We start from the raw sequence: 71,105 nt of genomic DNA, 5'->3' as shown, positions 1-71,105 counted from the left end.
TTGCCAACGTTCTTTCGCAGCGCCGAGTGGGTGCGTTATTCCGGTGACCGCAGCCGGGCTGGGCGTCTTGACGGATGGGTGGAGCTGTAAACAAAAGCCCCTCCATACCACTACGGCTCTGATGAAAAGGCTTTAGCACAAACGTGACCGTCCTGAGCGGTCTGCATGGGGCAGCAACATGGTGGCGCAAAGCTTAACTAGCCAAACACAGGCCTACTATACTGCTGTGACCAAGTGTAAAAATGTTAAGCACCTAAAAAAAGAACGTGTTAGCGATTACGTTCGTGCCGAAAATTTGCGCCAGCAGGAAATTAGAATACACTTGGTTACTGCCATATTAGCTGTGTGTTTGTCTGGTTGCGCTCTGTTCCACCAGGTGGCTGCACCATGCCAGCCGTTCACGTTTGCGCCTCCGCCACTCCGTAGCCGCCGCTCGTCCTGCAAAACGCCTTGTTCGCTTGCACTTGCGTTTACCAGAATGCTGGACACACTAAACTCTCTATTGTGGTACTAATCCTTCGGCGTGAAGTGACGGCCGCAAACGTGTAGGTGCTGATCGGATACTGGCGGCCCGATGCGCTGCAGCCACTCCACTCGCATGTTGCCATGCAGAGGGACAGATGTCGCAGCATGACAAGTCGTTGATCGCGAGGTTTGCAGCTCACAACATTACAATGGCGATTCATGGTGCTCGCGAAAAGAGACCCCGATACTAACATTGACCCTGCACCTCACGTCAACATGAAGAACATTTTAACGCAAGCAGACAACACTTGCTGTGCGCTGGTAGTGCTTGATGGATGGATGGATGGATACAACTTTATTGTACGTCCGGCAAGTTTTAGCGCGACCCGGGCTCAGCTCTCCCACAGGGGAACGTCAAGGCCCTGCCTCAACGCCGCCTCACAGGCTTGCTAGACACGTCTAGATGCCGAGGTCTGAGTTGCGCAGAGCGGCGGCCTACCTCGACGACAGGGTCTCCGGAGCAACTGCCATCCTTCCTATAACTACATAGCACTCCCACAGTATGTGTGTAGTGATGAATTGTCATTACGTATTCTATATCTGTTACTTTTTACAGGAACAAGTTAACATTTCAATTATAACTAACAACTGCTGTTCAAGATTAGGTTTCAAAAACTGTCGATGACGTGACCTTGGCAGCCCATCGGATAGCTCGCGCAACTGGCGCCAATTGGGTTAACTACGCAAATTAGGACGGAGTGGCTGAAAACTCAGGGCGGCGGCTCCGCTGCGATCGGTAGCGATTCACATTTTTAAAGCCTTCGAATAAATTACATGCTTTAGCGGAGCGCGGACTTAAAACCAATTTTTTTAACAATATTTTTTTAACACAATGGAAAGCACATCGGTCAGCGTGTCTAAACGTGAAGTCGTAACGCCAAAAACACAGTGGAACCCTTTTTATCCGAATTTTTCGATCTGCAGTGAGGATGTAGTCGTTCACTGGACGAATGCTGAAAACGGTGATAGGTGAGTGCGATAGCGATTATACGTCGGCATTAGTGGGAGGCAGACAAGTGTGGCCATAACTGTGAGAAAGTATTATTTTGTTTATTTTTTATTTGTTTTCATTTAGAAAACACCTTACAGGCCCAGTCGGGCATTGATTAAGGGGGGCAATGTAACAAAGAACTGTTAAGTACAATGGAAACAACTAAAAAATAAACCTAAGACAACTGTACAGTGGCTGAACTAAAAAACAAAACAAATCACAGCATGCTGAAGCATAGAAGATGTATAAGAGGAAGGAGATTATAGGGACGACCATTCCAGTGGGATATGGCACGAGGTACAGCAGATAAATTGAAAGCGGTGGTTTTACCGAAAATGCGCTTGAAGCTAAAATGATTATGTAAACTTGAGGACGTACGGGCGGGTGTTTCGAGGGGTAATATGCATGGTTTATCGGAATGAACGTATTTGTGAAATAGACAGAGCAAAGCAACCTTGCGGCGGATGTCTAGGGGCTGTAAAGAAATATCGAGCTTGATCTGCGTTATACATGACTTTCGATCAAAATTCCGAGTTATATATCAGGCAGCTCTGTTCTGGATGCGTTCCAGCATGGGCATTAAATGTTCTTGGTGTGGCGACCATACAGCGGATGCAAATTCTAATTGTGGGCGTACGAACGTCAGGTATGCTAATTTACGCACGTCAGCAGTTGAATTTTGCAAGGTGCGCCTAAGAAAGCCAAGCGTTTTAGATGCAGTTGCGCAAAGTGCAGTGATATGCGAAGACCAAGAAAGGTTACTAGTGAGGTTTACATCAAGGTATCTGTAAGTAGTGGTACGTGACAGATTCGTATTATTTATGGTGTATGTGATTATGGAGCTAGTGCGCTTGCGTGAGAAAGATATATTATTACATTTGGAAGGGTTAAGACACATTTTCCATATATTACACCAGTTCGTCCTGTCCTCTTGCACATTCTAGAAGTTTTTTTTCTTCCTAAGCGAGTGCTTGGCCCGAAATCCTCGCGAACATATAAGCGGGAGCCTTTTAGCTTCCTTGCAGAAGCCAAAATGTTCTTTTTGTCTTTAAATGTGACAAGCTTAGCGAATATTGGCCTGCATTTGTCATGAGCGAATCGACCAATTCTGTGCACTCGTTCAAACTGGTCGCTTGATAAAGTAAGTTCCAACCTTCCAGCGCGGAGTTTGATGACTTTTTGCTCTGAAGGCATCCAATCTTCACCGGACTCACAGCTGATGCCCCCCGAAAATAAATTTGATCGGCGCAGTCTGTTTTTGGCGTCCTCGCACCTTGAAGTTATGCTTTTCAACTGGCGTGAAAATGACTGGAAGCTGCCAGGTGTGTCTGCCCCAGATGTTTCACGTAGGCTAAGGGTGGACTCGAGAGTGGTAACTCTGTCCTTAAGGCATTTCACCTCAACGTCTGTGGCGTCCTGCTTCTCTTTTATCCCCTTAAGTTCCCACAAAATTGCCGTTTTGCCTGCTTCTATCTTGCGTACAATGTCTAACATAATCTGCAGGTCCGGGATTAAGTTCGACATCCCCCGACAGCATCAATCGCTACGAGACACAGAAATAAGCATGATGTCACACAAAGCAGCACAGTGCGCGCTTGACATAGAGCTCAATTTGGCATGACACCGCTATTAGACAGCAATTATTGCACTTAAAGCCACTGATATTGTCCAGGTAACTAGGCTGTAACCGCAGAAGCGGTGAGCATCCCATTGTCGTAGCGGCGTCGTGCCCAGCAGCGAGCGGTTGTGGCGGGCTTTAATATTGTTACGTAGGAAGACGCAGACGACAAGCTATGTACAAATATATTTACAAGGAAAATACGCTGCGCTTGGCCAAGAGGCAACAGCCCGCGCTAGCTTCTAAATCGTCGTCGTCGTCTTCACACTGCTGGCCTTTCGTGATCGCACATATTGTGCCGTAGCACTACCCCCGGCTGCAAAAGCGCCGTCCCGGAGCGACTAAAGATCGGACTCGGAAGCAGTGTAGTAGGCCTTGAGCCTACTGACGTGTACGACATCACTAGATGCCACAGGAGAGGACGAGCTTGAGCCCACAGGAGCAATTTCGTAAGTCACAGGCGTCACCTGGCGCAGCACGCGGTAGGGCCCTGTGTATCGCGAAAGAAGCTTCTCGGAAAGTCCGACGTGACGAGAGGGCGACCACAGGAGCACGAGCGCACCAGGTGAAAACTGTACGTCACGATGGCGGGCGTTGTAATGACACTGCTGAGTGGTCTGTGAGGCCGTAAGTCGAGCACGGGCAAGCTGGCGTGCATGGTCGGCGAGGGCGATGGCGTCGCGCGCATACTCGCTTGTTGAGACCGCAGCAGGAGGAAGTGCCGTGTCTAGGGGCAACGTAGGTTCGCGACCGTACAGTAGATAAAAGGGAGAAAATCCGGCGGTGTCGTGCCGGGAAGAATTGTACGCAAATGTTACGTAAGGGAGGGCAATGTCCCAGTCGTGGTGGTCCTTGGAAACGTACTTGGCCAGCATATCGGTAAGAGTACGGTTTAACCGCTCTGTCAGGCCATTGGTTTGAGGATGGTATGAAGTAGTCAGTTTGTGTTGAATGGAGCAGGAATGCACAATGTCAGCGATAACTTTCGAGAGGAAGTTTCGACCACGGTCAGTAAGCAGCTGTCGCGGGGCGCCATGAAGCAAGATAATGTCACGCAAGAGAAAGTCCGCGACGTCAGTGGCGCAGCTGGTAGGGAGAGCCCGAGTAATAGCGTATCGGGTGGCGTAATCAGTCGCGACGGCTACCCATTTGTTCCCAGAGGATGACATGGGAAAGGGACCGAGCAGGTCTAATCCAACACGAAAGAACGGTTCCACAGGGACGGTGATCGGCTGGAGATGACCGGCAGGTAGCACCTGAGGTATCTTCCGACGCTGGCAGGGATCACAGGCAGCAACATAGCGTCGAACGGAGCGAGCGAGACCAGGCCAATAGAAGCGGCGGCGGACGCGGTCGTACGTGCGGGTTACCCCAAGATGTCCTGCAGTGGGTGCGTCATGCATCTCAAAGAGCACAGTCTGTCGTAGATGTTTTGGCACGACAAGAAGATCAGGGCCATCAGGGAGGAAGCTCCTTCGGTACAGAATGCCGCCCTGGAGGACATATCGGCGAACGGATGCGTCGGTAGGTGGAGAGCGCAGACGCTCGATGAGTACTCGCAGCGATAGGTCTCGGTACTGCTCATCGGCGATGTTAGCGAAGGCAGACACAGAGAAAATGCCGTCGGCGGTACTACTGTCGGCGTCGTCAGGCTCGTCTACCGGGTAGCGAGACAGGCAGTCAGCGTCCTTGTGTAGTCGGCCAGATTTGTAGGTGACAGAGAACGAATATTCTTGGAGGCGTAAGGCCCAGCGACCAAGTCTTCCTGAAGGGTCTTTCAATGAGCATAACCAACAAAGCGCGTGATGGTCTGTGACAACGGAAAAGGATCGGCCATATAAGTATGGGCGGAATTTCGCAACCGCCCAAACTAGGGCCAGACACTCACGCTCAGTGATGGAATAGTTGCGCTCCGCGGGTGAGAGGAGCCTGCTGGCGTAAGCGATAACACGGTCGTGGCCACGCTGGCGTTGTGCCAGTACTGCTCCAATTCCGTGACCGCTGGCATCAGTACGGACTTCGGTAGGCGCAGAAGGATCGAAATGGGCCAGAACGGGAGGCGTTGTGAGAATGTCGATTAGATGAAAGAATGCAGAGGCCTCGTTATCGCCCCACTGGAAAGGAGCGTCTTTTTTCAAAAGGTCGGTTAGTGGTCGTGCTATGGCGGCGAAATTCCTCACGAAACGGCGGAAGTACGAACAAAGGCCGATGAAGCTGCGCACATCCTTGACACACTTCGGAACAGGGAAGTGCGCAACAGCATGGATCTTGCCTGGGTCCGGTTGCACTCCGTTCGCGTCAACAAGATGTCCAAGGACGGTAATCTGGCGACGGCCGAATTGGCACTTCGATGCGTTGAGTTGCAGACCGGCTCGCCGAAAAACGTCCAGGACTGCTGAGAGGCGCTCGAGGTGCGTAGCGAACGTTGGGGAGAATACGATAACGTCGTCCAAGTAGCACAAGCACGTGGACCATTTGAAACCGTGAAGAAGGGAGTCCATCATGCGTTCAAAAGTGGCAGGAGCGTTACATAGGCCGAACGGCATCACCTTGAATTGATAAAGACCGTCGGGTGTTACAAAGGCAGTCTTCTCGCGGTCGAGATCGTCCACGGCAATCTGCCAATAGCCGGAGCGAAGGTCAATAGAGGAGAAATAGCGAGCACCGTGGAGGCAGTCAAGGGCGTCATCAATCCGAGGTAGGGGATACACGTCCTTTTTGGTAACCCTGTTAAGGTGCCGATAATCCACGCAAAAGCGCCATGAGCCATCCTTCTTTTTTACCAGCACAACCGGTGACGCCCAAGGACTACATGACGGTTCAATAATGTCCTTGGCAAGCATTTTGCGAACTTCTGCGTGAATAACTTGACGCTCAGCTGGTGACACTCGATACGGGCGGCGATGAATAGGAGGGGCATCGCCGGTATTAATGCGATGTTTGACAGCTGTAGTTTGGGCTAAAGGACGATCGTTAAAGTCAAAAATATCGTGGTAGGAAAACAGAACGCGGTAGAGGTCACGAGCGTGCTCAGAGGGCAAGTCGGGGGCAATCATTTTCCGTAAGTCAGCGATGGTACAATTTCTCAACGGCGATGGGAGAGGAGTATCGGATGAAGTGTCGTCTACTGCAATGGATGCTACTGAGTGATCCTCGAATGAACAGAGCTGGGCCAATGACATTCCACGTAGCAGCACTTGTGTCGTCAAGCCAAAGTTGACCACTGGCAGGCAGACGCAATTCGCCGTAATAGATAAAACTGTATGGGGTACTGTGATCCCGTGTGTAAGGAGGACGTCTGGCATAGGAGCCGCGATGTAGTGACCGTCGGGGACTGGTGGGGATGACACTAGGTCAACGTAGGTCAGTGCCGAAGGTGGCAAGCGAACGAAGTCGGCGGAACTGAGGCGACTGGGGTGTGGTTCAGCAGGATCCAGAACAGGCATGTCAAGGCGGAGAGTACTTGCGGAACAATCGATGAGAACAGAATGTGCGGAGAGGAAGTCTAAGCCGAGGATAATGTCGTGGGGACAGTGGGCGATGACTGTGAATAGCACGATTGTTGAGCGATCGGCGAAGGAGACGCGGGCGGTACACATACCAATGACGGGGGCTGTTCCGCCATCGGCGACACGGACAACAGGCGTCGTGGCGGGCGTGATAATTTTCCTGAGCCGGTTACGAAGGTCAGCGCTCATTACGGACAAATGCGCCCCAGTGTCTATGAGAGCAGACACAGAAACACCGTCGACTTGCACGGCAAGAAGGTTCAGATGAGTGGGCAAAGTCAGTGGAGGATTTGGCGGCGTAGGGGGCAATGCAGCGTCACCTCGAGGCGCTGGTTTTCCGTCGTCTAGTTTTCCGGCTGGGAGCGGCGTCCGAAGGGAGTCGGCGAATAGGAGCGACGGGGCTGGGGAGAGCGAGATTGTCGTCGTTGGGGCGAAGGCGAACGAGAATAGGGGCGGTTCGTTGCAGGAGAATCAGTGGCGGCATTATCGGAGCGTGCGGCATAGGGACGAGAAGGGCCACCTGAGGGACGAGAGTAGGCAGTATAAGTAGACCGGATCGGGGAACTCCAGCGACTACGACAGTGCCGAGAAATGTGCCCGATGCGATGGCAGTGGAAACAAATAGGCTTGTCGTCAGCAGTGCGCCATTCAGATGGGTTGCGGAAACGTGGTGGGTAAGAAGATGCGGGACGGGGCGAAATCGAAGAAGCCGGGCGGGTATCAGGGCGATGGGCCGCGCAGATGGTGTGAAGACCCATGTTTTCAAACTCCTGGCGGACAACTGCCTGGATCAGTGAGACCGTGACTGCAGATGTGGTGGTGGGACTGGAGTCGAAGGCAGCCGGATAGGCGGCCTCGATCTCACGCCGGACGATCCTGGTAACATCGGCAGTGTTGTTGGGACGAGGAGCGTCGGCACAGGAAGATGTCGCTGGGGTGTTGGGCAGACGGGCAAACTGCTGGTCAATACGTCGGCTTTTGGCGAGTTCCAGGCGGCGGCACTCTTTTATAACAGCATCCACCGTGGCTACGTTGTTGCAAACGAGCAAGTTGAAGGCGTCATCGGCAATGCCTTTGAGGATGTGGGAAACCTTGTCTGACTCAGTCATGTGGGTGTCAACTTTGCGGCACAGAGCCAAGACGTCCTGAATGTACGTGACGTAGGGCTCCGTTGACGTCTGCACACGACCGGAAAGCGCCTTCTGCGCGGCAAGTTGGTGACCGTAGGGGTTGCCGAACAAGTCTCGAAGCTTTTGGTTAAGCGAATCCCAACTGGTCAGCTCATCTTCGTGCGTCCGATACCAAACTCGAGGTGTGCCACCGAGGTAAAAGACGACGTTGGCGAGCATGATAGTTGGGTCCCACCGGTTATTGCGGCTGACGTGTTCGTAAAGGCTGATCCAGTCCTCGACGTCTTCCCCATCTTTTGCCGAGAATACGCCAGGATCACGGGGAGCGGAGAGGGTGATGTAGGTCGTCGAAGTGGCAGCAGGTGTCGGAGCCGGTGGAGTCGGGTTGGCGTCGCCGGGAGCCATGAAGGTAGGCTCGACGTACCGTCCACTGCGAAGCTCCGTGACGAGGTACAGGGAACGTCCACCTCCACCAAATATGTTACGTAGGAAGACGCAGACGACAAGCTATGTACAAATATATTTACAAGGAAAATACGCTGCGCTTGGCCAAGAGGCAACAGCCCGCGCTAGCTTCTAAATCGTCGTCGTCGTCTTCACACTGCTGGCCTTTCGTGATCGCACATATTGTGCCGTAGCAATATCAAGTCGATGTTCTTGTAATGGATCTTTTACGAAGTGTTGAAGTAGTTCTGCGATAACAGCTACGTGCTTTCGTGGTTTCCTGTCCAAATGCTGCGTAGTTAACCAGTCAAAACAACACCAATCGGATCGAAAACGAAACGACGCATTTACGTGATACGCAGTTCAGCATGTTGCCGTAGCCATGCATGCGCTTTTGATTTCTGAACCGTAGAATAAAGCGCAAGTGTTTAATTATAGAGCAACTGAAATTTTAAGCAATATTAAGTCGTACTTAATAACAGCCGACTCACGTACAGTAATCTTACAGACTACATCCGAAGTACCAAGATTTCAGCGCCAGGTCTCACCACTTACTGTGTTTTGAGACTTTCTTTGCCAATTTAAAATTGTAATCCTTACTTAAACCTCGAGCAGCATACTGGATTCTGTCACCATAAATCCGCGTCATTTCATTTCTATCAAAGTCGTACAACACATTCTGGCTAGTTGTCAGTCCCTTTAAGTGCGTCACTTAACGATCAGAACGACCCACACAAACGACTGTTGCGATGTCGGGAGTCCGTGCGGCTAACGAAGTTTCCATCGATGGTGCCGTGCCAGGTGCCAGTAGAAAGGGTTCTGAGCAACGTTTAAGAGAATGAAGAAAAAAGAATACATTCAAAAAGGTACATGGTTGAGATTACAAAACGGCTCCAACTGTCACAGCATGCTATGGTAGCGTCTTAGCATGTCCGAATAGCACTGTGTCCGAGCGTAATCCTCCCCTGCCATCCCGATCCACCTTTTTATGCCTGCGTTGTCATTGTTCATGGTTTCCACCCATCCGGCATCAGGAAATCAATCGCGGTGTCAGTGAACTGGTTGCGCCTTTCTGTGCGCCGATGTTATCGGTGAGCTGGTGACCCTTTCGGTGTGCCGGCTCGAAAACGCACGCGCACCACCGGGCACAAACAGGGAACGTAGGGGGAACGCACGCTGACTCCGAACCCCGGCGGTGTCATGCCAGTTTGTGCGGCTGACAGGTGACAAGAAGCGTAACCATGTACGGACCTTCACTCCGGCGAGGACAGGCTAATTTGGCCTGCTGACAGGTGTGAAGATTCGTAGAGTGAAGCGGGACAACTGCATGTCGCAGGGGTGGCATTCCCCTTCTCTGAATGGCTGTCGGGCACAACACAACTCAGTACGTTTGTACAAACTCGTCAAAATCGGGTCAAGGGTCTTGTAACAGGGCAACAATGCCAACTAAATAATCTTATTCACAGCCAGTTCATTGAAAAACAATTAGAGTGCGCTTCTTGCTTAATAGGGACAATTCGTTCAGTTCAGTTCAGTTTTCACTCACAAGGCAAGTATACTGATTATTTAAACACAAGGAACTGAGTGTGAGGGCTAGGGAAAAAGTTACATGCTGAGATTAAGGGTGAGTAAGGGCGCGCACATTTTACAAGGCGAGGGTGAATGTTAGGTGAGAACGTTGCTTGGGTGCGTCAGGGTGAGAGAGGAAGACAAAAACTGTGGGCATTTGACCACCTCTGCTTGGGACTGCTTGTGACTGTTGGGAAGTGTGTCTGTTCGGTCGCTGTCTTTGTGTGGTGCTCTAATTTTTCTGTTTTTTGGGTGTTTACGGTTACCATTGATGACGACGATTGACTAACAAGACGTCGGGCAAAGATTCAGCGCGCCAGGCGCCTTATAGGTACGACGTTTCATTTTTGAGGACCTGGCTTCCGACCACTACGGTGGTCGGAAGCCGAGAACATTGTCACGAGCCTTATGCTCGGCCAAGTGTAGCAAACCATATGAATGATGCTACAGGCCGTAATGAAAAGCCTGGGGCCTTGCAAGCGTCACAAAGCTTCATAAAGCCAGCACGTTTGGTTCTGAACAACTCGGAATCAACTTCGGCTAATGCAGGAATAATGGCTGACGGTGAAGCCGAGACCAAGAAACCTCGCCTAGAAGACAGCAAATATGGTGATACAACATCGAATTATGAGCCAAGTGATGAAGAAGAGATGGGTGAAAATGCACCATTTATTTTGGTGACGTGCAAGAAAAAACGAGCAGAAGGCATTCCGGTTGTCTTTCGCTCAACAAGTGAAGGTACTACTTTTTGGCAAGTAAATCCAAACCGAGTTTCTGCTGAAATAGTTTCCGCTGCCAAAGAAAAAGTACAGCCTTTCAGGACGAACAGAGATGGAAGTTTCAGTGTCAGCGTTGCTTCCTTAGCATGCGCAAAACGCATTTTGATGCTCTCAAATGTAGGCGGCCTGGAAGTCAAGCCCTTCATCCCAGAGTCATATACCCGAAACGTTGGGAAAGTAAGACATGTGCCACTGCAGTATACAGACGAACAACTCCTAGACTTCTTGAAAGACGCAGGAGTTATATCGGCACGCAGACAGATAAGGTATTCCCGCCAAGAAGATGGAGCACTAAAATCACATCCACTTCACACGATAATGCTGACTTTCAGAGATGATCCTTCTATTCCAGGAAGAATTTACCTGGGCTTCACCAGTCAACCTGTCGAGGAATACCTAGGACCAGCACTTCGCTGCTATAATTGCCAGAGATGTGGGCACATGTCGAAAACCTGCCGTAGCACACGTCGATGCAAAATCTGCTCAACAGATCATGACCACAAGGAATGCATGTCACTTCTTCAAGTTAAATATGCGAACTGTGCGGGGAACCATGCCGCCTCCTTCTCAGGCTGCCCTCAGCACAAGGCAGTGGCACAAATGCGTCGACATGAACTTATCCATGGAAGACAACTGCCATGCAATGAACCCGCCTCAAACCTTGAGATTGTTCATCCAGTGCAAGATCACCCACAAGAGCGGGCACCGGAACCACCACAGCCAAGAGAATCAACAAGCTATTCCTCCTCGAGAGAACAAACGACAGCGCAATCAAGAGACCAATCATGAGCATCACAGTCAAGCGCCCAGTCTTATGCATGAATGTTACGGAAACCCAGACGACAACAGGCAGAAAGTAATACACAAGAAAGCTCCAATATTCGCACACATTCTTCTCAGCGACCTTATGCACCTACCGCAGGAGTAACGCCAGCTAATATCGAACATACCACCGCATCGGTGACACTATTGATTTTGCCAATGCTTTTCGCAGCTCTTAAGGCAATCCTATCTGCTCTGCCGAAAGCAAACAACCTACCAGAAGTGAAAGCCTTGTTGCCTCTGGAAGCATTATTGTGTCAACAATCCGGGCCGAAACTGCGGCAGGCAGTACATGAATAACCGCTACAAAAATGTCGCTATATTTCAGTGGAATGCCAACAGTCTTCGAAGGAAGTGTGCTGATTTTCGTAAACTGCTTGTGCAATACAACTTTCCAATACTTTGCATTCAAGAGGCAGGAATCAATGACGACTTTCGCCTCTCGAATAATGTCATATACAAGACTTCTCGTCAAGGTGCTGTTAGCAGAGTGCTCCTGTGCGTCAGAAAAGACCTACCACCTTATCAAATTCAGTCCAGAGACTCAGACTTCCCAGAATTCATCGCATGTAGAGTATCCTTTGGCAAGCTCTGCATAACAGTGATTAATCTATATCTACAACCTTTAGATCGGATTTCAGTAGAAGCACTAGTGGATATCTTCAATATAGCTCATTCTAATGTATTTATATGTGGCGAATTCAATGCACACAACATCATCTGGGGCAGTAATCATTGTGATGGACGTGGTAGCGTTATTGAGTGCACCATAGATAAATGCAACTTGACTGTTTTAAACGATGGGTCGCCAACATTTCTTCGTGGGTATAATTATTCAAGCTGCATAGATGTTACCCTGTGTTCACATGATCTAGTGAATGGTGTGTGATGGACAACAGATATGGAAACGCGCGAATGTGATCATTTTTCCATCCTTGTAAATCACCCTAGCATGCACTATGATATCAGGCGTTACAGCAGACTAACCAACTGGCAAGCTTTCCGGTACCGCCTAACGGATCAAATTAATCCACATGCAACAGTGGAAAGATTTACAGAAATTTTGCAGGATAACATGAACATATGCACAAGGAAGGTCTCAATTCCAAAGATTATGCTGCAGTTGACGTAGAGTATGAACACCTAAGAGCCATCAGACGCCGATCCGAAAGAGCATACCGACGCAGCGGAAATTTAGAAGCATACAAAAACGCTGAGAAAATACACAATGTAATGCGCAGACGCATGGGAAATTTAGGCAAACGGCCCACTGTCTCCTCACACGTCTGTCCCACGAATTTTTCTGGTAATTCGTTCTTTAAGCGGACCTGTAACACAGAGCTTCCCATTTCGTGCTCTCGCTGTAGCTCGGCACAGTGTGAGATAATAGTCGCAGATGAATTTTGTGAGCTTATTTCCAGACCTGCTTTTTCATCGCAATGTACAGAGTTCGATATATCAGCAGTGTTAGCTAAGCAGAAAATTACTGCTTGCTACTGGGCCCAACATCCTCAATTAGATCATACTTTCACATTAAGCGAGCTTCAATGTGCAATTGCATCATGTCGCCAAACGTATGCTGCTGGGGCGGACGGCATTACGTACAATGTGCTAAGAAATCTCGGACCGACAGGTACAAATGCTCTCTTAGACATCTATAATAATTTATGGATAGAAGAAACTGTGCCCGACTCTTGGAAAGTCGCTTGAATAATACCAATTTTAAAACCGGGTAAGACGCTCTTGTGCCTTGAATCCTTGCGCCCAGTTAGCTAGACAAGTTGTTTATGCAAAGTAATGGAGAAAATGATTGCCGCGCGAGTTCAGTGGTGGTGTAATCAGACGGATGTGTTGTCCAACTATTTAGAAGGTTTTACGAAACATAGATGCACTATGGATGCAACATTAGATATAGTGACGTGTGTGGAACACGAGCGTGCACGTGGAAACATGACGATAGCAGTATTCCTAGACATCAAGATGGCATTTGACACTGTTAATCACGTTCACGTTCTGCTAAGTATGTTGGAACTTGGACTGTCTGGCAGGTCTTTGCGATGGATTTCTGAATTTTTATCAGGTCGCCAAATATTTGTTCAGACGGGCGAAGGAAAGAGTGCTGAACATGTTGTCAAACAGGGAGTACCACAGGGAAGCGTACTCAGCCCCTTTCTTTTTAGCTGCGTCATGGCTGATTTAGCAAGAAGACTGCCATCACAGTTAAAGTTTTCATTGTATGCAGATGATGTGTGTGTTTGGACATCTGGGTCTAATGCTCAACTACTTCAGATGGCATTGCAAGACGGCATAAATATCATTAACCAATTTTTGACACAGAGAGGAATGGTTCTATCACGCGCAAAAACAGCTCTATTTCCCTTCACTCGGTGGCAGTTAAAAAATTTCATCCTTAATCTGGAAGGACACCCTCTAATGATTGTCACACAGCATCGATTTCTTGGCATAATAATTGATAGGCAGTTATCCTGGATACCCCACATAAAAAAAACTCGAAAACTAGGTCAATGCCATAGTGACAGTACTTCGCAGACTCGCAGGTACATCATGGGGCGGATCAGTATCGTCCATGCTGACTGTTTACAATGCATTATTACGACAAAAAATTGCGTATTCCGCGCCCATCGTACACGGACTTTCCCACACGTCAGAAGAGCGACTTCAAAGACTTTTAGCTAGAGGACTACGCATATGTCTAGGAGTTCCTCGAGTTACTTCTAGCTCTCTTGTAATATGCTAGGAGAATGCCAGCAAACTTGAGAGTAGGGAAAATCAAGAGGCAGACATAGACAAAGAGACAGGAAGGTGGCTGGACTAGCCACCTTCCTGTCTCTTTGTCTATGTCTGCCTCTTGATTTTTCCTACTCTCAAGTTTGCTGGCATTCTCCTAGCATAACCATGTACCAACTAGCCCAACAAGCCACTCTCATGATCTCTTGTAATAGTTGAGGCTCGTAAATCCCCATTTCCAGTTATACGAACTACAGAAACATGCCGACATTATTTTCGTCTTCAAACACAACCTAAATGTCACCCATTGGCTCTAGACATAATGAAACGAGATAAAAGTAATGTTCATATAGAAATTCGAGGAAATCTTCACATATTGCCATGAAATGAAATTTGGAACTCAGACGTCGAATATCTCTTATCGCTGCTTGCACATCCAAAAATCGAATTGTCAGTAAATGGGATATTCAGAAAAAGAGCTCCTCAACAGCTAGCCCTTTAGCAGATATATATATATGCGGTACTCAGTATACACACACGTCTATACAGATGGCTCAGTACATCAACCTCTTCAACTTCATCATTCATTATACCACACCTCAACAAACAAGAATAATTAAAGTTATCTCGTGCGACTTCGTCCGCAACGGCTGAACTGTTCGCAATCCTATGTGCGATAAAATTTATATTGTAAGTAAGAGATGCCCCAAAATGGGTAATTTTCAGCGATTCACAGGCGGCTCTAACATCACTCTGCAGCACAAAAGGGAAAACATTCAGTGATAGTATAATATACGAAACACTTAAAAACTTCACAAAGGCAAGCGCAGCGAAACATGCAATAGCATTTCAGTGGATACCAGGGCATTGTAACATTCCTGGCAACACAGCAGCCGATGAAGCAGCACCACAAGCACACCTCAAAGATGATGTGGTTCCTCTCCCAATATCGAAAAATGATTTACGATGCATTATAAGGACAACGTCTTTCAAAATGTGTAGAAACACTTGGTTTGACCAGAATTCCAAGAGCTCGGACTTATACCATATTGATCTATTCATTGAATTCAAATGTTCGTTATCATTAGGCAGAACTATAGAAACCCTTATTCATCGATTAAGGCTAGGCACCGCCTACACAAAGCATTTCTTACACAGAATTGGCCGTGCGAAAACCCCCGAATGTGACTGGATTTGTAGATGAAGATATATACCACCTCCTTCTAGATTGTCCACGTCACGACACACCAAGACGCCGACTTAAATCAACCCTAATTAAGTTAGGCCGCAGACCTTTCAGTTGAAAGAAACTTTTGGGTCCTTGGCCAACAACGTCTTTGCAGAAGAGCGCTTTAAGAGCACTAAAGACTTTTCTTGAAGACAGCGGCATTGTTGGACGTTATTAACGCTTTTATTGTCCCTTTCATTTCATTGTCGCTGTATATACGCATGTATTTGTGAATTATGTTATGTTGACTGTTTTGCTGTGGCTATACGTGATACATTGCGTTTACACGCTGAATGTATCGCCCGCTGACTAGAGACTGTTTCATTAGGCGACAGTATCGTTTATATTTTTGAGACTTCTATCTACATAACTGTGGAGACATTTACCTTGTATATTGTATGCACCAGGTGTTTATTATGTCATAGTCTTTCTGTGAAAACGTTGCGCGATAAGTCCTAGTGCTTACGTGAAAAGATTATTTCATATGCAATCTTGAACCCCGTATGTTGTATGATGGAACCATTCAAGAGACAAGGAGCAGCCGGCGCCTTAAATTGTGCGTCAACATCTCCCTATATCATATCAATAAAGAAATTATTTTCCTAATCTGTGCTTAGCGGGTTAAGATGGCTCGTACATTAATTAGGGTCACAGTACCAGAAATGCTCAAGCGCACCGGCAAAGTCATTCGTGAAGCAGCAGCAACAAAATATGTAACTCATGGGCGGCAAATTCCGACTCCCCAGTGAAGCGGCGGCAGTTTCAAGTTTCAGCTTACGTATTTCAACACGCATGTGACTGGGCGCCATCTCCCCAGCACGCGACGTACGTGGCCAAGGCCTCCAAGATGGGCGAAGAGATCGTGAGATCTCAGCCGGTTGGTCTGTTCTTATTCATTCAACCAGGTGGCGCAACGCACAAAGCAGACCACCAATAATACCCACGCGCGCGTTTTAGTGCTTCTGACTGCAAAGGGGGAGGGGGAGAGGTACTTCATGCAGTTAACGTATATGTACTCACGTTTGATAAATCAGCAGTCCTTCTTGCGGACATCTCTGTGTTAGAAACAAATCGAAGCAACGTCAAGAAGCCAGATATAGTAATTTCTTGCAGGCAGTTTCTTTCAACAGAGATTATAATTAGCTGATTTTGGCTTTGTATCTGAACAGCCATACGATTGAGACTTGGAAGGGCATACCGTATTTGCACTAATATACGCGAGTTTTCTTCCATGCTAATTTTCTTGCTACGCTGATTTCCCTTGCGCAGAGCGCTTGACTGCTATGCGTCTGAGAAAGGTGAAAAAAACCAACACGACACAGCATGCGCGTACTGAAAGAGTACTTTTATATGCAGTAGCAATAATAGGTGGCTTGTCCTAAACATAAAGGTAGTGCAATCCATGGTAAGAGTAATATATGCGTTCCATACTGGTCATTTACATTACATAAGCTTTGCGGCCGAACACATGTGTACTGCAGTAAATGTTTTGCATAAATAGTAGATTGCGGTCAAGTATATTGTCAGTAGCAAATAACAGCATTCACAGAAAAGAAAGAAACGCGTACCGCGCACAGTAGGCGGTAATTAATTGCGGCAAAGCATACTCATATTAGAAAGAAATGTAACTAAGCATGGTAAGCATGGAAAGGACGAACCCAGTCATATCATACCCTTGCTGGATCTACACTGAGAAAGGTGAAAGTCAACGAACGAACGAACGAATCAATTAACGAAATTTTACTTCGAACGGCTCTTCGTCCGTGCCGCCGTCCGCGACGAACGAGCAGACTGTGAAGTTTGGCGAGGGGGGCTCGATCTTGCTTTGCATTTGCCACCCACTTTTGAAAGCGGGCCCTGTCAGCGGCACACTCTCAAATCTAACAAAACAGTAGCTGCAGCCTTTATAGATGTCAAGTTGTGCGTATATATATATATATATATATATATATATATATATATATATATATATATATATATATATGTATATATATATATATATATATATATATATATATATATATATATATATATGTATATATATATATATATATAATTCAATGAGAAGTTCTGTAGGTCCGGTGCATAGGTAGATTTAGAAACGAAGGTGCACACTTACGAAAATTGCATCTTTAATGTTTGTAACATTAAACATTAAAGATGCAATTTTCGTAAGTGTGCACCTTCGTTTCTAAATCTATCTCTCTCTCTCTCTCTATATATATATATATATATATATATATATATATATATATATATATATATATATATATATATATATATATATATATATATATATATATATATATATAGTCATATCATGAGAAGCCAACAAACACTGACACCAAGGACAACATAGGGGAAATTACTTGTGCTTAATAAATGGAATGAAGAAACGACAAATTAATGGAAATTAAAGTGGATGAAAAAACAACTTGCCGAACGTGGGACCCGAACCCACAACATTCGCATTTCGCGTGCGATGCTCTACCAATTGAGCTACCGCGGCACTGTTGCCCCATCCACTGTCTTGAGTGTGTATGTGCACTAGTAAACCCTCGGAGTGTTAGCCAGCGCCACCACTCACAAGTTGCCGGTTCGGTTCCCACCTGCGGCAAGTTGTTTTTTCATCCACTAGGTGACTATTGTAGGTGACTATTGCTTATCCCCTATTCAGGCAGCGAGTATTGTTTTTCGAGCCTCGTCTCGGCGCGATGTGTCAAAAGACGCTCAGTCGGCCGCACTGAGTGGTCGCTAATTACGGTTCCCTGTGGTGCGAGGAACGAGAAAAACTGCAAGATGCTATGTACATCTTGCAAATCTCGTGCGTAAATGTTGCTACAGTAACAATTTCTTGGGAATGCATAATCATCCAGTGTCATTTGCTCTTCTGCGTTACCTTTTCTGGGGCTTTAATACCTGTCTTAATGCAGCCATTGCAATACCCACATTGTGTATGTTACACAATGTGGATATCCTCAAGTATGATGTTGCACAAAGATGCTTGAGGTCTCCCACACCAAATACGCTGCCGCATTCCCTCCCTGAATTTCTACTTACACAGGTCGCCTTTGGTTCGCTCCCCCCTCTGTTGATTTTGTAACGAGGAGGAGACGATACAGCACTTTCTTTTATCTTGTCGCCGCCTTACTGTGGCAAGAAAAAGATTGTTGGAAATACTTTTTTGAAGAATTGGCCTGGACTTGACAGAACCTGCTACTCTTTCGTTCGGGGCGTCCACTTTGGGATTCAGCCACACGGATGCTTGTTTCGCTGTCTAAACATTCCTTAGAGAATCTAAACCAATTCCTTGCTAAATTCTTTCTTTTTTTACTTTTAAATTAATCATTACTCATTCCATATGACCTTCCTCATATTATTTTAACAGGTAATTCTACGCTATTCAATGCTAATTCCGTAGATATTAGGAAATTTATGCTCCATATTAATTTTGTATAATCCACCCATTTCTTGGCCAATCCCCCATCGTGAGTAGGAGCCACACGTGTGACAGGCGACAACAACAGCAACAACAACGACAACAACAACAACAACAACACATTCGTGCGGTTACGCCTAGCGGTACTAACGGACAAGCTGTGGTAGAAGACGACGACGAACGAGCGAGCAGTGGCACGCGTTCGTTCGTGCGCTGAGACGGACGCCGACGCTCAAGCCAGGAACGGGCGAAGAGCTACGCTCTAATGCACGACGACACGGGCGTTGCAAATTCCATGAACGAACTGCAAATTTCGACAAGCAGAATCCTCATCGAAGCGCCACAAGTTTGAAGTTTTAGCGAAAGTATTTCAGTGTGCATGTACCCTTCCAGCGGACAACGTACACGGCGACGACCTCCGAGATGGGCGATTAGGTCGCGAGATTTCAGCAGTTGGTGGAGGATGGCTCAAAGCGGCACCCTCAATAACCCCCTTCGCGCGCGTTGGATTAGGTCGCGAGTTCACCAGTGGATTAGGTCGCGAGTTCAGCAGATTTCAGCAACCAGGTGGAGGATGGCTCAAAGCGGCACCCTCAATAACCCCCTTCGCGCGCGTTTTTGTGTGTGTGGTGTAGAAGGGGGGTAAGGAGGAGAAGGTAATTACATATATCTATTAACGTATACCTACTTAATTAACGTATATCTACAAACGTTTGCTAAGTCAGCAGTCGTTCTTGCGTTGTGTGAGAGCAGCAACGTGGTGAAGCGAGAATAGCACTTTTCGTAGGCCATTTATAACCACCACTAACTAATTAGCTGATTTTGGCTATGTTGCTAGCTGCCTAAAGTATCGTGATATGGCAGGGCATACTCTATTTGCACTAATATAGCGCGATGTTTTCTTAGTATGCTGATTTTCTTTGTGCAGTGGGCTTGACTGCTATGCGTCTGAGTGAAAAAAGAAAGCCAACCCTACATAGCCTGCGACATACGGAAAGAGGACTTTTTTTTACGCAGCTTGAAAAATAGTTGGTGTAGCACAAAACAAAAGTAGTAGAATCCGCGGCAGAGGTCTTATAAATCTTCCATAATGGCAAATAATTTTAGCAAAGCCTCGTAGTAACACGCAAATGGGCTTCAGTAAAACATCTTGCACAAATGGTGTATTGGGGTGGAGCATTTCGGCAGTAGCTAATAACGGATAAGTTACAACAAAAAGAATGCATAAATTCCACTGGAGTTGTGTAAGTAAGTGTAAACGTGCTTCCGAATTTCAGTTCGCCCACCCCAAATTTACGTTGGCACAGTCACAAATTTCAAGTTCATCCACTCCCTAATTTAAGTTGGTCTAGTTGCAAACTTAAGTCGGGCCTTTTGCAAATTTTAAGTTGGCTCACCCCCAAAGTTAAGATGGACCACCCCCACATTACCAGTTGGCCCACGGCAAAATTTTAAGTTGTCCCACCCTGAAATTCAAGTTCGCCCATCTCCAAATTTTCATGGGCCCAGCCCCAAATTAGACGTTGGGCCACCCCCAAATTAGCCCACCCCCAAATTTCAAGTTGTCGCCCCCCCAAGTTTCAAGTTGTCCCACTTCCAAATTTCAAGTTCGCCCACTCCCAATTTAAGTTTACCCAACCCCAAATTTTAAGCTGGTCCACCCTCAAATTCAACTTGGCCCAGCCCCACCACAGAATGTTAACTGGACCCACCGCTATATTTAAGTTGGCTCACGTCCAAATTTTAACTTCGTCCACCTCAAAATATCAAGTGGGCCGACCCCCGAATTTAAAGCTGGTTCGCCCCCCGTTTTATGTTGGCGCACTTGCAAGTTCAAGTCGCTCTCTTGCAAACTTTATTTTGGCCCACCCTCAAATTTCAAGTTGGCCCACCTTCATATTAACTATACACTTCCGCATGCATTTTCTATGGAACGCCATATACCCCCATAGGTATTCTCATTTAAATGCGAAGCATTTCTTGGCGAACATTTGCCAGTTCGACAATATCTATCACACTATCAATATTGCACTCTATCTAGCCGCCTATGTCTTGGTACTCTCTTGTTCGTTTCGTTAACTTGGTATATTCCAAAACTGGCATAGTATGACAGGCGTGTATGACAAACAAATGATCGATCATGACATGAATATCATGACATGTGTGTCATGTAGGTCATGAAACAGCCGCATACGTCTTGGTGCTCTCATGGTCGTCTTGTTAACTTGGTACGTACCAAAATTGGCATAGTATGACAACAGTGTATGACGAACATAAACGATACGTCATGGCATGAATGTCTTGACATACGTGTCACGTAGGTGATGAAACAGGCACCTGCGTCTTGCTGCTCTCATGGACGTTTCGTTAACCTTGGTACGTACAAAAATTGCCATAGCATGACAAGAGTGTATGACGAATATAATTTATACGTGATGACATGAATTTTAAGACGTTCGTGTCAAGTAGGTCGTGAAAGAGCCGCCTACGTCTTGGTGCTCTCATGGTTGTTTCGTTAACTTTGTAGGCTCGCTGCACACTGCTTCGCATAACATCGATTCACACAGGGCATGGAATCTGGCGGCTTTTTTATTCTTATTTGTTGGTCTAAATTGTTCCTCATCGCTTGTAAGTATACCAATCATCTACATTTACATTATTATAAGGAATAAAGGCCTTAGCTCCTAGAATTAAGCATTCTTGCGCAGATAAAAGGTATTACACTTTTCGCGTGACGGGGCTGGGATACCCGCCAAAGAATGCTTATGTTCAAAAATAATCTAGACCGAAACGTGCCCAGTACACGCAACGTATTGCTGCAAAGCATACCCATATTGGAAAGAAAGGTAGCGAAGCATATTAAGCCTGGAAATGAAGAACATAGGTATATCAGGACCCTTGCCGGATCCACATTGGTAATGCCGCAAATGTCCCGGATAAATGACAAGGCTACAGAAGCTCTGACGAGTGGTAGGCTGTGAGGGCTGGCGAGGGCACTCGATTCTTCCCTTACAACTTAACATTCATGGCCGGAAAAGGGGAGCGAAGCAGAAACAATGGATATGATGAATGGGCATATTAACACGCATAACTCTCAAGAGCATGTACGAGTGGCCTACCAGCCGTATCTAAAGGCGCATATATAGCTGATTGTTACTCGCATCGTCAGGTCTCGTTAGAATAGTAATAATATACAGCGTGTCCTACCTAAGATGCAGTAACGTCTCCAGCTATAGGTTGTCATGGACTTTTTCCCCCACTCGAACATTGCTGCTGCTTGTCGATATCGCCGGTTGCTTTTAAACTATCGGCCAGTGTACCAACTTCGGTGGCGCACACTTTCACGGCATTTGCGGCAGTGACCTTTGGTTCACACGGATCGCTCACGCAGTCAAAGATCATGACGGTCATGACGCATTAAGTTTTGACTATAACCAGGCACATAACACATTCATGCAAAAGAAATGAAGAGGCAAGAATTGTCCATTAGGATGAGCAGATTTAAGGTGAGTTTCACGACCTAACAAGACAGTTGGCCATGTGAGTTATAGTTTACACTAGCACACGGCAAAAATGTTCTGTTGACCAATTTCTCATCCCGCCACCAATGCAGTCTGCTGCACCACCAAACAATCATGTCTCGAGAGAAAAAAACACCTACCGTATCACAAGTGCGTTTTTTGGGTTGGCTTTCCCCGGAGCTTCTACGTTTGAAGGTCGGGACCAGTTGCTGGGGCATAACTTTGCAGTACATGAGATCGATGGGTTCGAATGAAATATCCGTCTGAATAATTCTTCTTTAGCAGGACCGTAGTTGTCGCGTCGACGATCGAGTTCCGCCGCGACCAACCGGATGAGGCACGTTAAGCACAATAGTGAGCAGCCGTTGAGTAAACATGTCTTGTGTTAGGCAGCTGATAAATTTGCTGTATTAAATTTAGACAAATAAATACATTATTTGACCAAAGTCGCCATGTTTGGATTCCTTCAAAATGATGCGTGGCGCTGTAGTATTGCTATTTGCTCTTTCAATTAACGATAAGTACTCCACTACGTGCAACTAGGCCCTCCTGTTCCTCTTTTTATACAACTTTCAGTATCATCGTGCGCCAGATGTGATCGCACTGTATCGCGGTGTTCATGTATGTAAGTAGAACGCGTCGAGGCACCGCACGGCGTGCCGCACACTCTTGCGACGACATTGCCTGAGAAGACCGTCCTTCTGCGTATTGTTGCCTGCAGCTGTACAACTTTAAGCTTAACGTGTATTCATGCAACAAACTGCGATTTTTCTCTCCCACGTGCCAGAAAGCCCATTCATTCCACCTCCAGGCAGAACCTGCAGATGTGCCATGCGGACAGGTGAATAGCACTTCTTTGCAGCATTTTCCCATAGTCTAAGGTCAAGTTTACTGTGCTGAACCGGTTGGCGAACCGGTTAAGTGTAGCCCGAACCGTTATATATATATATATATATATATATATATATATATATATATATATATATATATATATATATATATATATATATATATATATATATATATATATATTTCTCCGAACCAGAACTGAATCGGAAGGAAATCGGAACGCCCTGAACGAAACCCGAATCAACCCGGTAATTCTTTTTCTGGTTCGACATCCTGACAGAAATAGCCGCTTGGTGGTAAGATTCGTTATAGTAGACGAGGTATTGCCACCTACGTATCCAAATATATGACTTTAGTAACTTCCCGCATGCGCATGTACGGGATACGAGGCACGACCTCCAAGGTTGCTCAATGACAGTTGGCCCTGGGATGTTTTCAAAGGCGACAGCGCGGAGGGGGCAAGCTGACATGACTCTTCCCACGTTGTCCAAGTACCGGCGTATCTGAAGGTAAACACATTCGCTTTCCTTTATTGTATATTTATGTGGGCAGCGGCCTGATCGCAGACTCAATAAGTGGCCTAATCAATTGGTAAGGAAGACGGCTAGAGAATTTGGCTCGTACAACGCTGAGATGTTTCGATAACCCACACGCGGAGGCCGTTTGACCTTGAGTGCACAATAACAAGCAAATAGCATGGCTTTCCGCGTGCGTATACGTTTCTCGATGCCGAGCATGATCGCATCTCTAGTAGGCCTGGGTGGACCGGAGGACGTGGGGAGGGAGGGGGGCGGGGGAGAGCTGCACCATGTTTCTGTCAACTACCTTCGGTGACGCGTGCTACACAGATAGGCACGCAATGGGAGGACAGCTATAGGCGTCGTGGCGATCCTCCTGCTGACAAACTACTGATGCCGCTTTCTACATACTTCGGAGTGAACGGCGCTGATGGCAGTTGCCAGCCTGTTGCTTTTATCTTAAGGGAAGCAGCGTGAAGAATGAACTTAATGCGACAGAAAGAAAGACAGACACAGCGCTTACTATCGAGTGAGGCTTTTTTTTAAATGATATCTCGGATGTACACAAACAGGTGGCAAAAAAATAATTACGCACATCCCACGCACTTTGGGAACCGACGTGTGCGAAGGATTTTGTAGACAGCTTGCTACGCAGCACTGTTTGAGGTTCTGCAAAGCGTTACCACGTTGACGAATGTGTCTGTGTAGGTCCCGGAATTGTGCGTGGGACACGAGTACAGTGAACGAGAAATAACGCGAGTGTGTGTGTGTGTGTGTGCGTGTGCGTGTGTGTGTGTGTGTGTGTGTGTGTGTGTGTGTGTGTGTGTGTGTGTGTGTGTGTGTGTGTGTGTGTGTGTGTGTGTGTGTGTGTGTGTGTGTGTGTGTGTGTGTGTGTGTGTGTGTGACCACAGCAGCAAGACGATGACGACGGTGACGAGGACTGCACGATTTCTACGAATGATATCATTTTTTATTGATATGATATAAGGAGATGTTGGCGCGCAATTTAAGGCGCCGGCTACTCCTTATCTCTTGGGTGGTTCCGTCATGCATCATTCAGGGTCCACGGTTACATATCAGATAATCTTTTCACACAAGCGCCAGGACTTATAAACCAACGTTTCCACAGGAAGACTATGGCAAATGTCGCCACACCTATGTAGTCGAAAGTCTCGAAAGTACAAACGATACTGTCGCCTAATACATTTTCTAGTCAGCGGGTCAGCGGGTACATACAATATGCATGGCAAATGTCTCCACACTTACGTAGTCGAAAGTCTCAAAAGTACAAACGATACTGTCACTTAATAACACATTGTCTAGTCAGCGGGTGTTATATACATCGTGTAAAGATATTAGCACATACAGTCAGAACAGAGCAGTCAACATAACATAATTCCCAAACAGATGTATATATAGAGTGACATTGAAATGAACAGAACAATGAAAGCACTAATAACGTCCAACGATGCCGCTGTCTTCAAAAAAAGTCTTTAGTGCTTTTAAACCGCTCTTCTGCAAGGCCGTTGTTCGCCAAGGGACCAAAAGTTTCCTTAAACTGAAAGGTCTGCGGTCTAATTTACTTAGCGCTGATTTAAGTCGGCATCTTGGTGTGTCGTGATGTGGGAAATCTAGAAGGAGGTGATACATATCTTCATCTACAAATCCGCAATCACATTCGGGGCTTTCCGCTCGGCCAATTCTGTGTAAGAAATGCTTCATGTGAACGAGTGGCACGGAGCTGCAAGATGGGCCAGAAACGAAGAAAATGAATGCTCACGAATGAAGTACGTGGTATCACTAGTGGGACACAAACGGATGACTTGAGTGCGTACAAATTGAAGCCACTGTCCTTCAATACCAATTCAGATGAATGGCGTGTTGCCCTGTTCGCCTTGACCGAGCCGAGCTGATTTTGCCCTTGTGCAATTCGGTGCAGCGTTGTACTACTTGGGCACTCTGTATACCAGGAAAGAGAAGGCCTCGATGGTTAATTAAGCCGCCTGGTACGAGCTTTGGAAGGAATGCGGAGAAGGCGCGTTGCTATCAGACGTTCGGAAATCACAGCTTGTGGGAGACTTGCTTTCAGATCGCTGTTTGAACGTATGCAACCATCAACCGGTATTCTGCTGCCGAGATGCCAGGATTTTCTTACGCACAGGTAGCACGCGATAGTTAGAGGCGAAAGCCGGATTACGGAGCTTTAATGACGATTCAGTGACCATCATTGCATAACGAGCAGGACCATATAGCCACCGGCCCAACTTAAAGAATAACTTGGTCCACTGGTTCGGTATAAGCTTTCGTCAAAGTAATAATGTGATACCGTGGATGCATACATGGATGCATACATGCATGGGAATTATGTGGTGGCTTGACCCTACAGACATGCCATGTATGCATACATGGCATTCATGCCATTCACGTTACGACATGTATGTCATGATATACTATTCATGTCATGCAGCATGTCATATCACGCAGATTTGAAATCCACACCACCATCATCAGTCTATATTTGTGTTAACTGCAAGACGAAGGACTTTCCCGGCGATCTGCAATTATCCCTGTTTAGCGCTAGCTGACTCCAACTTGCGCCTGCAAATTTCCTACTTTCATCATCCCACCTAATTTTATGCCGTCCTGAACTGCGCTTTTCTTCCCTTGAAACCCATTCGGTAGCTCTAATGTGTCACCGGTTACCTACCCTACGCATTATATGGCCTGCCTAGTTCTGATCTTTTTCTGATAGTGTCAAGTATACAATATCGGTTATCCCTTTTACCCGGTCTTTTCCTGTCTCTTAAAGTTAAGCGTCCTGCTAGTCTTCTTTGCTAGTCCACCGAATACAACGACTGTACACTTTTCTTTTCAATGACGTTGGTAAGCTCTCATGGATGATTTTCGTAAAGCCTGCCATAAGCCCCCCAATGCTTTCTGTTTTTCTGTACTCAATATAAATGACCCGAGTTGATGACGTCGTGGTCGCTTCTTTACATGTATACGTATTAGCATATGTGTGACGAGACATGTGTGCATGACATGAGAAGAATGAGATGGCAGGACATGTTCATTCATGTCTTGACATTGATGTCCTCTCACGACGTACATGACATGTCATGCCATTCATGGCATTCGTGGCATGACAAGGATGTCATTTATCTGGGGAAATTTAAGCCATATCATTCATGTCAGGTCATGCACATGTGCCACGTCATTCATATACAGATATACACCAAGTTAAAGAAAGGACCACAACAGCATCCTGACATTCAAGCCATTTAAGTCATAACATACATGCCATGACAAGCAAGGGATGTAACTGATGTCATGACATGACATGCAGATGCATGTCTTGTAATTCATGTCAAGACTTTTATGTCATGTAACCCATGTTTGGTCATGCATCTGTAATTTATATCCTGACACATTTCATCTTAAACTAACGATTACGACGGCATCATGTTGTTCAGACCATTTATGTTATGACGTAATGTCATGATAAGTAAGTGATGTCATTGGTGTCACGACATGAGATGTGCATGCATGTGTTGCCATTAATGTTATGACAGATCCTTCATTCATGCCATCAATGTAGGGTCATGCACGCATGTCATGCATTCTATTTATGTCCCGACATAAATGGCATGACAAACACGTCATGGCACTGGTGTCATGAAAAGTGATTCATGTGTGCCTGCATGTCAAGCCTTCTATGCTTATTCTGATATATTTATAGAAACGACCACGATGGCATCCCGACGTAAAAGGACGGACGGACGGACGGACGGACAGACAGACAGACAGACAGACAGACAGACAGACAGACAGACAGACAGACAGACAGACAGACAGACAGACAGACAGACAGACAGACAGACAGACAGACAGACAGACAGACAGACAGACAGACAGACAGACAGACAGACAGATAGACAGACAGACAGACAGACAGATTCCAGGCGGTTCAAGTTCGCAAAAAATTCTTCGCATCAGAAACGTAAAGGCATAAGTGAAAGGCAACAAAACATGACTTCGGTGCGCGTCTATATACCTTTCTCTTTCGCTCATATTTGCGCTTTTGGGAGTGTGATACAAGTAAATGTGCACGAACGCATGATATATAGGCTGGTTCACTTCCTGAATTACTTATTTACTCTCACAAACCTAAGCTGCCATGAACGTACGATTGCCATCCTTGCACCGCTCACTCGACGCTATCGGTGTCCTGGGCTCCAGCTTGACCCTCACTCCTCCTCCAGGTATGAGTATTACGCTAGGAACCGATAACGTTGGCGGCCCAGCGGCCTCGTCGCACAAGGTTAGCCTAAAATCTCGAACAACTTTAACGAGCGCTGATTTTACCGCCAGGAACCCTAACCTCTGGCCTACGCACACTCTGGGCCCCAATCCGAAAGGCATATAAATCCCATTCTGGCGACTTTCGCTGTTTTCTTCGGCAAACCTGTCTGGGAGGAACTTCTCAGGCTCCGGCCAAACTTCAGGGTCATGATGGATGAGCCACGGTGTAACCATTACATTGACACCTGCTGGAATGCACTGTCCACTAACAGTCGTGTCCAGACAGCAACTCCTTATCAAATACAGCGGGATGGGAGGGTAGAGGCGAAGTCCTTCATAGATCACCATGTCGATTCTTTTTAGCCGATGCAGCTCGTCGAAGTTCAGCTTGATTCCTTCTTCAGAGGGAAAAATATCTTCCATCTCCTTGAATACTTTTTCCTGCTCACTTGGGTGTCTTGCCAAGAGATACATCAAAAAAGAAAGCGCGGAAGCCGTAGCCTCTGTGCCAGCCAACAGAAATATTGCCGCATTGGACGATATGTCCTGGTCGTTCAAGTATTTGTTGAGCCTGTTACGTTTCTTTTGAGCTACATCGAGGGCTTCTGTGCCCAGAAGCGTCTGAAGCACGCTGGGTTCCTTCGGGAGTTCTCCGGAACGGCGTAATTCGATTATGTGTTGCACATTGCCCATAATGTTTTTAAACGCTCTAGCATGCTTTGTGAATGGATATATCAGCGTAAGGACTGCCCGTATGACGGGTACCGTAAACGCCACTTCAATGGCTGAGTTCTCCATGTCCTTAGAGACTTGCTTCAGGAACTCCAGAATTGGTTCGTTGCAGTCCTGCTGAGATTTCACCTGTCGAAGAAGCAAGCGAATTGAACTGATGACGTGGAAGTGTACCCAAGAGTAGGAATGTACGAACACAGATAGGAGCACCTACCTTTTGTGCCAGTACCGTGTTCATGATGAAGTCGAAAGCGAAGTCCAATGCACGATCGAACACTTCAACGTGTCCGCTCCTCAGGCTTATCGAAGATATCTTCTCCACAAATCTAGTGGCACTAAAGTCTGCTACTGTGGAGAGATCCTTTATCCTGTTTGAACTGAAACCGTAGTTCAACGCATTCCTCACGTTCTTCCATTTGTTACCTGGAAACAGATATACAGAATACACTGCAAACCAAGAAGAAATGCGGTTCAGGTTCTTTTATTCGTAAGCGCATTCTTTGGAAACTCCCTACATGTAATGATATTATTTATTCAACCGCTTCGTTATTCTCTTTTGCTGGTGCAAAAGTAGTGATTTTCCATAAAATTCACTAAACGGTATATTTATCAAATATCGATTGGACTGTGGCTTGTTATCGATATTGTGGCGGGTTGTAATTAAGGCGGTAATATCGTTTCATAAAAAGAGAAAGAATCAAGAAATCTGTGCAGAATAAGAAAAGTTCTAGCGATGAGGTGAGGGGTGGTTGTGGAGGACTGACTGCGTCCAGTAAGACACCAAATATTTCATACATGCGCGCCTGGTTCATGCTACACACGCAGCAAAATTTAACTGCTTCACGCCACCATTTCTGGCACACAACATGACACAAACACTATTCAGGAGACATGTCTAGTGCGAGACTGTGTGTAAAATAATGCGCCATTCAGTTCGGCGCCGACAACTGTTGCGATTCTCGTTATGTCATTTTTCGTGCAAGAATGTTTCTGAGGCCCACAAAAACTCTGTGTATGCCATCTTTGTACCTTTCTTCGTGCTCGTCGGATTTTGGCGCTATTCCCCTGTGCGAAGAATGCTTCGCCTATGTGCCGGCTTTTCAGTGTTGTATGAGAAAAAACATACAGTATAGCGCGCGAAAGACATAATATAAGGGTTCCTAACAAAATTTACCTTGGTGTACACCGGCTTCAATCATACAGCCCTACAGTTACAAAGTGGGTCTGACAATTTCACATAGAGTGCGAGTTTGGAATATATTGTTAAACATCAAGATTAAAAACATACAGAGCAAATAACAAGACTACAAGAAGATGACAACACGGGTATCTCACATTGCTTTGTTCCTTCTTCACTGTTAGCGACAAAGAAAAAGAACGTGTTCCCTACACTCAGTAACATTAAAGCACCATGAAGCGCAAAAGCTTCCTAGGTGGCGCTTCTGCATGTCTATTCAGTTTTTCTGGAAAATAAACTTCGTCCTAATGACTCCACCGATAATGTGAAGCTTACCACCAAGCTGAAAGAGGCTGCTTTTGAAAGGTTCCGCATCCACGAAAGATGTCGGTCTGTCCTGGAATATAGCAGCTTGCTTGACAAGGCACTCGTGTGCCATCTGTGGGTCTGTGATGACCAAGAAAGGTTCGCTCCCGACGTAGACGCCGAACAGATTTCCATGTTCCTTTTTCCACTGCACGAGAGCCTGCAGCAACGAAGTATTTGCACGTCATTTATCCTATCAGACTCATTTACAACGTCGCAGCACTTTAAATGTTGATCAGTAATTATTAGATTTTGCATTTGGACTGTCTCATACAGGAATCATCTCTGAAACAGATGTCACGGGCTTCTTTTCGTTATAGAGACTCTTGTGTGACACTGCGCAAGCCAGCCAAGCTGCATGCAAGAAGACGCGAACGTTCAAAGAATTTACGTTCAAAGACAGCACGGCGCAAGGCAGAAATGGTCCTCAAGATTCAAAAACGAATTTACATAAGTAGAGGAAGTGGACGATCAAAAGGAAAAAAAAAGGCTGAACTTGTCAGCGTGTCTCGCCTTCGGATTATTACTCTTCAAAGCAGAAGAAAGCGAGAGCTGTACTTAAAACGAACATATCAAAGACAGTCGCCGATGCCCATAGGGTAGCAGGAATGAGTGATGATGGAATTTAGTAACTAAAGGAGCAAATGAGAACGTAGATATATTGGGCCTTGTTACGACACCCCCAACCGGTGCCACCAGTGTTACGACATCCAACCGGTGCCAGCAGTGTTACGAACTTTCACCGCTGCACCACGATTACGGCTTTGTGGTCCTGTAGCGCTCGTCACCCGTTTCGTGACAGAGCGTTGGTAGCGAAGACTCCGAGCCTGGCGTCGATGAGAATAACAAAAGGGACTTTATACATTATATACAGGTTATCATACAGGACATGAACGGGTCGGCACTGGGGCCGAGTGCTCACAACAAACGCGACTGTTCTCGCACGACGACGTCCGGCGAAAAAGCGTGACACATCTCACCCCAGTCGGGAGCGACACTCTCTCCCGGTGGGACGGCGGATCCTGTTTTTCAGGCAGCGCGACGCTGCTTTTATAATCCCCGAGGAACCATTGTCACTCAAACGGCCCAATACAAAGTCAGCACACGACGGTCGTCCGAGGGGTCCAACCAGCGACCGCGCTGGCCACCCGGTTCAAAGTTCGCGCGCGCGGAGACCTCCAGGCAAAGGGAGGTGCGGCGCCGGGCTGTCTGGCACACGCCGACACGCCCAAACATGCGGCTAGCCGAAACTTCTCCCGCAGGACCCCGCTGCCTGACGGCTCAGCATCTTGACTTGTGAAGGGAGAATTAGGGCGCTCGCAGGATAGATTCTGCATCTTGCAGATTCGGAATCCGGGCTTGTGGTAATGGCACAACAGCATCCCCGCCCTCAGATAAGGCGCCGGGAAGACGAGCTGCCTCCACGTGGCTCGGATGCCAGGCGCGCACGTTCGTCAGGCTCGTCCAAGTTCACGTCCAGTGTCGGGACGCCAGGTAACTTCACGTGCCCAGGTCCGACTCGCCAGGACAGGAGCTCTGCTCACCACGTCGTCGCCAAGGCACCTTGACCAGCTCCGCTCGGGTCGTTCCTAAGACCTTGCTTCTCGCCACTGGTCCCGCTTGGTCGTTCTGCAGCTTGCAAAACCGACCGGAAAAAGGCAACACCCAACACGAACAAGTGCCCTCTGTCTCCCGTCAAACACCAGACAAGGCCATAATTCAAATCAACCTAGCTAAATCGCTATCCCCTTTTGCTCCCGCTGCAACAAGAGGCAGGTGTACGATCTAGCACACAAGGCTCAAACAATCAGTTTTCAAATTAACAACACACCAAAATAGAAACAATTAATAATCAGCAATAATAATGACAAATAGAACGGTCCCCTTGAAATCACTTGGACCGAAAACATACCACTGAGGAAGCAAATGAGGTCATTCATTTTTCCCGGCGATATTTTCGCGGAATCCGAAGCTGCTTATATTTGCGACCCTGCTTATCCGTGTAGCGGCGGTACAATAAGCCAGATTCTTTGCCAAATGAAACCCTCTTTTTTTTCACTCCCCGTTTGACGCTCTTCCTCAGATCGGCTAATGAACAGTCTTCCTGTTGCTCGCGAATCAGACTTTCTCTTTCAACTGCAGCCTGCTCCTGCCGGCTGGCGGAAACCGGAGCGAGTGTGGAGCCCGCGTCGCCTAATTGCGGCGTCGCGTCTATATCGCGGCTAGCACTGCACGCGTCACTCCCACTCACTTCCAGGACCCGCTCGCCTAGGCCAGCCTCCGAGCTCTGCCTCTCCCGTGACTGCTCGCCACTCAAGTTACCCTGATCGGTCCCTGTACCGCACCGCTGTTCGCTCGCCGACGCTAAGTCAAGTTCCCTCGACAGCGGGCGCGCTTTGGATCGCGTGGGGGCCATGTACGCCACGTCGGCAAAGAATGATTTGCCCTGATCCCTCAGCAGCTGCTCCGAGCTATTTGAGAAGAGGTAGGAAAATTGCTCCGGGAGGGCGGCTGACACAGCGGCTTCGGTGTTAAGTTTCCCAAACTCTCCTTCAATGATAACCGTTGCGATCGGTAAACAGACACTCTCCTTCTCGGCCACTTGCCGTATCCTAACGCACTCTCCCGTAAAATCACTCGAGGAGACGAAAGACGGGTGAACAACGTCCATAGTTGCTGCAGAGTCCCGCAGTGCTCGGCACTTCTTGCCGTTTACCTTAATTTCTTGCACATAGGGCTCCAATAGACGTATGTTCTTGTGAGTTTCCTGTATCCTTGCAAAAGCAATTCTCTCTGGGCAGCTTGCAGCGATGTGCCCTTGCTTTTTGCAATTGTAGCAGGTTAACGGTTTCCGTTTTTCAAAAGAACGCGTCATTTCGTTTCGCTGTTTCGGACCATCGTCATCATTCTGAGATGCATTCTGTCCATCCCTTACAGTTTCTTTGGGAAGCGACTCGTCTTCCCGAAACTCGCGACGCGTGATTTCCTTCCGTTCGTCGGGCTTCCCGTAAAACCCATCTCTTCTATCAGCTTTTTCTACGCGCACTGCCTTGCTGTGCAAGCTGCGGCGTGTGTAATACTCTTCCGCTAACTCTGCTGCCTTGTTTAGCTTAACCTCCTTTAGCCTATCTTGCAGCCAGAGCCGGACATCCTCATCAATGCAACGGTAGAACTGCTCCAACGCGATGCATTCGACAATTTTGTCGCGGTCGTCGTAAACCTCTTCGCCCTTCAGCCATTCCACCAGGTCGGCTTTTAGACGAAACGCGAAGTCAACATTCGACTCCTTACCCTTTTTTGCATACCGGAACCTCTGCCGGAAAGCTTCGGGCGACAATTTGTAGTTCCGCAGTAGCGCTTCCTTCACATCACTGTAGCTCTCAAACGCCTCTTTCGATAAGCAAGTTATTACGTCTGATGCCTCCCCAGGAAGCAACGCTAACAGATTCTGTGCCCAAAGGGATCGCTCAATGCTATTCCGTTCGCACACGTGCTCAAATTTCACGAGGTATTTGGCCATATCCTCTCCGACGACAAAGGGTGGAAGTTGATCGCGTATTCTGGGAACATTAGAAGTGAGACTAGGCGCTGGCGAGCTATTTCGGGTCTCCAACTCTTTCATTTTAAGCTCGTGCTCACGAATCTCTCTCCTTTCCTCCTTTTCCTCCTCGCGACGTTGCTGTTCTCTCCTTTCCTCCTTTTCCTCCTCGCGACGTTGCTGTTCTCTCCTTTCCCGCTCGCAACGTTCCTTCTCCTCCCTTTCCCGACGTTCATTGATATCCGCCCAGGCCTCTGCGGCTTCCTCAGCCGTTACGTCCCCAGTCCTCATGACCTCAAGGATCGCATTCTTTCTTTTGGTTGAGCCCAACTCAATGCCCAACTCCTCACAAATTTCGAGAAGTTCCTTCACCTTGTACTTCTCCATCGTTCACACTGTCCTCCTGCTGTTTACCCTTTTTGAATATACCTGCCGTACGCTACTATAACACTACTAGTAAGACATATGCAAGTATTTCACACACTGCCCTATTTACCCCCTCAGCATCCCCTGGTTTTCAAAACACTCTTACTAGGCTTGAAACACACAAGGTTATCACAATGCAACACCAAATCCTTCCCTAAGCTACTATAACCTGTGTCAGAGAAAGTCTGGTGTTTGAGGTAAACTTCAGGCACTCACCGCGCCGAGGTAGCTGATGCCGGTCAATCCCGTCGCTGCCATCCAGTGTTACGACACCCCCAACCGGTGCCACCAGTGTTACGACATCCAACCGGTGCCAGCAGTGTTACGAACTTTCACCGCTGCACCACGATTACGGCTTTGTGGTCCCGTAGCGCTCGTCACCCGTTTCGTGACAGAGCGTTGGTAGCGAAGACTCCGAGCCTGGCGTCGATGAGAATAACAAAAGGGACTTTATACATTATATACAGGTTATCATACAGGACATGAACGGGTCGGCACTGGGGCCGAGTGCTCACAACAAACGCGACTGTTCTCGCACGACGACGTCCGGCGAAAAAGCGTGACACATCTCACCCCAGTCGGGAGCGACACTCTCTCCCGGTGGGACGGCGGATCCTGTTTTTCAGGCAGCGCGACGCTGCTTTTATAATCCCCGAGGAACCATTGTCACTCAAACGGCCCAATACAAAGTCAGCACACGACGGTCGTCCGAGGGGTCCAACCAGCGACCGCGCTGGCCACCCGGTTCAAAGTTCGCGCGCGCGGAGACCTCCAGGCAAAGGGAGGTGCGGCGCCGGGCTGTCTGGCACACGCCGACACGCCCAAACATGCGGCTAGCCGAAACTTCTCCCGCAGGACCCCGCTGCCTGACGGCTCAGCATCTTGACTTGTGAAGGGAGAATTAGGGCGCTCGCAGGATAGATTCTGCATCTTGCAGATTCGGAATCCGGGCTTGTGGTAATGGCACAACAGCCTCTTCGATTAAGCAGTCCCGGATTGTCCGCAAACCGTCTGCGGCTTCCGGCCTGAGTAGCCGTGAGAGATGTGCGCCTCACAGTCACGCCATCCAGCTGTCGCGGTTTCGTTACAAAGCACCGTGACCAGAAGACTCTTTCCTGGTTGTCGTCGTCTGCTCTTAGCTACTAGTACATCGACCACACCCGGCGAATTCACTATCGTGGTCTCCAAAATGGTGCACTCTCAGGGGCTAGGTCACCGACGCAGCCACAAAGCTTTCATAGTGCAATCGCAAGATGAGCGCATAGAACGTTTTCGGAAAACGTATTTTACGTCGCGCTCTCGCTCTTATTTCCCCTTAACCGCTGTACTTAAGCTAGCCTATTTTCTGAGAAATTTAAGCGGAATTCCCACACGGACGTAAGCAACATCGTGGTCATGTCACGCCACTGTTCACGCAGAAAGCGCCCGCTGACACTTTCAAAGCTCCTGAGACCTTTTACTAAATACCCAATGCGTGTCTAGGACAGAGCACATGAACACTGTCTACTAATCCTGCGCGTCAAAATGCAAGCGCTTGAATTTGACAACAAAACGAATCAACATTTATGTAAACAGCAATCGGCGAAGTTTAGCTTTATACCACCCCAGCTACCGGCGTGAAATAGCCACATGAAATATGGTATGCTTCACACACCCGTTTCACTCACCCGAAAAGCCAAATGATCCTGTTTGCTACGCACATAGCAATAAGCATAACAGATTTCGCGAAACACGCCAAGAAAAGCAAGCATGTGCGCCTTACCGCTGTGCTTCTGTATTAAAGAACACGAAGACTAAAGCTTCAACAATTACCCCCGTATTCAGAAATGCAACTTAAGTCGAAGCACATGCTTGACTTGAATTAGATGACGCCTGGCGTTAACGTGCCCAAAGACGCTCACTGCGTTCCCTTCGGCGCGTTCCCGATAGGCGTCACTCGGATCAAGTCAATTAAGTTGCATTTCTGCATACGGGGGTTAGACTGCTCGTGAAAAGCTCGCGTGATGGTACACAAAGCACCGATGTAACGGTCCTTTGTGTAAGGACTTTGTGTCACCTCTGTGACGTGCGCCAAACAGCTTCGGTGGTCATCCAACTTCACAGAATGGAATGGCCCACGTTTTCACAGAACTTCACAGAATGAAAGGCCCGTGCGGGCGCGCACTTTATCCACGTCGCACACCGTTTTCAAGACACACGAGCGCCGGCAATACGTCCCGACGGCGTCCGCCAAAAGGCGTCTACTATGGCGTCCGCGATTCGCGTGGCAAACGCCGTGGTTGTGTCCAATCTGTGCGGAGCGGGGGACGAGGAGGACAGCGAGGCACCGTAGCAGCCACCGGAGATGAACGCCCCTCCTCCCTCGCCTCATTCCCTGCCTGGCAGAGTCGCCAGATGCTGCCGAGCAAACAAGCAAATAACCACCTCTAAACAAGCCCAAAAAAAGCGGCGCGACTTTTGCTGGGAAGCCCAAAAGAAGTAGAAGATAACAAATTTTCTTATTCTTGGAAATCGTTTAATTCTAGTATAGAAAAATCGCACAAATGCGAAGGGAAGGTGAACAAATCGCTTTATTTTGAACAGCGACAATACCCACAATAATGAGGGAAAACACTCATGTACATTTTAACATAGTCCCCAGGGTAGTCTGCACCCGGTTCACTGCGCGTTTGCCAGTACATGAATGAAGTTACTTGCTGACTCCTCCAGCATATGTTTGATTTCACGGCTCAACTACACAGAGTCATCGTCAGATGTGTTTCTACTCATCAAGAAAATCCTACGCGTCCACTTCGGAACCATATATGTTTTTAGAGTTGAATAGCTGCAACATTTTTAATGTCGGTTGAAAGTCCCTGCAGCAAACACCTCGAAACTTTAGACCATAACGTACGTGCAGGATGCCGCTCAACATAGGATACTTCATTCTGTTTCGGTGGCGCGGCTTCACCAGGTTCATGTGTGAGAACACGCGCTTGACATCGGCGTTGCTAAGGGGCTTGCCAACAACGACGGAGCGAAGTCTGCTATTTCCTGTAAACAAATTTCACTGCTTGCATCCTTGAAGTCTAGCACTTCTACCCAGAAAGAAGCGCCGTCCTTGTTGTTTACATTTTTCCAAGGAAAGAGGCACAGCCGTCTATACTGAGTGTCCAGGAGTCCTACATCTCCCTTGAACAGTTTATGAGAGGCACATCCTGAAGGGGCAGTTTTACCTAGCTCAGTACGTTCTCGGGCGAGAACGATTTCATGGAATGCCAAAGCTGAATCTTGGGAGGAAGCCTAAGCTGCACTAGCTTTGCAGCCTGAAAAATGAAATCCCGGCTTCTCAATTTAACGTCTCTTTCTTGCTCAGCGTTAAGTTTGGATGCTGTCACTTCGATGTTGAATAGCACTCCAAAGTCCACAGCAGAAAGTAGAAGGTGGGTCGCACTCTCCTCCAGGTTGATTTCCAGAAGTATTTCTCCTGCATCTGGATGTACCAATCCACCATCCGAGAAGGATGGTGGATTGATGCGGCTGTGCCTTGTCGCCCTCTGCGCGTGCCGTCTTCTCAAGCGTGCCAAGGAAGAGGGGGGGGGGGGGGGCTGTGCGAGGAGATGTTAGCGCGCTATAGGAGGAGACAGAGCGGATTGGGCAGGTTAGTGCCCTTCTTGTACTCCAACTACGTCGGCTGAACGCGGCCGCGCATGTCCAATCTTGAAGACAATCTGCGCTGGGTTCGAAAGCTAGCCGACCTGAGATAGCTGATGGCTTCGTGTGCGCTGCGCTCTCGCACGCCTACTTTGCGTTGAAGCGAGAGGCAGCACGAAGGGTAATTCGCTCGCCACTGCTGCCGCTCCTCACCACGCCAGCGTTGACAGCCGTGGTCCGCGGTCATTGAGTGAGATGTGGTCGTGTTTGCCTGTGCACACGTGGCAACCTGCTTGCTAATTTCTTTAGCAAGCGAATGTTTGCAGCAGTTTATGCAGCTAATAAAAACAACTAACCTTACTTCGCATAGCTGTATAATAATTTGCGGTCGCAATCGATGCTTCGCCTGTCGGGCGAAACTGTTACATTTTTTCTTACCCCATTTCTGAATGGTCCAAGAAATCCAAGAAACGTTCGACAGCTTTGTTGGCTAAAGTTGCTAGGTGGGCTTCGTCAGGGCCGGACAGAAGTAATGTTGTGTCATCAATGTAGATGATGAACTGAGTCTCCATTGTAGTGAGTACGATGTCGTGAATGTATGTGTTAAAAAAGAAATGGCCCAAGAATACTGCCCTGAGGCACCCCTGATACAATAGATTTAGTTGACTAAGGAGCGCTGTTTATTGTGACCTGTTGTTTACAATGGCTTAAGTACGATCGCAGTAATGGTAAGGTACGTGTGCCCTCGAAAGCGATAAGCCGCTTGCATTAAAAATAACGCTTTGTGTGAAACGGAGTCGAAGGCTTCTGTGAAGTTAATGAACAAACTCAAAACAGCATGTTTATTTTCCATGGACTCTAAGATGAATTCTTTTTGCACTTGTAGAGCTAGTTCCGCTGAAGTCAGGCATGATATTTCTAAGAACATGAAGGAGGCAAGATGGTCGCTAATTGCTGTCAAGACGGCGCCACAAAAGAGACAGCAGTTCCCAAGGCAGTGATTAGAAAGTAAATGTTAGTTCGAAATGTAATGTAATTTGAGTCGGTTCAATAGGACTTTCACAAGGCCCTAAGGCGCGACGATAGACTGCAGGGCATGGGAGGTGTGTGTCTGGAAGCGTATCAACATTGAAAACCCCGCTCAGCACAATGTCACAGTGATTGGTAGCAAGCTGGCTAAACAAGATTTCCAGAAAAAAAGAGCAGAAAAGCATAGTTTCCATCAGGTGGTCGGTATGTGGTGCTGATAATGAAATGCAGTGTTTTAACGGTAAGGACTTCGTAATCATTAGTAATTACAGAGATGTTATCAATGAACTCGCTCGCGACTTTCTTTTTTTTTCGTCGAATAACAGCGATACTCCACAACGAAATCTTGCTGTCCTGTTTAAATAAAAGTTATCTTATGAAAGCGAGTTCATGATTTTGAGTATAGGAGTTTTCTGTGAACACAGCAATATTGAAATCTATGTTGAAGCGCGAGAACAAGCGGTCAAGTTCAAGTGCCTTGTTCACGGCAGATTGGAGGTTCAGATTAAAACATTTCAACGCTTTGTGGTACAATTTAATATTTGTGTTAATATATTCTGTGCGGTAATAATGACTATCCATTACGATCTGAGGTGTCGTTGTCATAGACAGATATAATCTATGTCCCAGCAAGTAACGGTGTTGTGGTCAACTGTGGAAGGATCTTATTGCAAAACTGTCCGAGAGTCCAGTGCATCGTTCAAATGGTAATGGCGCCCGGCTGAGTGCCCTAAATTGCAGAGAGAGAGGAGGAAAGATGTGAGAGGAAAGTTTTGAATGCCGATTTACTCTCAAAGTATGCCTGCAATGATCATGGCAAAGCGCTGTGCTTTGAGGCAGTCCGTCACATTACGTCCCCTCCCAGGTGACTCCTCGCACCACCCAATGCTGCCAAAATATTAAACTTTGCGTATCAGAACACTTCTTCTAACCTTTGTGCTTACATCCAGTTAATGGCATACGACATGCACGTACGCTAAAGAGACGCTGAGCCATCCTGCTATGCTCAAGGATACAAACGTATACTAAGAATATTTCACGCACCTCAATGCGTCTGTGGTCCATTTGCTTCAAGTTTCCCCAAAAGAAGTCCGGTTTCGGCCCTGGGATTCCGAGATCTTTGAACAACTTGTGCCTGCGACGACGCTTCAGCAGCCAGAGCACGACTGTGGCCGCGGAGATAGCAACAAGAGCTGCGACTAGGAACGCCGTTATTTCCATGATAAAAGCTGTAAAAGAAACATTTGTCAGTCATCGTGGAAGCGAGAATCACCTTACTTATACACAGTGTGCTTAAATATATGCGGATGGTTGAATGACGAACATAACCACAATGATAGATTATTTTTTAAGTAGACTTTTCATAACTCGTGTACAGCCGTATAAGACATCACAGAAGATAGGGTAGTAGGTAAAGGGCGGTTCTTGACAGCAAGAATAGTGTGCTAAATTGGAAAAGGTATGAAAGCTCCATTTGCGACTAACAGCTGTGCGTGTTACTATAGTTAGCATGAAACAATAGCTTTTTTTGAAACTGCCAAACATTTTTTTCAACACGAGTAACAATTCCTTTTGAACTACGGAACGTTTTGTACGACACTAAACGATTTTATGAAATATAAGAAGGAAGACGGCAAATACGCACCTGCGATAATGTAGTGGACCACTCCCACCTACGCCAGGTAGGAACGCTGCGACAAATGCGTCCTCAGTTATATTGTGACGCAGTCAGCAAGTTCGGGGAGTGATAATCCGAGGCTCCAATACGATGTCTGGCTCGACGCTTGAGGTGAATCTCCACAGGACAGAAACGTTCGTATATAGCGCGGAATAGGTGGCGCAAACACGTGATCTGGGGGCCACCTTGTCGGCTGTCTCGACTGCTAGCGTAGTAGCAATGCACTTCCGCCGAAATATAAGATGCCCGTCATGCATCGAGTGAGAGGATTCGAAAAAATAAAATAAACGTCGTTGGCGCTTTGAGACTGGATAAAAGCCAATAATGGCTGCGACCAATCGCCGCGTAATCTCCATGGTCGAAACTTAAGCTGCAAGTATTTTGGCAACGCTAGGGAGCGAAACATGCATCGCTTGAGGCTAATTTCGGATTGACGAGGATGAAAGCTTTGGCAACTTAGTAGGGCATTAGGAAAAAACAACGTGATAGACATGGATGGAAAGGAAAATATACGGGGACACACAAACAAGCGCTGACTAACTCCATTTTGTTGCTTCTGCGTGCGCATGGCGTGTATGCGATATAACCCAATGCGCACAAGTACAAAACCAGAAGAAAAAAATAGAAGGGCAGCAATAGACAGAGAATATGAAATGATATCGTTGAGGTGGGACTATATAAAGGTTGAAGTATATTGCTGTTTTTGGAGTGACAGAGAGCGAGAGAGAGAGAGAGAGAGGGCGAGGGAGGGAGAGGGAGGGAGAGGAAAGGAGGGAGGTTAACCAGAGGGAGAGGTCTGCGCGGTGTACTACGCCGTTTTTGGAAAGCGTTACATTTATTAATAAGGATGGTGAAAGGTGTGCTGACGCAGCTGTTTGCCATAGACCGATGTGAATCGTAGTGTAACTTTTTTTACTTTGTTTTTAAACATCATACAGAGAAATGCGGACATTTATTGCACTAGTATAAAATGATACTATTCGTTATTGTTGTACACTCACCCGCGGGACTTCCCATACTCTTCTATACAACTTCTGATTTTGTGATTGGAATCCACAATCTCGCCTGTGTGCACCTAAGTTATCGTGTGTGAATTTTCTGGTTTCCATTTTTTTTCCTCTCCTTCTTCTTTCTCCTTTTATTCCCTTTAACCCTTTCCCCAGCACAGGGTAGCCAGCCGGTACTTACACTGGCTAACCTCCCTGCCTTTCCTCTCCTTTGTCTCTTCCTCCTCCTTTCGCTGCCATTGGACAACGCCTATCTTAAGTTAAGGGGTCAAGGGATCCCGTGGACAACATCGTGAGCACCGACAACAAACGAACCTGTGTGTTTTTTTTTACATGCACGCGCCCCTGTCTGCACTGGTAGTGTTGATTTTTCAAGCAGAAACTGGGCAGACCTTCCAGGGGCAAGGAAGCGACGTCGACGTCAAAACGCTGGTCCAATTAATGGGCACTACGACACATGACACGTCAAAAGTAATCTCTTTGTCACCTGGATGTGCCACCGGACACAGGCAGAATTTAATAGCAACTCCCTGCCACACACGCATCATCTGCAGGGGCGTTAGAAAAAGGAAAAAGAGTAATTAAGTGACTTCCGTGACGTTAGCTTATATTATAGTGTTCCCAAGACACATACGTTATTCAAAATCCACTTGACAGTTTTAGTATAAATTTTAGCGACTTTCCAGTCTCGCTTCAGCGACGCGCTTAAAGATTTTCGGCGACACTGGATTATATTGGTTCATTATGTCGAAGGCAAAGGTAACTCTCACTTAAGCATGTTCGGTCTTATTTAACGCAATAGTAACAAGGAAAGATCGTATATATACACGATTTTCTGTTACTATTGCATTAAATAAGGCTGAAAACATATCACTGAGTTACCTTTGTCTGTATATTATATATATATATATATATATATATATATATATATATATATATATATAGAGAGAGAGAGAGAGAGAGAGAGAGAGAGAGAATGAAAAGGAAAGGCAGGGAGGTTAACCAGATATGAGTCTCCGGTTTGCTACCCTGCGCTGGGGATGGGGGATAGGGGTTAGAAAGATGTCAGAGGAAAACGTTAAAAAAAGGAAAAAAAAGACACGCACACATGGAGGCGCACACACAAATGGCGTTCCAGTTAAAGTCGTTCACACAGGCCGGTAGATCGTAAAAAGCGCAATAGCGCTTGCACGGCCTTCTTCTGTGACGATAGGTCCTTTCGATGTTGTAGAATTAATTTTTCGGATAGCGGTTGGTCATCCAGTTGGTCAAGAGCGTGGTGAAGGCATGCCCTCTGGGAACTGTACTGCGGGCAGGCACACAAGATATGGCCAATTGATTCTTCAAGGCCGCAGTGGTCACAGGTTGGGCTGTCGGTCATCCCTATGCGGAATGCATAGGCTTTAGTAAAGGCAACGCCCAACCAAAGTCGATATAAAAGCGTGGCGTCTCTACGGCGAAGCTGTGATGGCGCTCGAAGACTTAGTGTGGGATCAAGTGAGTACAGTCGCGTGTTTCTTAAATGTGGCTCATTCCATTGCGACGCGGTGCACTGCCGAGCAAGTAGGCGGAGCTTCCGTGCTGCGTCAGTTCTAGAAAGAGGAATTGGGACGTGGCGCTCCTCAGTATGGGCTGAGCGGGCAGCGTGATCCGCCCGTTCATTGCCGATAATCCCGCAATGACTTGGAAGCCACTGAAAGGTTATTTCGTGGCCTGCATCACTTGTATGTTGTAACATTTCTGTAATATGGAATATTAGCTGTTCGTGCGGTCCGCGTCGTAAAGGTGACAGTAGATACTGCAGTGCCGCCTTCGAATCGCAGAATATTGTCCATTTGTGTGGTGGTTCATCACCAATGTGTTGAAGAGCAGTAAAGAGCGCTGCGAGCTCTGCTGCCGTCGATGTTGTGGCGTGAGTCGTCTTAAATTTGATTGTTGTAGCTATCGCAGGTATGACGATTGCCGCCGCGGAGCTGCTTGGAAGAACAGATCCATCAGTGTAAATATGCGTAGAATCACGGTAGTTCTCGTACAAATGTAGTAGCGTGAGCTTTCTAAGGGCTGGCGATGATAGATCAGCTTTTTTCGAGATACCAGGTATTGTGAGGTTGATTTTGGGCTGAGCGAGGCACCATGGAGGAATCGAAGGTCTCGCAGCCGGGGTGAAACCAGCTGGCAATGACTCATTATATGCGGTTATCGTCTGGCTGAAAGATGTGTGTGGTCTGTCCGTTGTTAGGGAAGCCAGGTGGTGACGGGGAGTCCTGGCCAGATGCCTTATATGTGTCCTGAGTACTTCAATTTCAGTGTGGGTCCTGACAAGGTGGTCTCCAGCGATTGCTATTGTAGCCACTGTCGAAGCACTCTGAGGCAGGCCTAGACAGATCCGGAGCACTTGACCCTGAAGACTTTGTATTGTGCGTTCATTTGTTTTACCTGTGCTGCTTATTGCTGGCAAGCTGTATCGCAGAAATCCTGGAAAAAGCACCCTGTACAGTTGCAACATGGCACTGGGCGACATTCCCCAGGTCTTGCCAGCGAAAAACTTGAGCAGGTGACAGATGCCTGTCAACCTTTTTTTCACGTATGATACGTGTGGGCTCCATGACAAGTCCCTGTCGATTATGACACCTAGGAACTTGTGCGATCGGACACGTCGTATTATTTGGCCATTTATCATTACACTGTAATTGGCCATGGGTTTGCGCGTAAATGGCACTAGTGCGCATTTCTCTGAGGAAATTTCCAGGCCTCGATTACGGAGGTAGATAACAGTTTGTGTGGCGGCTCTCTGAATTCTCGCTCTCAACTGTAGGCGTGTTACTGCAGACGTCCATATGCAAATGTCATCGGCGTACATTGAAAGTCTGACTGTGGTTGGCACGTGCTCAAGGAGAGCAATTAGTGTTAGGTTAAATAACACAGGGCTAAGTACACCACCCTGGGGGACGCCGCGGCAGCTGTAATGTAGAGAAGTATGGCCTCCCTCGGTGCTTACAAAGAAGGATCGCATGGATAGATAGCTCCGTATCCATTGAAACATCCGACCACCCACTCCTACCTCTGCGAGAACAGAGAGGACGGCTTCATGCGTAACGTCGTCATACGCCCCTTTGACGTCGAGGAATAAAGAAGCGCAGAGACGCTTACGGCATTTCTCATGTTGAATGTAGGTGACCAGGTCGATGACGTTATCGATCGATGATCGACCGCGTCGGAAGCCCGCCATGGCATCTGGGTAGGTGTTGTGGCACTCCAGGTACCACTCCAGACGTCCTAGGACCATCCTCTCCATTACTTTGCCCACACAGCTCGTCAAAGCGATCGGGCGGTAGGATGAGAGCTCCAACGGCGATTTGCCAGGCTTCAGCAGTGGAACAAGGCGACTTGTCTTCCATGTTGTTGGTAGCGTGCCATTTCTCCAAGATTCATTGTACACCTCGAGGAGAACTCCTCTCGCTCGCTCCCCCAGGTGACACAGAGCTCGGTAGGAAATTCCTTCAGGTCCTGGCGCTGATGTGCGGCTACACAAAGCTAATGCTGCCTTAAGTTCGTGGATTGAGAATGGTAGATCCAACCGGTGATCACGTGGTGGCGGACAGCTGCTCGAAGGTGATAGAATGTTGGTAGCTGTGAGTTGGCCGGATAGTCTGGCGCAGAAATCCTCTGCCACGTCAATCTCCGGTCTCTTTTGAGAGAAGGCAAGCGCTTTGAATGGGAATCGCTGTACGGGAAGTGTCCGGAGACCGCGCACCGTTCTCCATAGTTGAGGTAAAGGCTTGCGTGGATCTAGCGACTCACAGAAGGCAGCCCAACGTTGCGAATCGAGCTTGTCTAACCGGCGCTGTATCTTCTTTTGCGTGCGCCTGGCGGTCCGTAGATCGTCCATTGTCTTCGTACGTCGGTATCTTCGTTCAGCACGTCGTCGGATTGCTCGAAGTCGTTCTAGTTCCTCATCAAAGTCATTCAGTCTCGAAGAGCATGTGAGAGTACGCATAGTGTCTTGCACCGCGCTCTTGATTGCCTCTTCCAAGTCGAAAGATGAATTGGCGTCGCAGTGTTCTTCCATAATAGATTGAAACTTAGGCCAGTCCACTCTTTGGATCGTATCCCTTATTTTGGAAGGGGACAATCCTCTGATCTTGATGTACGTGGGGATATGGTCACTTCCGTGCGTCTCTATGTCCGCAAACCACCCTGCGCGTCTGACTAGGCTTCGTGAGACGAAAGCCAAGTCAAGACAGCTGCTGTACGTGGAGCCACGTAAGAACGTAGGACTTCCATCATTCAGTAGCCAAAGTTCATTACTGGAGGCGAAAGATACCAGAGATCTGCCTCTTCCGTTGATCATCGGACTTCCCCAGAGTGTATGGTGGGCGTTGAAATCTCCAATGATGACCCAGGGATGGGAGGTTGAGGAAAGGATGTCTTGTAGTCTTTTGTAATCAAATCGACTTGACGGAGATAGGTATGCGCCCACAAAAGTAAAGGTGAAGTTCTTTTTCCTTACGTTTAGGCATATATATTGGTTATTGTCATTAGGTGGGACAGGCTGATGAGTGTAGGTGAGGTCACGGCGAATACACACCAAAACCTTACTGTTTTCAGAAACAGTTGACGACATGAATAATTCATATCCAGAAAGCCTGATTGTGTTCGATAAGTTCGGCTCGCAAATGACGATAATGGGAAACATATTGGCGTACACGAAGCGACGGAAATCCGAAAGGCGCGCTCTGAGTCCGCGCGCATTCCACTGGAAAACAGCTGCTTGTCGGACCTCTTCCCTAAAAGACCGTGGCTGTGAAGCCATGATCTACTCAAGGGTTGCCAGCACCGGACTCAGAGCGTCCAGTACTTGAAGCGCACTTCTGGCAGACGGTGTGTGCATGTTGCTTAGCAACACGCGAATGGCATTCATTAAAGGCCTAATAAGTGCTATCACTTGCTCATCTGTTTTCCGCGACTCCTCGGATACAGCACCTTGCTGTACAGGGGGCGGCTTGTTCTGCGGCTCTTCTGGCGGTCGTGTACGCGGAAGTAGCGGCCATTCCTTTGTGGAGAGAGATTTGGCAGTATTCTCCCTTCCAACATCGGTGTTCGGAGTGCTGGAAACTACCGCTGATGATGATGCTTGACGCATTGACTTTTCCTGGAAGCTTGACGTTTTCCGTCGTGAAGACCTTCGGCGGTGACGTCGTCTTCGCCGTACTTTCACAGCGGCCTCTTTGTGGGTAGAATTGTCTCTCACCATTTGTTTAAGAATGGTGATCTCTTTCTTGATCTGGGGACAGTCTTTTTAAGAGGCGCAGTGATCACCCTGACAGTTAGGACACTTCAATGTGGTTGCGCTGCAGTTGTCTTCTGAGTGGGGTTCGGCACATCGAGGGCACACGGCCGAATTCCTGCAGACGCCCTTCACATGGCCAATCTTCTGACAATTGTAGCATTGCATTGGTCTTGGGATAAATGGTCGAACCTGGTGGCGAAAGTGGCCGACCTTCACGTAGGGTGGAAGGCAGTCGCCTTTGAACGTTAGCCTCACACAACGTGTGTTGCCGAGGCGACAAACATGCACAATGACGTTGTGTTCACTTGCTGGTTTTATGAGAACTGGGAGGTCTGCATTAGGAATTTCGTTGTCAATGTCATAGATCACTCCTGTTATTGTGGCACCATTCGTTGGCATAATGGGTCGGACCTTGATGTTTCCCAGCTGCGTTACATGTTGTAGTATGGTCAGCGCGCTCGGGTTCATCACATCGATTGCCAGGATGTTTCTCCTAGTGTTTATCCTGACATCCTTGATCTCGTTTGGCACAGTGTTTTCGAGATACACAGAGAGGGCTTGCCTGTTGAGGACGCGCAGGTTGTCGGTAGCGTTCTGTGGCACAAACAAGATGGAGTGAGGCCATCGTTGAGGCGCTGTTTTCACAGTGTTCGAGCTGGACGCCGAAGATGACTTGATAATTCTTCGCTTGGCCTTGCGGTACTGGACAAGTCGAAAGCTGTCTTCCGAGGACTCGTCACCTGATGCGGGGTACAGCTCTGTGTCCTCGCTACCACTCGACGTATTCCCTCGCTTCCTCGAACCGATGTCCGCGGGTGAACGGGAACCGAGAGGATCCTCGGGGTGTTGCACATCCATCACCGTGACGGAGGGGGCTGTAGACCCCACAGGTGCAGTGAGAAGTCCAGAAAAGCACAGAGACGGGCGAGATGTGTTCCACGATAGAAGCACTTCGTCTTCGTCTTCCATATATATATATAAATATGTATATATATATTGGTGCCAAGAATCGTGCACCCGCCAAGAATAAAAGAAAGATAAAGAAGAGACGTTCCGGGACCCGTAGGGGGCCCGAAACGTCTGTTCTTTATGTTTCTTTTATTCTTGGCGAGTGCACGATTATTGGCGCAAATATGTTTCCTCGGCAGGCGAGTTTTCGTCGAACACTGGACTGTGTGCGTGTGTGCGTGTGTGTGTGTGCCTGCGTGCGTGTGTGTGTGTGTGTGTGTGTGCGCGTGTGTGCGTGCGTGCCTGCGTGTGTGTGTGTGTGCGTGCGTGTGTGCGTGTGTGTGTGTGTGTGTGTGTGCGTGCGTGTGCGTGCGTGCGTGCGTGTGTTTGTGCGTGTGCGTGTGTGCGTGCGTGCCTGCGTGTGTGTGTGTGTGTGTGCGTGTGTGCAAAGTGTGTGTGTGCGTGCGTGCGTGCGTGTGTGTGCGTGCGTGCGTGTGTGTGTGTGTGCCTGCGTGCGTGCGTGCGTGCGTGTGCATGCGTGTGTGTGTGTGCGTGCGTGCGTGTGTGTGTGCCTGCGTGTGTGTGCGTGCGTGCGCACGTGTGTGTGTGTGCGTGCGTGGGTGTGTTCGTGTGTGCGTGTGCGTGTGTGCGCGCGTGTGTGTGTGTGCGTGTGTGCGTGTGTGCGTGTGTGTGTGCGTGCGTGCGTGTGTGTGTGTGTGCGTGTGCGCGTGTGTGCGTGGGTGTGTTCGTGTGTGCGTGTGCGTGTGTGTGTGCGTGTGTGTGTGTGCGTGTGTGTGCGTGTGTGTGTGCGTGTGTGTGTGTGCGTGTGTGTGTGCGTGCGTGTGTCGGTGTGTGTGTGTGTGTGTGTGTGTGTGTGTGTGTGTGTGTGTGTGTGTGTGTGTGTGTGTGTGTGTGTGTGTGTGTGTGTGCGTGCGCGCGTGCACGCACATTTACTGGTTGAACTCGTTGAGATGGGCGTCTGCATGGGGACCCGTCGACCAGACCACTTAGCTGCATCGATTATGTGGCCATAGAGAAAGGAAAGTCTTTGGCTGTGACATTTACTTGGGAAATGCTGCGCGAACAATCAAGTCATGAAACCCGACGCATGATCATGCCGAGACCTATGAAAATCAGTAATTTTTTGCTTGAGGTTGAAAAGCAACGTGTGAAAATGCAATGTAGATAAATGTGCTGCGCATATCAGATTACTACACATGCATGCAGTTGTCTGGCGATCATTCACCGGCTGTGTTTTGTATATTTGATCAATTAAAAGAGCATTCGTATGCTGTCGTTCAATATTAGACGCAGCGAAAGTGTACACAACATGACTATTTTGTTTTGTGACAAAAACATGCATCCGCAGGGTAAACAATTTCTGTCACATCCCGAGAATATCTGTTCTTGCACAGCCAATGAAAGGGTAATTTCCCTTCTTTCAACAAACGCTCCTGTGGTCACCACTGCCGCTACATGCATATAGAAAGTGAGAGGATCTGTTGCCAGAACAATAAAAGGTCGCGAACACAGCTGACAGTTACGGATGCATCACTAAGCACCCGCTCTTTGAATTGTATTGCCTCAACAGGAGCCTTTTGAGCGGCATGCCAAGGCTTTTGAGCACAGCCGTGCTGGTCGCATAATCATCGTCGATTAAGTGGTCCGCGCAGATGAAGCCATTCTTTAGAAGTCTCCGTGCTGGGTGTGGTGGCTGACAGGCACGTATGCAAAGTTTACGCATCTTCTCGTCTCTGGGAAACGCGCTCGACGGCGTGTCACGACCGATAATGCCGTTATAACAGCCGTGAGCGCAGTAATGTCTGAGCATTTTCTTCCGCCGCGTCGGATGCGTCAATACCAATTGACCACCGTGCGAACACGCGTGTAAGACGCATCGCCTACATGGAGCGCTGACGGGGATAATGTTCCAGACGGACCACGTGCGAACATAGTCGACGGCGATAAACAAACGCTGCAAGCGACCGACACTCCAGAAAGACTGCTCCGGCTGTAGCTGACATTGGCCGCGCACGCGGAGGTGTCATGACGTCAAATGTCAGCTTCCCCCGGCAGCCGCTTGGAAGCAAGGCGCAACAGAATATCGCAAAATAAAGGTGTTTCTCTTTCTTTCCTTTTTTTTGAGTCACTCCCATGTTCTTTTCGACTAGTTCTTGGTTTGCGCTTAGTCATACCAGCAGATTTAGCAGGTATTCAATCACTGTTGGAAATTCTCCTCTTTCCTCCGACATCTCTCTTAACATTCTCAGTGGAGAACGGAGTGTCCTCCCATACACTAGTTCTGCTGGCGAGAACCCTGTAGCCTGATGTGGAACCGTTCGCAAAGCAAACAAAGTTGCCGGCAGACAGTTTTCCCAGTCCTCCTTGTGCTCGTAATAGAGCGCACGCAAAACTCGCGTAAGCACTGAATGCCACCTCTATACACTGTTTGACTGAGGGTGATAGACGGAACTGTGTATTAACTTTACCCGCACTTTTGCAAGAATGTGGAAGGCAGTGCGCTGGTGAATACTGATCCTTGATCCGCCTGGATTTCGGCTGGAAACCCAACTCGGGCAAATACTGTCGAAAGCGCGTCTACTACTTCGGTGGAGCTGAGCTCTTTCAGAGGGATTGCTTCTGGAAACTTTGTAGCCGGACACAGCATGGTAAACAAGTACCTGTAAACCGATTTTGTTTTTGGTAGGAACCCTACCGTGTCTATCACAAGTCGTCTGAAAGGTTCTGTTATTAAGGGCACTGCCTTTAGTGGGGCTTTCCATGTATCTCCTGGTTTACCCGAGCGCTGGCAGGCGTCGCATGATCTTTCAAAGTTTTCTACGTCTTTGAAACAGCCAGGCCAGTAGTATTCCATAAGCAATCTTTCCTTTGATTTGTTTATGCCTAGGTGGCCGGACCACCCATTTCCATGACAGAGACTCCAAAGGTCACCCCTGTACTTAGTAGGTACGACTAACTGATCTAAAATCATACCCTTTCGATCTCTGTAGGGCCGATACAACAACCGTCCTCTCTCATGTACTGTCACCTTGCGCCTAGCAAAGCCTTCTTTAGCTGTGTGATGTAATTTAGCTAAGCTCTCATGATTCTTTTGCTCGGCTGCCAGCGACTCTCTGTCCATACGTAAGAGCTGATCAAAGTTCTTTGAGGCCGGAGATAATAACGACCCTGTCTCGCTTGCGATTGCGTCAGCTTGCTTTTCCTGCAGGCTTGAACTTTGACACTCTAGTGATACGCTCTCATTGAGCTGGCCAGCTGGCAGGCTTTCCTCAACTGTTTTTTTTGTCCCTCGGGCCTAGCTCGGATTTGGGTATTGACGTTATCCCCTTTTCAGCTCCCGCTGGAGCAGCTTCTTCATTTTTAGCCGAAAGCGACGCCATTTTACGAGCTCGGCTTCGGGTTAATGCCTGTACTATGCCCTCTCCCAGTTTAAGCTCCTTTTCACGCAGTAACCGATTTGAACGATTCGAAAAAATGTAAGGGTACTGCAGTGACAAAAGTTTGGAAACTGCAGCCTCGGTCACTAGCTCCCTGAATGGCCCACTGATTTTGACTTTGGCCATAGGCAGACACACGCTGTGTTCTTCTACAACCTGTTTGATCCATGCTGCTTTCCCGGTGAAGTCATCTACCGTCACGTAAGACGGATGGACAATGTCCATTGTGGCGGCACTGTCTCTTAGTACCTGGCATGGTTTGCCATTAAGTTGCAGGTCGTGAAGATGTGGGCTTACAAGTTCCATATTCTCGTCTTTTTCATCCACGTAGAAGAAAACTACGCTAGGCTTCCCGCAGCTTATAGCTATATGTCCCAGTTTGTGGCATTTATAACAGCGGATTGGTCTGAAAGATTCGAATTTTCTTTTCTGCTCTTTTTGTACTGTTTCCCCGTTTGATTTCTCCTGGCTCTTTTCTGAGGGCTTTTCCTCCACGTCTACAAGCTCGGTCGTCTAGTCTGCGAACCCTTCTTGAACGGAAATGGTTTCCGCGGTCCATTTCGACCATCCCAATTTCCGTCCTCAGCGCTCAACTTTCTACGCGTTGCGTACTCTTCGGATAATTCAGCCTCCCTTTCCACAGTGTTTACATTCCCTCTGTCTTGCACCCACAGTTTCACAGCTTGGGGGATGCTTTTGTAAAACTGCTCTAGACACATGCATACAGTGATCATGTCTCTGCTGTCGTACGCTTCCACGCTTTTCAGCCACTCGACTAGGTTGGCCTTTAAGCCGTATGCAAACTCTGGATACCCCTCGCTATCTTTCTTGCCTGTGCTCCTAAACCTTTGCCGAAAAGCTTCAGCTGAAAAGCGGTATTTCTCCAGGAGACTAGCCTTAACTTTCGCATAATCATATGCATCCTGTGCACTGAATCTGGCGATGGCTTCCGCCGCCTCACACGGCAACATAGACAGCAACCGCTGTGGCCATGTACTCTGACTGAAGTTCATCTTCTCGCATGTCCTTTCAAAATTGCATAGGAACAAGGCTATGTCGGTCCTGACCTCAAATGGCTGTAATAGCCTGTCCTTGCGGTATGATTCTGCTTCACTTGATCGTCCCAGATACCCTTCACTTCCATGAGACAACTCCAAACGTTTGTTTTCAAGTTCAAGTTGCATATTTCTCAACTCGCGTTCCCCTCTCTCTCTGCCCCGTTCTTCTCTTTTTTTCAGAAATTCCAACCCCATTTCAATTTCTTCCTCACTGGCCTGTTCGTAAATTAGCTTCAGCAATTCCGATTTTAGCATTTTCTTGCGTACATCTAGGCCCACTTCCTCACCAGCAATCAACAATTCGTCTCTCAGCAGTGTCCTTAACTCCATGATTGCTGCTTTACTGCCTTGGTCCTGCTCGCTAAATCTACCTAGGAAAACAAAACCTAGCTACCACTCAACAATCTAGCTTCCCTACTGATCTAAACAGAACAACCACAAAATGAAGCCTAGAGAGTCAAAGCAAGAACCAAGCACTCACCGCAGACAGCACTACGTCGCAAAGTCCATCTCACCACTGCCAGCCAGTTGACAGGATTGGGGGCTCAATCCCATCGCTCGTAATCAGTCGTCAAGATTGGAGTCGGGTATGAATTAGAAGGCAGCTGGCCCATGCCGTCGTCCAACTTATCCACGCTGAGGAAGGAAAGGAAGGAAAAAGTAGAGAAGGAAGGCAGGGAGGTTAACCAGTTTAGCTTAACCAGTTTGCTACGCTACACATGGGAGCGGGATGGGGGGGATGAAAGATGGGGAGAAGAAATAGAGAGCACATAACGTTGTTGAAGGGAAGGACTGCTTCTCTTCGAGAACGAGGAATATGGGTTTATTTACAGTATCTACATAAGGACGTTGCAGTTCATCAGTCTAGCATGACTGCGAGAGAAAGTGCACTCAGCGGCCGCACAACAGCGGTTTATAAACACTCGGTCCTCCCTCGATCCCAAGGTGAGGGAAACGTTCGACCAGTCATCGTAAACAAATCGCCTCTCTGCGCGAGGGATTACACACACACACTTCCACACAGTTTCACGGTCCTCAACCAACGTCAGACGGACTTCGTAGAACTCGGGGCCCACGTCAGGAAAGGCGCATTTTATTCCCCGAGCTGACCCCCGCAGCGCGGCCGCCGGTTGCCCATTGTCTTGCGTCTTGAACGGCGCGAGGGAAGGGGCCTCGAACTACGTTCCCTCGGGGACTGCTCCGCTCGCAGCAGACCTGGAAGGCGGAGTCATGTTCCGGCACAAAGCCTGCTTCGTCAAACTCATCTTGGCTCCTGCGACGGAGAGTCGAGGACGCGCGTATTGTGATCCGGACACAGTCGACTTAATGACGCCGTGGCTAGAGGGTTGCGGCGGCCTTTCAGGAAAAGTTTGACGCCGTCGTCGCAACTGGCTGGCAAAACTTGCACTTCAGCAGGCCGCTCTTAACAGCAGGTAACAAGTAGGCATCTTATGTTATGCTTATTGTTCAGTTACCTTTTATTCATAAATCTAAACTACACTAATGTTATTGACTAAGTTGGCATTGTGTAGCATGTCTACATTTCAATAAAATTGGCCGTTATTTCTGCATAAGAATTTAGTACATGGTATATGATTAATATCTTGTCTTAGGGTTCTAAACTCTGCTTACATGAACTGTCAAATGTGGTCTTCAAATACCTATTGACAATGGCCAGATAACACCCAAGAACCATCTATACGTGCTGTTGCGACACCATTCTGTGGTCATACGGAAACTTGTATACATTATGATATATTCTGCTTTAGGTAGAATAAATTTTGCGAACACCATGTAGTGTAAGGCATTAGTTATTGCAGATGTAATTGGTGTTCAGGGCCACCTGCCAACAAGATGAAAAGTAAGAGATAGCTATAATAACTGTTAATTTCCAAGCAGAAAAGAACGTTGGAGATGCTCTGGGTGAACCTGAATAGGCATTTTAAATCATAGAGTGAATTATACCGGTCTTCTGGGATTAGGCTATGCTTTCACTTTTATATTTTTGAGCCCTTAATTATGGTGCTTCTTATATTTGTTCTTAGGCCAATAACTGTTCAGTCTTGTCAGGGCAGCGATTGAAAAGAGAGGCTAAAAACAAGCAACTATGCATCCTGAGTGTTAATTGAGGTCCTAAAATGTTGTAATTACGTAACTAGCATGGAATCAGTCCTTAAAAATGATGCGTACATTACAGAAACTATAGGGTTATAAATATACACTTGACAGCTGTCAATGGGGAACAGTATCTTTTTCGATAGCGTCATCGCTTATTTTTTAATAAGTAGAGATTATTTCTTAATCATGTTTATGTTAAGCATTCAACTCTTATTTGCTGGTTTTACTCTAAATGAGTCATTTTTCCGCCTTTTTTTTTTTTGACTGGCGCAGATTTTTCAAAAGCCATTGGGACTGCCACCTGCTGACACGCCTTTCTTCGTCCTCCTTAGTCGTGTACCTTACTGTTAGGATGTGGATGCATGGTCAGTTTTTCTACACATGCCATTCATAATATATATTCTAGTCACTCAATGCAAAACATGGCATGTCATTCATTACCTATATATAAGTTTATTCAAAATCAATGCGAAGCAAGTTGATGTACATAACTAGCAAAAAAAATTTTTTTATTTTGCTGATTTTCATGCTTCCGAAACATTCTTATAAAACGCTGGTTATCGAAAAGGCCTTTTACAGTACTTTTACAAGACGCCTTTTCAGTGTGCCTCATTCAACACCCTTGTGTGCGGCATGCTTTTTTCTTGTGTTAGCAGCGCCCAAATTTCTAAAGTACTGTTCATTCGCAAAATGTCATGCTGTTGCGATACTATTTATTTGTGAAGAATATCATTTTGGGGCACAAGTGACATGGCTGCCATATGTACGCATGTTTGTGTGCCATACGCAGGCTTTAAATTTAAATCTCCACAGAGTTTATTGCAAACTGTGGAATGTATGTAGTTGCTTTCAATAATGTATGCCCTTGGGAAAGCATGCATTTAACCCATAATACTGAATGTTTTTTTCAGGTTAGTAGGTTGTCGCGTGCTTTAATTTTGAATTTAGAGCCAGTCGTATTGAATACATGTGCATTTACTATAAATCCGGAATCATGACATTGTTTCCAAGAAAAGCATACCAGTACCAGTGATCTGCATTAGCGCATGATTAACACAGCTAATTTTTTTTTTTTTCAGTGCAGATTGCATACCGGGTGTTTCAGCGAACATTATCACAAATTCTTTTTATGTTGCTTGTGGCAAACAGCACAATTCTAGTCCTCGAGCTGGTCTACTCGAAGAGGCGGACATTGCTTACACAAAAAATAAATAAACTTATAATGGACTCATTAAAAGTTCACTAATTAAGTTTCAACTAGATAGCTTATGGCACATATTGCAATTTACAAATTCTAGCCAGGGAGTTCGCCAGGCCGATCCACTTGGAGCAAATACTCCGGATGACACCAGTTTCTAGATATTAATTTCGGAACTTTGCGTAGAAATGCATTGCTGTTCCAGTTACTCTTGTACTTCAATGCATAAAACGACATTTAGTTAGGAAATTAAATGGAATGACAATGCATTTTTACCGCAAGTTTGGCGGCACATATCTCGTAAGGGGTGCCTTCCAAACCATACTTTTCAAGTGGATATGCCTTGCACTCTCGCTTGTTGAAATTTGTAAATTACAATATGTGCCATAAAGCAATTAGTTTAAAACTGAATTAGTGAGTATTTGTTAATTCGTAGACTGTGCATTTAAATTTTTTTCTGCAAGTAAGTGATTCCCGCCTCTTCAAGTAGACCAGATCATGGACTAGAATTGTGCTATCTGCCACAGGAAATTTTTAAACAAAGTTTAAAAGCGTTCGCTGAAACACCTTGTACTTTCTCGGGCAAGCAAAATAAGCCTTCATACATGAGTTCCACAGATAGTCCGACGAACAGCTTCCCAAGACTTCCCCAAGACCGATAAGGAGGTAGCATTAACTTGGCTTCAGCAGTGCTTGCGAAGTTCTAGGGCTATTACACGTCTTGTACACGCCGGATTGTAGACAACCCTTTGGCTTCAACAAGCCCAAATATATATGTCTTCTAGATGGGTTTGTGCTGCCTAGGTTGTGCATCTTGCGCAGCACATTTGCAGTTTGGCTAAGCGACACTGAGTAGACGTTGCCATCACCGGTAAGTCCAACCTCTACTACATACAGATTTATTGAAAGATAAGACTGCAGACTTCAGTGATTTTTCCGACTCCGAATTTATTTACGGCGACAGCAACAGACACGGCTTCGACGGCGGGCACCGTCACATGTTTACACGAACAGCTATACTTCTATGCTGAGTACATGAGTAGGCACTGCTTGCACGCAGAGCCTTCGCGGTGGACAAAACCACGCTCAAATTGTCAAGCACCACAGCTGCGCTGGCCCGGGATTCACGTCCTATCTGCTTACCTACAGGTGCACGTGTCATCTGCTTACGTGGTATTAAACGGCTGCTAATAAAGGAAATCAGACAGTTGCCGGCTCTACGGCATTACTAGGGTTGCTCCGATTTTGTATACTAAACATTTGTAACGAATTTAACCAAAGTGAAACGTTGTAGTTGCACAAAGCGCATTTAGAGGGCGACTGGTCGTCGCAGGGAAACCTACTAGACGCCCGCATAACTGGTGTGGCGCGGCCACCTCATTCAAATGAAGCGCCTTCGGCAGGTTTTCTCAGTTCGCGCCAGGTGTCAGCACCGTCCTATTGCACGGAAAATTTCTGTCGGTTGGGAGCATTTGATGCACGCGACGTGAACCACGGCCTCCGAGATGTCAAAACGCAAATTTCGGAGGCCATGCATTAAACTGCATAGTCTTCTTTGACAAAACGAGATGGCGCCAGCAGCGCCGCCTCGAAGCTCGATCTACTGGTGGCACGTTCGCGCGCAATGTTTAAGTTGCAAATAACTCAAGCCATCCAACACATTCATTTACGTAAATACTTTCTTCTTGTTTATCAGCTTTGGAACTTCAACGAATTGCGTCTCATCTCTTGAGTTCGACATTATTATGTGCTTTTTTTTCTCGTTTCCTTATTAGGTCCTTTGTTACATGAGAACGCTTATCTACAGGTTGCCTTGATGCCTTACCTCCCACATCAATTGCTGCTTCTTAAATCAACCTAGTTACGTTAAAGCGGCATACTTGTTTGCAAGCAATAACCTGAATTCGTCTACTTTTACCCTGACCGCGTCTATAGATTGGCCTTTTTCTTCTCGATTAATTTAGCTATTTCTCTCCTCAAATTGAGAGCAATCCTAGACCTCACTATCCTATGGTCACTGCCCTTTATCCTACTTAAGACTTCTACATCCTGCGCAATACTGGGATTTCGGCAAAGAGTATGAAATCTATTTCATTTTTTTTTCTCCATTAGGATTTTCCAGGTACACTTCCAGTTACTGCCCTTCCTGAAGACAGTATTCATTATTCGGAGTTCATTTCTTTCTACAAGTTCTACCATCATTATCTCCTGTAATCTCCTGGAATCTATGGCGTAGTTACCGATTGCAGAGTTGCCACCGTACGTGCAAAATATCCGAAAAAGTTGTTTTTACGTCGCGATTTAAAGGAAAGATGCGTTATATTTGCCTGACCAACACGGCTATCAACACCGATAGGGGTACTGTGAATGGTTAGGGCCTAGAACAGTAATAAATTACGAGGCTAACGAAACCACCTTTATATTTATGGCAATGCCACAGAACACAAAACAGAAGAATGTGCAAAGGAACGGTCAGGCATAATAAAATAAAAAAAGTTTGGTCTTTTTATTGTTATCCAGCAGAGGTGGGCAAATACCCTCATTTTGAGTTTTCCTGGCTGACACTCTCGGCGCAAGTCACTTCCTCACCTAACCCTCACGTTGTAACCATCCTTCTCTTACCTTTGGTTCGCTACAACTTCAAATGAGCCATTCACTCTCTCCCAAAGCTTACAGTTTACCTATATGATTGCCTGCCGTGACATTACCATTGTCGAAGCTCTCCACCTTACTTTGTCTATATGGCCACAGACTAACCCTTCATTGATTATAAAGCCGTCTGCAATGCTCGCGAAGCGACCTCCGCGCCTGCTACCTTATTTTGTTTCTTTTGTTACTAGTAGAAAGCGCGCTAGTTAATGTGGGAGTCCAAGGGCGAAATAAGGCGCAACCCGATATTTACGCAATCGCTACAGGGTGAGCTGCCCATTTTATTTTCCTAGCTGCATGCATGCGTAATTAAACAAATCCTCGTGACCCTCTTGGACAGCCATGTTTCAACGCCAGGCGCCATGGAAAATAAACATCGTGTACTATACACCAATGCGGAGATTGCACATTTTCTTTGTATTATGATGGGGGATAACAAATGCGACAAGCAACCGTCACTGAAAACATGGTGCGTCGAAATAGGAAATCGTTGCAGAACACGCCGAACAGCGAGTGTGCTGTTCGGCGTGGATAAGAATAAGCAAACTATACTAGCTTTATAGAGTTGTAATTACCGACAAAAAGTACGAGAGAAATGAAAAACCCATCTGCTCTGCGACACTACTGGCGGAAGAGAAATGGGGTCTGGGTTTAGAGAATTCGAAGCGTGTTTTGCAGTTTTGCGAGGTGACGACTATAGCGCTTCGTTGCGGTCTTGCTCACTACCATATTATTCGGCCGTTTAGGCGTCTGCAATTAACGTGCGCACTCGGAAGCTTGGGAATCCGAGTAAAAAAATGGCGTGCAGATCAACGCCTAGAACGCGTAATCGCTTGCAGCCTGCGCTACCCACTTCTGCTTGCCCGGAAGAGCCTTTTCCGTTGTTTGCTGTTCTTTCTTCTTTTTTTTCCAAATGAAAAAGGCTGTCGGGAAGGAACCCGAGTACGGTTAGGGATGAACCTGTTTAAGCATGCTCCGAGCCGACTGCCGAGTAGGTCGTGCAGTTTGTGCAGTGAGCTCGGGCTTGTTCTGCTATACCATGCCGATCTGCTAGGGCAATTTATGTCATCATTGTCTCCATCAGTACCCAAATTTTGAGCTCAGATTCGCGGTACTATTCACGTGGAAAGCTTATGCAGCATTGCATGACGATATAAAGGGCAAAAATGTAGTCGACACACCGACAAATCACTACATATCTGTAGTTAGAAGAGGTGGAAGCACGTGACATATCTTGCTTGTGCGAAAATAAGAACTCGCTTAGCGCCCCATCAATCCTTACAAGCATGTAGCATTGCACCGCAGCAGTGCAAAAGGCCGAACAAGTTCAATAAGAAAAAAATGAAAAGGAAAGAAAAAGAAAGAGAAAAGAAGTTGTCGCTCTAACACTTAATGGAAGGAGGTGCCACTCTTGTTTTCTTGATTGTAAATCCTTCGATGGCGATGTTAAATTTATAGGAATACGGAATGCCTCTTAAGATGCGAACGTATTAGCAAGGCTTAGTTTTACCTCTGTGCGTGCCAGCCGTGGTGGCACAGTAACCAATGTGTCTCCTGCCGCGCATGAGGTCAGGCCTTCTATTTATGTCGCAGCGGCAGCTTCTCGGTAGTAGGCAAAGTGAAACAAAATTATAGTCATTACTGCATTTCGCTGCTATTTAAATAAGCCTTCATAAGCCTACGTGTTGGAGATCACCCGAGTTCACCACTATGGTGTCCATTGTAACTCTGGCGCCGTTTTAAGGAACACTTCATACGTTATTATCAACGACATGCACTAAAATTTCGAAACGAATACTTGTCTAGCCATAAGTATTTTTGTTAGAGGCATGAAGCTTACTATTCTTTACAATGTCTAAGGATGGTTAATTAATTGGAGCGTGAATGTATTCTATGCGGAGTTGCTGAGATATTCCTAATTAATCGTTAGCGAAGTTTTTTTATTTATAGAAAGCTTCACCTTACAGTCGGTGCGAACCAACGAATTGCAAACAAGCTCCGCCCGCAATACCGTAGTTCACTTGCTTTCGCCTCTGAAAAAGAGCCTAGTAACACGCTTGTCGTATCGTCAACAACGGCCCCAGACAGGATGGGCAGTGACCACTTTCCGATCTTCACGAACATCACCGGATTTCACACTGCTGGACGACAATTCTGTGCTGTGACCCGCTGGGACACATACAGAGAAGCATTGGACGAATCCCCTGGCGAGCTGTTCGCAGATATGCTGCGGAGCAAAAGAGTGGCTACCTCAATGTTGAAACTGCCAGATCATTTCCCTACTCCTGATTTGAAACTAAAGAACCTCTGCGCAGCGCGTAGGAGAGCGGAGCGGAAACTAATGAGAAAAACGGGCAATCCATCTGCGAAAACTGAATTCAACAGGATAAACGCTGTCATCCGTCGTCACACAAAACGGTTAAGACAAGTTCAATGGGCTGCTTTCTGTGAGAGTTTATCGGCGTTTACTCCCATGACAAGGATATGGGGAGTAATGAATAGCCTATCCGGAAAGATTCGTCTGCCCAGGCCATTCGAAGCACTGGCTTTAAAGCAAGGAAAAGATTTGCAAACCCTTGCAGAAGATTTTGCAGACGTCTACACATCTGGCAGATCAGCGGGAGTATCGAACCCTCTATTGTCTGAAGCATCGCAAACCATGGATACGCCGTTCACCTTTCGTGAGTTGGATTTGGCGCTTAGCAAATTAAGAAGACGCTGTGCTGTGGGTCCCGATTCGATCAGCAATCAGATGCTGACAAATCTGCCATATGAGCGAAAACAAGCACTTCTGGACATATTTAATCACGTCTGGAGCACAGGAGAGATCCCAGAAGCATGGAAGACAGCATGGGTGGTGCCAGTGCTCAAGTCGGGAAAGGATCCTGGAAACCTCACCTCATACCGGCCAGTATCGCTAACATCATGCGCATCCAAGTTGATGGAAAGACTAATATGTACGAGGTTAACATGGTATCTCGAGCAAGGAAATAGACTGCCATCATGTATGATTGGATTTCGTCCACGGTTGAGTGCCCAGGACAGTGTCTTGGATCTACTGAGCCACATCGAGCACCATCGCGCAGACGGCCTTTCCACACTCGCCATCTTTATGGACGTTGCCAAGGCATACGACTGTGTGCTTCATACAGGCATCATCAACGGACTCCGAGCCATGGGTGTCTCGGGAAATGCTCTTCGATTCGTCCATGAATTTCTCAGGGATCGATGTGTCCAAGTTAAGCTCGGAAGTATAATGAGTGACAAGCGACGAATTTCCCTCGGCGTCCCACAAGGAAGTGTCCTATCCCCCTTGCTTTTTAACGTTGCCATGGCCAGCCTTCCAAACGCCCTGAAAGTAGGTCGGACGGCAGTTAAAATGTCCATCTACGCAGATGACATCTGCATTTGGATCTCGGGGTACCAGCACAAACGTTTGGCCCGAATAGCCCAGGCCGCAATCTCCACTATCGATCGCCACTTATCGACGCTTGGCCTATCTTTATCAGCAGAAAAATCGGCCTTCATGCTTTTCCCGGGAGTGAGACGCAAGTCAACACGTCTGACGCTGAATATCAGAGGGCATTCAATTCTTCGTGCAACTCATGTTCGATTCCTGGGCGTCACCATCGACAACAAGCTGCTATGGCGTGGTGCGGTCGAAAGTGTTGTGGCTGCATCAGTGCAAAGAATCAACGCACTTCGTAGATTGGCAGGTATACGTTGGGGTAACAATCCTATATCCATGCTTAAACTGAACGCTGCACTGATAACAAGCCGCATTCTCTATCAGCTCCCTCTGATATCACCGTCATCGAGTCAATTCGAGCGCTTGGAGGCAGTGCACAGAAAGGGACTTCGCTTGGCGATGGGAGTTCCAACGGCGGCTTCAAACAAGAAAGTCACTAATGAGGCAGAGTCTCTTCCACTCCGCCTCTTGGCATCTCAGGCCTTGCTGACGCAGCTATTAAGGCTGGGCGAGTCACGGGCAGGCACGGCGCTTCTCCGACGGCTAAGAGCAAGAACTCGCTCACATTTCCATGCGGCGCTGAACACCTTCCGATTTTTAGAATTGGAATGGCCTAAACGAAGTCGCCTTGACCCGCCATGGTCTTTTCCGGACGTTACCTGCAGCCTCAATGTACCCCACCTACCGACGAAACGCACCATTTCAACTGCCGAAGCCAAGTTCATTGTGCTGGACCACTTGAGCACTGTGTTTCAAAGCCATCTATAAGTGTACACAGACGGTTCGGTGTGCGCACAAACAGATAGCTGTGCAGCGGCATTCTGCATACCCTCCCTTGATGTGTCATGGTCTGGCCGACTGGATCGCGTAGTTTCCTCTACAACAGTCGAAAGTGCCGCAATCACCGCGGCTTTGCGGAAACTACGGGCCTTTTCTGCACGAGATGTCGTGGTGCTGACGGATTCCAAGTCAGCATTGCAGAGATTACATCGGGGCCTACCTCTAGAGAAATTTACAAGGCAGTCTTTGGCACTGATCGACGACCTAACGAGCAAAGGATTTAACATAAGGTTTCAGTGGATTCCATCACACGTAGGAATTGATGGGAACGAGGAAGCTGACGCTCTGGCACGCCTAGCGCTGAAATGTGTCCCTAAAGTGAAAGCTCCAAAAGCTTTTCGAAACCCTAAGGGTGCAATACGCCTTCACTTTAGAGAGATGTTCAAGAATCCACACGAATCCTGTGTGACTCATGGATTTACACGTGAACAAGCGACGCTTTTATACCGCATCAGGACCGACTCCGCGTACACCCCAGCTTGGTTATTCAAGACTGGGCTTCGCGCTTCCCCACTCTGTGTTTTCTGTGGTGACATTGGCGACATCGAACATTTCATTTGGCTGTGCCCTCAGTTTGACGCGGAACGAAAAGTAATGGTCGACAGCCTACAAGAAAGCGGTCTCACGCACAGGACCTTTGAAGATGTTGTTTTCCCCGGAGGGCCCGCGGCATTGAGGAAGAGAGCGCAACGACTTCTGATAGCCTTCCTGCGAGACACGGGGCTCATCGACACCTGGTGACACACCACTGATCTGAACTCGAAGGAGGATCAGGCGGAACAATTGCCGGCTATGTATGCCAGGCTAACCCCGCCTGCTTCAACATCACCACCACCACCACCACCACCACCGAGTAACACGCAGTCCACTCGCAGCTTAATTACTTTGCTCGGCTAATGCAAATTCTAGACTAATTGGAAAATAAAAGCCCGTTTTTATAAGCTAAAATATTAGATTTCGTTTAGCATCGATATCAGTATCACTCGTATAAGGTTTGCCACGACGTTCAAGTTTATTCCGAAAACCAGTGACACACAGACACCTCTGTACGGAGGAGATGACCGTTTTCGTTGTGCGAAACCGATTCAAGTCATGATGGTAAGCAAGCCCCATACTGTGTCGCAAATGTGCAAATTGTGTTTGGGTTTGACAGCACTCACGTAACTTTTTCAAGCGAAGCTTGTATTAGCTCACAAGTTTCGGTGTCGTTGCCGGGGTAATGCAGAAAAACCCAGTTGCTCCCAGAGCGGAGCAGCTGCGGGAAAGGGCGGGCAGCTGTGCCGGCGCTGGAGCGTGAGTCATGAGCAAAGATCCCAGCTGCATAGGCGCGCGCTCATGCCATGCACACAACCAATCAGAGCCGTTTCGCGTCTGCCGGGAAGGGAAAGAGCAGCAAAGGATACCGCGCGCGCTGCGCCAGCTTCGTTTCCGTTCAATTCAGTGTCGGAAACTGGATGAGATGACTACGCGCTGTGCGTTCACCCGAGGAACAGGCAGCCTTCGACGAGCGGCGGCGAGAACTCGCCCGTGAAAGGGCTCGCCGTCGGTGTGCCGATCCAGCCGTTAGAGCCATCCGAGTCAAGGTAATCCGACAGCAACGAGAAGATGCCAAGCTGAGGGAGCGGGTGGTCTAAGCGATCCGCCACCTTTACCGGTGGGTTACTCACCCGTGACGAAGGTCAGGTGCACGCAGGACAAGCTTCCCCATTTCCCGGTAGGGGAAGGGTTGGTCATTTTTTTATTCTTAGGTTGTCGTCCACCATGGCTACCGGGATTTGAAAACGAAGAGCTTGTTGGAATTCATGATTAGAATACTAATCAACTACCTGTTATACAGATCAACTACCCTGTCGTATTTTTCGAGAGAACTGCGCTATGGCACGACGTAATAGAGGCAGCCAAACCTGCCAAAACCACGATCTGATCATGAGGCACGCCGTAGTGGGGGACTCCGGACTAGTTTCGACCACCTGGGGTTCTTTAACATGCACCCAATGCACGATGCACGGGCGGCGTTCTTGCATTTCGCCCCCAGCAAAATGCGGCCGCCGCGGCCGGGATTTGATGCCGCGACTTCGTGCTTAGCAGCGTAAAGCCAAAGCCACTATAAGCTACCGCGTCGGGTGTAAGTAAAACACCTAAGCTGCGTGTTCACTGTAAATGAGGTCCTTGAACCACAGTTCCCGTGCGCCAGCCGAAGCATCACACAAATCAGTTTTGGATGTACTGTAGTTGAAATTTAGATACATTAACGTCACGTTTTCTTTTTCTTCTTTCGATATTGCCTTCACTAGGTCACCAGATGCTACTAATGCCTGAAAAGCCCTGAACCTCATGCTTTGGTTCCTCTCTAATCAGAGCAAGAAAATCTAAATTTAAGAATGTTTGTTTCGGATACTGTAGTGTGCTGAACTGTGGTAATAAGTGAAAAAAAAAACAAGAAATGCTGGAGTCAAGACGCGCCGTTACTGTTCCCACTTTTCTTGCTGCTGCAGCTCCAAGTCGCTAAGTTTAGCTACAGCTAACATCAACGGCCATTTACGACTGAAGATAGTTACAAGTTGGCTTTGACGTACATCTGAGCGCGAGCGACCTCCTGCCAGTGTGCTTTAAAACTTCAGGACTCATGCCCATCACGCATACCATCTAAGTGACTTCTCTGCACTTCAGCAATATGAATAGCGTCTTTCTCATTTGCATCGCATCATTGTATGTCCGCAACCCTCCCTCGCCCTCACCTCACAACGTCAGCCCTCCCTCCCACTCACCTCGCCACGTGAGAGAGAGGTCAGGTGAAGGTGAGGGCGCACTCAGGAGGGTGTCCGTGTCTGTTGCCTACTAGAGAAAAAAACAAAAGTCGGGACACTTACTCAAAAGTCGGGAGTGTTCCGTTAAATTTGGGACGGTTTGCGACCCCATACTCTGGACACCTAACCCTCCACGCGCAGGCTACGCATGAACGACAATACCACGACAGCACGACAACGGCGACGGCGCAAACGCACCTCGAACGTCAGTATAATTGCTACCGCAATTAAATTAAAGAAAAGCTAGTCTTATAATGTTGCATGAAAGAAAACCGGAAAATGTGAGCCGCATTTTTCCGGGAGAGAGAGAAATAGAGCGAAAACAGAACTTGGGCAATACTTTCTCGGCAAGCGATATTAAACGACAGCGAACGGAACGGCAAGAAAGCTGCTTTCACTATATAGGCAAGCCATCCTTGACGCATGTTCCAGCCTAACAAAAAAGCGTCCCTTTGCAACCAAGCTTTGACTTGCTCAACGTTTCAGTTGTTTCAATTAGAAAGATGTGTAGGTCGAAAAGCACGCAACAAACACGACCCAGAACGGACACGCAATGCAGAACTCGACTCGTCCTGTTTTACGTGTCCTTTCTGTGCCCATGTTTCATGCAGTCTGCTCGGCCTAAACTTTCAAAGCGCGTCATTACTTATAAAGGGAGAGGGAGACTGCGTACCATCTATTTGTTCTAAACACACACAGCAGCAATAAAGGGTTTACAACAGCTTCTACTTAAAACAGAGGAAGACCTGAGCCCACTGGCGCTAATGAGGCATGTCTTCGCGAAGAGTTCAAGATTAAAGTTATGCGGGTTGACGTTGTGAAACATGAACAATTGATTACGAGAGACACCGTAGTGAAGAGCTCCAGATTAATTCCGGCCATTTGGGGACTTCTTAAGGTGCAGCTAAGCCTTAGTACAAGAGCGTCTTCGCCTTCCAGCAGAAGAGACAAACTTCATCGGCGGGGAAATTAAAAGCTTTAATGCGGTAAAGAAGTCATCCTCATCTGTAAGTATAAAAATGAAGCCTTTAGGGGGATCAGGCACTCTACGCACCAGCTGGTAAACGGAGGAACTTCTTGCACGCTGCAACATCGCCCACGCTGGAATGCGGTTGCCGAGGGCCGGTAGCGAACGCACGACCTCGTGATCCACAGCGGAACGCTATATTCACTCATCAACCCTGGCATGGACTGCTGTTACATGTACCTCTTGCTGTCGTCGTCTTTCATTAGCGATACAAGCTTTACAGTGCGCAAAAATGCCAATGAGCACCCGTTTTACAAGGCGGAAAAAGTGTGGGAATGTGAAGAAAGAAAGAAAGAAAGAAAGAAAGAAAGAAAGAAAGAAAGAAAGAAAGAAAGAAAGAAAGAAAGAAAGGAAGGAAGCAAGGACGAAAGAAAGAAAGAAGGAAACAAAGGAAATGAAATAAAGATGGAAAGAAATAAAGGAAGAAAATTGGTGGTGCATCAATCCTTTAGAGATGACTGGTGATTCTAATGCTATTAGCAACTTAGATATGGTTCGTGTGCAATCGTTGATATGTTTTACGAACGGGTAATATGAAAGGCGGCACATACCGAATGACACACATCCCTAGTGGCTGAAGTTGGCATCAAGTATGTTTATTGAGGAGCGGAGCATCATCATCATCAGCAGCAGCAGCATGGTTACACCCACTGCAGGGCAAAGGCCTCTCCCATACTTCTCCAACAACCCCGGTCATGTACTAATTGTGGCCATGCCGTCCCTGCAGAGCGGAGCATACCCGGTGGCAAATGCTCTGGGGGCCAAATTAGCAACAAAGCCTGGTTCCTTGAATATCGGAAGATGCACAGTGGCACTGACCCAGTGCCACATGTCTGCGTCAGAGAGGTTCATTGAAGACCACCACATACCCAGTTAGGTACCCAACGAGCCAAACTGGCGTGAAAGAGGTTCATTGTAGAGAAGCTCGTACCCAGTTGCCCATACACAGTTATCCAAGTTTGTCTGCCGATTGATTTTGAAGCGGGATCCGCCAGCACAGCAGCCCAGTGATCTGCACATTTGACCACGTACCACCTAGGCGATCCAAGTTGGCGGGAAAAAGGTCAGGTATACAGACATACATACACAGAGCCATGCTGCAAACTGGAATAACTTCCTAAATAATGCTAAAAGCATTAAAAGAAAGGAGGAAGAAAGAGCTTCGGGAATCTCAAGCGCGTAACGAGAAAAAGAAAACGATAACAAAGGATGGTATATCAGAGAAATTAACGAATAAACTGTCAAATTATCGGACCTCGAAGCGCCATGGAGACAAGGAAAACAAGCACAGAATGATGAAAACCTGCGATGCAAAACACGGGAGCACGAACAGCTACGCAACTAACGCAGGTCAAGCGTGGATTGACGACCCGTCCAGGAGGGTCTTTATCTCGGTACATATTTCCTGCTTTCTCTTTCCGCTGTTTTGCTGCGTTATTATTCTAGATTTCTATACGTGCGCTTCTTCGAGCTCGGGAGTGCTAAACTCCCTGGGGCGTGGGCTCAAATTTTGTTAGCGATGCCGGTTTCGCGACGCATTATAAGAGAGAGAGAGAGAAGAAAGAAAACTCGGCCTCATCTTTCTTTGTTGCCGAGGAGCGTGGGGAGTTTTTGTTAAATAGGCAATGCATGCATAGCTGGCAGGATGCTTTCTGAGCGACCACTGCGGAGTTTTCACAGGCTTTCGCGATAACCGATGCGCACGGATGCCTCGAACTCACCCGATATACAGGCACACGCGCTTACGACACACACGCAGGCATAACGTAGCGCACGCAGCAATTTACACTCGCAGGTACTTTGAACGCCATAGCGTTAAGGTCCCGGTGTCGTGGGAAATGCGGCGTCAGCGTCAACAGTATTATGAGAGAAAAATCGTTCTTAATCAGGCACACCGCACCACCCAGGCCCACCGCGTAGCGCAGAGGCGTTACTGGACTAATAGAATTTTCCAAAGTAAAATGCGTCAGAAAAATCGTAAAGTGCGACTTACACATACCCCACAGACGTGATAGAGTCGGATTGTAATTTGGATATACGAAAAAACATAATTCTGCTGCGCGCTAACTCAAACACAAACCCCTTTTCCAGCGTGTCTCTACCATTGGCAGAGCCGCGCGCCCGGTTTCCTGCAACGCCATCCAGATGGCGCTCACCTCCGCGCATGCGCGGCCCACGCAAGAGGCCGCGTTTCTACCAGAAAGCTCGCCTTAATGAATTGCATTTGCCGCCAGCGTTTTCCGGTAAAAATGACGGTTACATAAACTGCAGTTGCCGGGAAGCCTGAGAAGCAGTCAGGGATTTTTGAATGCTGTCGCGTTGCACTCCTAAAGGCGGAGCTTAAGCGTCCTCCACTTTTCTTCTTTTGCCTACTTGGGCCTCCTGTGAGCCGCATACCTTTTTTTCGCAATCTTTTCTTTTTTAACCAGATAAAAAATACCTACATATCAAACTATAAGCTTCTGCAGTTTTAGCGTGCAAAACTCCTTCGGCATCATTTGCTGCCCAGTCGTGATAACGCACTGATGTGGCTGCGGGACTTTGGCATTCTGGGGATGAGCCAGAGGTCGCAGGCTCGAGTCCCTGCCCCAACGGCTGTATATAAATGGGATATAGATTCAAAAGCTTTGCGATTTAGACTTAGGCCACATGTTATACAAAACTAGCCCGGAGATCCTCACTATACGATGTCTCTCACAGCTCTCACGGGTGTTCAATAGCATAAATCGAATAAGATCACCGTGGCAATATTTGTGCGTGTGTTCCGAAAACCTACAACAGGCATCTGGTCTAAGAAAATCCCTCTGAATCATTATCTTATCTTAACCTCTTGTATCCTGATCTTATCGTACTTCAACCTTCTTACAGATCGTTTAGGAGGCAAAGTTTCGTTGCCCAAGAAATAAGCCTATACATACAACTGTGAAACGCGAGCTGAAATGCCTTCTCCGACCATTGCTTCGACGTGCGTAGAAAGTAAGAAAAAAAAGAAGAAAGAAATAACCTGCGCGTTGAAGCAAGAGAGAAAGTGGGCAACGTTTGGAGGGGGAACTATGGAGGTTTGGAGGGGGGCTATGCGTTGCGATGTGCTTTTTCTCTGGGTCTCTTTCACTCCTTTTAGGTGAGGTATTGCAGCATGAGAGGTAAGCCTCTTCACACTATTCGCGGAACGTGATCTAAAAAGCGTTTTCTAACCGTTACCTCAATTACCTCTACACGGACGTCGAAAGGAAGACGTAAAGAGAGAGTGCTCTGCAATATGCAGCCAGAAAAGGATTCCACGGGGCGTGGCTGCGAGGGAGAACAACGACGGGAGCGTCGGAAAAACACCATCAGAGGCTCCTCGCCATTCTCCAGATACGCGTGGCTGGGCACGACCTTGGCCTTGACTTGCAAGCGAGGCACCAACTGCCGGCTGGGCCGCATCTGCCCTTCAGCGGGGGGTCCCCATGGTATCTCGCCCAAACATTGCGGCGCCCATCCGCAACTGGCTTCCATGACGAGCAAGCTGCAGAGACGGAATAGGCACTCTTACGCAACACACGCTGTTCAAGCCTGGTGATGCTGGCGACGTGCTAAGCTGTCTGCCTCCTGCTCTGGAGCACGAAGAACACGTTACTTGCTCGTTTATTTCTCTTTATCTTTCCAGTTGAGAAACTTCGACAAAGAAAAGTAAAGAAACAAAGTAGCAGAAAGCGAAAGCTCGCGTGAGGCAAGCAGAAGATATTGCCACGATGACAACGGGGCACACAGCATAAGGCGCCGAGGAGGAAGCAGAACAGCTTGCTTGCTTCCCTTCGAGACTGGCTCGTACCATTATGGGCGATCGGCCAAGAATCGGGTGATTTGGGAAAAATGGCTATATTAGTCTTAATGGAAGCGCTATTCAGAAATTTTGAATAGCTTAAAAGAATAAATTCAGATAAAATTTAGGAACAGCTCCGACATAGCCGCACGTCTGTCTTCCTCGTCTTCGTCTTTCCGAAGCACCCGCGGCTTGCTACGACAGCTGAAGCGCCAGTCGTCTTGCAACACCGAACACTAAATAAAGAGTCAGTTGGAGGCAAATCCAAACTGGCACGTATCCCAATTTGCACATCCTCAATCAAATATATCTTACGGCATACCCTCCTCATTGCCCATGGTGCTCAGCTAAAGCCACCCTATATCATATCACGTGGGCATGTCAGGCAATCGCTGCCGTAGCCCCCATACAACACCCTACAGCGGAGCGATGGGAGGAGCTACCGGCCAGCCAGAGCCTGGAAGATCGTAGCACATTACGCATAATTCGACAGGAACCGTGTCAAAAGCGGACGTTTTCAGTGACCCTAAGGCAGCTCTGCATTGTTTACTTTCCGCCTTACGATGTGAACCCTAGGAACAACGTGCTACAAATCCGTAGGCACCTTCATTGCCTCATCGAGTAGCGACACGACGTCACATTTCAGTGGCTCCCTAGCCACTGTGGCGTAATTGGTAAAGAAGAGGCCGATGAAGCTGCTTGGTTTGCTCATGAAGACGGCATGCAGGAGCCAATCCTGCTGTCAAGAACACATGCAGCAGCGCAACTTCGAGTGCTTGCATATGATGCCTCACAATTGTTGTAGAACCCACTTATAGTTTCCAGCATACACGTCTACATCTACTGGACCCCTGTCTGGA

At 47.4% G+C, this 71,105-nt stretch overlaps 2 protein-coding genes across 3 annotated transcripts in view; both read right to left on the bottom strand.

The window, feature by feature from the left end:
• Positions 1-27,528: 27,528 nt before the first annotated feature.
• On the bottom strand, positions 27,529-66,626 carry LOC139060057 (cytochrome P450 3A4-like). 2 transcript variants are annotated; one of them, XM_070538833.1, is made up of 5 exons: positions 40,539-40,549; positions 39,938-40,122; positions 30,238-30,427; positions 28,939-29,147; positions 27,529-28,853 (listed from the first exon to the last, which is right to left on the bottom strand). In XM_070538833.1, the coding sequence occupies exons 2-5, from the start codon at positions 40,112-40,114 to the stop codon at positions 27,858-27,860; spliced, it is 1,572 nt and encodes a 523-aa protein (XP_070394934.1). In that variant the 5' UTR covers positions 40,115-40,122; positions 40,539-40,549; the 3' UTR covers positions 27,529-27,857. The 2 variants fall into 2 exon arrangements, with proteins under 2 accessions (XP_070394934.1, XP_070394935.1); XM_070538834.1 differs by lacking the exons at positions 39,938-40,122; positions 40,539-40,549 and adding an exon at positions 66,468-66,626.
• Positions 66,627-69,527: 2,901 nt separating this feature from the next.
• LOC135911600 (cytochrome P450 3A29-like) overlaps positions 69,528-71,105 on the bottom strand; it is a 204,782-nt gene continuing 203,204 nt past the window's right edge. The window contains exon 6 of the transcript XR_011514589.1: positions 69,528-69,948. The gene's annotated coding sequence lies outside the window, so the exon portion shown is untranslated. The remainder of the gene's footprint in view (positions 69,949-71,105) is intronic.

Source organism: Dermacentor albipictus, chromosome 5 (genome assembly GCF_038994185.2).
Source record: "Dermacentor albipictus isolate Rhodes 1998 colony chromosome 5, USDA_Dalb.pri_finalv2, whole genome shotgun sequence".
Lineage (NCBI taxonomy): Eukaryota > Metazoa > Arthropoda > Arachnida > Ixodida > Ixodidae > Dermacentor > Dermacentor albipictus.
This window is presented reverse-complemented; position numbering and strand designations above follow the sequence as displayed.

Excerpts from the sequence above, each read along its gene's own strand:
- LOC139060057 (XM_070538833.1), bottom strand. The coding sequence starts at position 40,114 with ATGGAAATAACGGCGTTCCTAGTCGCAGCTCTTGTTGCTATCTCCGCG. Across the intron at positions 29,148-30,237 it reads CAGCCTCTTTCAGCTTGGTG|GTAACAAATGGAAGAACGTG; the intron begins GTAAGCTTCACA and ends ATCTGTTTCCAG. Across the intron at positions 28,854-28,938 it reads ACACGGTACTGGCACAAAAG|GTGAAATCTCAGCAGGACTG; the intron begins GTAGGTGCTCCT and ends CTTCTTCGACAG.